The sequence below is a fragment of the Anguilla anguilla genome, chromosome 7 (assembly GCF_013347855.1).
Source record: "Anguilla anguilla isolate fAngAng1 chromosome 7, fAngAng1.pri, whole genome shotgun sequence".
NCBI classification, from domain to species: Eukaryota; Metazoa; Chordata; class Actinopteri; order Anguilliformes; family Anguillidae; genus Anguilla; species Anguilla anguilla.
The window spans coordinates 26,512,735-26,583,898 of NC_049207.1; the positions used below are offsets into that span (position 1 = coordinate 26,512,735).

The 71,164-nt window shown below is 41.2% G+C and overlaps 1 protein-coding gene across 1 annotated transcript; it reads left to right on the forward strand.

The window, feature by feature from the left end:
- Positions 1-31,055: 31,055 nt before the first annotated feature.
- LOC118231896 lies at positions 31,056-38,754 on the forward strand. The gene is made up of 2 exons (XM_035426252.1): positions 31,056-31,094; positions 36,546-38,754. Exon 2 carries the CDS (start codon positions 36,967-36,969, stop codon positions 38,752-38,754), a length of 1,788 nt encoding a protein of 595 aa, XP_035282143.1. The 5' UTR covers positions 31,056-31,094; positions 36,546-36,966.
- Positions 38,755-71,164: the final 32,410 nt, after the last annotated feature.

Consider the following 71,164-nt stretch of genomic DNA (forward strand, 5'->3'; position numbering starts at 1 on the left):
TAAACACTTACGATGCAGTGGAGAGGCCGTTTGAGAAGCCTGGTCTCTTCAGGAGGATTACAAACACAGACAGACAATCAGCTTTCCTCTCAACACCTTTCATTACAGCTGTCCGGTAAAATAGCCTGAAAGCACAAAATATAGCATACAACATGCATCCCTCCATAAATAGGTGTGAATGACCACAACAATGTTATTTAGTTATTCAACATTATTCATTGGGGAGATTCTGCTGTCCAGAAAAAGGGTTATCATAAGAATTTTCACTGCCATCTAGTCAAATAACACCTAATAGAAACTACCAGTGATGGAGATTAATTGTGATTTGCTGAATTGCATGCATTTTGCATCACATTGTTGAAGCTCTATTCCTGGATGGTGGTAGTGTCTGTAATTGCTTTTTTTTTTTTGTTTCTATTCAGTTAGCAGGCAATTAGGCCCAGGAGACAAAGAACATAGACTCTTTTTCCAATCAAGCTAAAGAATTAATTGAATTTAGACAATGAAATTAAGTATTTAAGTGATGAAACACTGAAAAGCAGCAGACATTGCAGCCCTCTGGAACACCCTAATGGAGATGAAATATACTGCAAATGTTGGAAAGGATAGATATGAATCACAACAATGCATTTAGAATATGTATATAGGGCGGCATGGCGGTGCAGTGGGTGTCACCTCACAGCAGGTGACACCCACTATATATATATATATACAGTATGTACGTATATTGAATTATCTTGAGACTATATTTTATCTTAATATTTTGCAGTGTATACACCATGGTCCCAATCCAGAAAACATTACCTGAGCTTTCTTTCACAGAAAGTTAGCAACCAGACTTCTATACTGACTGGCTTCCTTTCTGTTCGAAAATGGATTTTGTGCTACATGCATTAAACTCACGTCTGATATGTCTCTTGTACAGAGACCAAGCTGGCCATTGTTTGAGTAACTGGGATAGTGGTACTTGGTAAAAGATTTCCTGTTCAATATTTTAACAAGCACCTTTGCGTCAGTGGCAGTGCTGAATCTTGTAATGAGGGAAGGAGGTGTTGGGAACGGCTTACCATTTATCCCAGAGTTATAAAGCCCTGTATTTTAGGGTATGAAGGGTATGATTCAGCTGTTATTAAATGCTTCTGCTGCAGTAATAACAGGAGAGGCTGACACCTGCTGAATGACGATGCCGGAGACACGACAAGCCCGAGGGACACAAACAAAAATTCAGGAGAAAATGGTGCCGAATTTCCCCTAATGCAGTATACTGCAATATATCGACAGAATATACATTTCTGTCAACAAAATTTCACAACATACTGGCAAATATGCAAATTGCTGCTGCTTTCAGATAATGCAACACGTTCATTCAGATTTCAACACCTGCAAAATGTATTTATGATTACATTTTCCAAAGTGCATTTTTCGAATGTATTGCAATGCATTCCAAGGAAACGTGAAACCAGCCCAATGTGCAGTGCCAGCTCAACCCAATGTGACATATGAGGCTGCATAGGGCCCCGTGTCTAGCACGGGGCCCCCAAAATATTCAAATGATGTTCTCTGTATATAAACTTTATGATGTTGGGTTGGGAGCTGCAAAAGCTGGCTACCGCACGAATGCAGCATGAATGTCAGGACGTTGCAGGCACACGGTCGGGTGAGCAGAAGCCTGTCCCACTTTCTCTCAGAGCAGGGGCAAAGTCCTCCAGTTAGCTGAAAGCATGCTAAATCGAAAGTGAAGAGGCATTTAGCGTAGGATCCCTAAAGTCAGAGTTTTAACTTGACCTTTCCTTGACGTGATGGCGGTCAGTGGTCCTGCTGCGGTCAGTGAGGATGATTGTAAAGAGCGTGAAGATTATGATATTTTGAGGATGATGCGAGCTCAGTTTGCCTGGAAAATTCATCAGCATCCTCTCTCTCTCTCTCTCTTTCTCTGTAATATGCTATATATATATATATATATATATATATATATATATATATAGCAAGTTAGGAATGAAACAGAAAGCACTGACCAAAGCACTGTACAATGCTGCTCTGACCCAAATTTTTAATTAAAAAAAAAAATTTTCTTTAACACACTGCACTGTCACACTCACATGAGCACATTCGTGAGCTGAGGATCAAACCAGCCCTTGAAAAGGGTTGCAACCTTATTTCAAAGTATCAGGATTGGTATTGATATTAATGCCATCAGGCACACAGCCACAGTGACAGACAGACGATGTGGGCTACCATTTGGGCCAGTGAATATGCATTTATGCCTCAGCTTGGGGTCACATGGGACTGCGTCTCAGGTAGTTCTGTTCAGTCTGGGCTGGATCTCTGAGAGGCTGGATCGCATTCAACGTCAGTGTGCTCAATGGGATCTGCCCGCAGCCAGGAGGCACCGTTCCATTACAGCTGAACCCATAATATTCCTGGCCAATGATTTGGCTGCCAACAGTGCGGTATTAGCCAGGAAGTCCCAAAAACAATTTGTCCCACACGTAGGGCCCCCAGATTGCCCTTTCTCACATGGTACTTCAGTCCTCCACCAGCTAGAGGTCACAAAATGTTCAGTCAAGCCACTTCTCAAACAATTATCCTAGTTGCACCACCACACTAATCTAAGTGGATAAAGTAATTGCCAATGATTAAGCACAGATGATGATTGACAGCAATGTGTACAAGCGACACTCACATAAATTCAGTTTGATTTCTTACTACCACGGACATGCTGCAGTATTCTTAAATGTTATATAGGGGTATGATAGGTTTCATTAGAAGCAATGAGAAATGCCTACATTAAAAATGAGAGCAGTTATGTAACATTTAATTTGCATAAAGAAATGTAAAATAAAATTTAAATATTCATGCTTCTACTAATTAACGAGTCAAGACCTTAAGTTGAATCAGGTGTCTTAGTGCTGGGATGACACAAAAACCTGCACCCACGCTGGCCCTTTTTGGATAAGATTGAAAGCCCCTACTTTATATGGATGCATGTTTCTGTTTACTTTAGTGTTACTCAGTTCGGGTCCTGGAGAGCCACAGCTTCTGCAATTCAGACCCAAGAAGCCTAGTGACCTGAGCTAACTGTGTAATCAACTGCTTCAACTGATCAATTGCTGTGCTACTCAAGATCTGAGTAACAATGAAAGCCAGCCAACTGTGTGGCTCTCTATGACCATGCTTTACATAGACATGAACTTCTATCCATGGTCACTTCTAGACTCTCCTCATATTAGAACAACTAATTGTTTATATGAATAGTCACTTAACGGTGCTGTTGGAGTGTCTATGGGGACCCCTTGAGGATAACCATTGAAAATACAAACTTAAATCCATGCAGGTCACATGGTGGAGAAAACTGGTGGCCCTACCCATACAACTTGGCTGATTTTCACCCGTGTACTACAAATTCTACTTGCCATCAAGTAGGGGACAGGGGACTGATTGGGGACTGAGCAATTAATTAGATAACATACATTTTAAAAACCTATGTTATTTTTTTGTTGGTGGTGGGGGGGGGGGGTTCAGTCACAGCCTTTCCCCATTTCCTGTTAGGAGACTTTGTCTGTCTCTGTAAAAATGAAGTAAAAATGTAACTGAATTACACTGAAGCTATGCTCTGACATGTGGTTACAGAGAGGCGCATTCTTAGAGACCATCCGCCCCCTCATCTCGCTGTAAGAAGATCACCTGCTGGACACAGAGGTACAGGCAAGGAAGTGGTGAACGACAACCCTGTTGCCTTGGTGATAGAGAAATGAGAAAGCGGCATGGTAGCCTCAATGGGAAAGTGGCAGGCACTGTCTCCGAGACTGAAATCGGGTGTGGCCGCAGTGTGGGCGTGGTCCTAGTGTGGGCGTGGGCACAATTAGGGCGCAGTGCTAGTGTGGGTGTGGCTCCACTGCAGGCATGGCCCCAGTGCAGCTGAAATACCGCCACAAATGGAAAGTGACAGAGATGGATGTGCTCTCTGTGAAATTCCATGACCGAGTGCATTCATTACACAGGCGGCCAGAAAACAATTCAGGGATAGAGAGAGAGACCTCTGGCTGAAGTTATCAAATAAAGACATTTGTTTTATTTCATTTTTAGATTGCATGAGGCTTTCACACATTAGGAAGTTTATTGAAAAACTAAATCAAAGCGAACAAATTTTCTCATAACACAAAACAATGGGGGACAGTCCAAGGGGAGTTGATGGTGTATTAGAAAGTGTTTGGTTTCATGTAATGGTGGAGCTTTTTTGTGTACAAAAAAACATCAGTGAAAGTATCTCTCTGTTAAACCAGTGTAGCTTTTCAGATTTTGTTACCAAATCGCTTTACCAAAGGCCAAATAAGAGCGTGTGGTATGTATTCCATTGGAATACGAAATAATTTTGTTCCAGATAGGCTTGGTTAACGTGAAATATTCCAAAGAAAAAAAACATTTATGTCGCAGGACTCTTTTTAAAACTCATTATGTAAAAGTGTATTTTTTCAATGGGGTATACTTCTTCAGACAAAAAGCATTACCATCTGCTTGATGTTTAAAAGCATACATTGTGCCAAACCAGGAACAGCCAATTTGCACAAAGTGTCAAAGGTTAAAGCAATTTGTAATAAAAGTGGCTCATAGGAGAGAGAGAGAGAGAGAGAGAGAGAGAGAGATGTGTATATATATATATATATATATATATGTCATGCCAAAATAAAGCTTATTTGAATTTGCATTTGAGAGAGGAAAGAGAGAGAGAGAGAGAGGCACAGCTTGCTTCATCAGGGCTCAAGGTTTCAACTTCAGTTAAAGCTGTTCTCATAAATACAAACTGGTAAGACCTTGGGATGGGAGCACTAGAGCTTAAAGGATTTCCACATGCACAGGGCTTTATTAACATTATTATGTGTCAAAAAAACATGTGTATGCACAGTATAGGGTGTTTTATATTTACTGTTACAATTTTTCCGCACCTCTAATATAATCATACAAACTAGGTGGTATGAATTTTGAACACTTGGGGTCTCAGTGAGAGGGGGTGGGCCTTGTCTGTGAAAAGGCTGTAAGCCAATCAGGAACTGATCATTTCAATCAAACTCTCTCACAGATACTACTATTCTCTCACACGCACTACGAGAGAGAGAGCATGATGGTGTGTGAGAGAGTACAATGATGTGAGTGAGAGAGTATGACGGTGTGTGTGAAAGGAAGTATGATTTATGGCCTAAAAGGCCTCTCATATGTGCCAGTGTGTGTGTGTGTGTGTGTGCATATGTGTGTGTGTATATGTGCGTGTGCATGTGCACGTGTACGCGTGTGGGTGTGCACGCTCATCATACACAAACAAGGACAGGCCAGCCATTTTCCTTGCATGCATTTCCATCAGCCTTGTTCTGGCGGTCTGGACGTACTAATGGCCCCTGTAATTGATCACTCAGGTCTGGCCCATCTATGGCAGGGGCAGCTGTAGCTGAATGAGTTCACATTACATTACCGGTAATGGAATCTAATGTGGATCCAATGCACTCTTCCCGCCTGAATCATTTACCCATTCATGAATCTGACAGAGAATTGAATCTAAAAAAACACCCCATAAGTGTCAGATGGAGGTCTCATATACGTACATATATATATATATATATATATAGTCTGCTTGTAAATAGTTAAACAGTGATGGCATTGGTGTGCACGTTCCATATTTAATGCACAGCGTTCAAACTGGGATGATTAGGTTGTATTCCGAGGCTCATAATAGCTGCCCAATCTGTTCCTAACAGTCTTACCCCCACCCAGAAAACCCTGCTTCCTCCTACACCAAGCAGGCAGCTGCAGTTTGTTTGGTTTGAGAAAAAAGCTTTATTTTTTAGCAGCGGTTAGAGGCTGCAGATTGGCACATACAGAACTAAATGATTATCTGAGGCAGAAACAGCATGCAGTGCGTTTGAAGGCTGGTGCTATTGAAGCTGCAGTTTATCACTTCTGTCGTGTTTGTGTGGGTGGTAAGTGCAGCCTCCTTTCGAAATTACACTTCATATTTTACATAATCATGATTCCCTATATAATATTACACACCAGTGAATAATACCATCATGGTTTAAAAGACTACTTATTTACATTACAGGCATCTAGCAGACATTCTTATCCCAGAACAACTTACAAACAACTTTTGCATTTTGCATAGCATCCACATATCATTTATACAGCTGCATATAATGAAATTCAGGTTAAGGGCTTTGCTCAAAGGTACAACAGTGCCCAACCTGGGAGTCAAACCTGCAACCTTCAGGTTACAAGCTCGATTTCTTAGCCATTATAGTACACTGTTGCCCAAAAACAAGCTCATAAGGCATGAATTCATAAATGAGAATGGGGCTAAAATCAGTTAATAAAAAACAGTTTCCCTAATGCTGTTCCACATCTTACCAAGGCAGTCAGCTCAAATGCTGATCAGGGATATAAAACCCAGACATCCATCCATCCGAGTGTAAAATGCAAACAAGAGTCAGTGTGTTCAAAGGACCAAGCATAGTGTGAAACTCGTACTTTTGTATTTAATCAAATGGGCTCTGTGCCGCACTTGGGCTCGATACTGAAGGCTCTTTGATATCTTGTGTGCAAGTGAGCAAAGGAACTCAGCATGGTGGTTTGAGCAGCATCTGCAATCTTTACAACGGCATGTAACACATGCCAAAAAATTGATCTGCCCTGCCCCACAGATGGGGCCTGAAGGTAGGACGTGGATTGCTTTCACGCGGTTTTGTTTATTGTTTCCCCCTTGAAGGAAAATGTCAAACGGTGAGAGCCGAGTGGTCATGCTGTGTGCCATGCTAATTAGAGTAATTCCTGTCTTTCTTACGAAGCTGCAGAGAGGAAAGCAGGAAGAAACGGAATACACTGGCAAACTGATGCACAAGAGGGGACACAAAGTGACAAAGGGGGATTGTTTCAGAAGCTTTATTTGCTTTAACTGGTTTAAAATGGTTTAACCATGAATGCCAGTGTAGAGACATTTAAAGTAATATATTTACATATTACATTTTTTGTTTTGAGGCTACGTCTTGTACTTTAATGCAAACTTGATACCTTACAAGTGTACTCGCACTGCAGATGCCAGCACGGATCGCAAGGATTAAGGAAATTTTATGCTGAAACTAAGCAGCCATAGCACACTGTACCAAAACTGCTATGGCTGCTTAGCCAAACTGCTGAAGTTATGCACCCATACCATCCTCAACATTTCTCAAGGCGAACTGCTGAAGCTAAGCAGCCATATCACCCTGTACCCTTCTCAAGGTGAACTGCTGAAGCTAAGCAGCCATATCACCCTGTACCCTTCTCAAGGTGAACTGCTGAAGCTAAGCAGCCATATCACCCTGTACCCTTCTCATGGATAACTGCTGAAGCTAAGCAGCCATATCACCCTGTACCCTTCTCAATGTGAACTTTTGAAGCTAAGCAGCCATACCACCCTCTACCTTTCTCATGGCTAACTGCTGAAGCTAAGCAGCCATACCACCCTTTACACATCTAATGTTAAATTAAAGAGAGGGCAGAGATATTCATGGGTAAAATCTCTGTCACTCCAAAAGCCAGACACATCAACCCTTATATCCTCTCAGGCTTACACAATGTGTCAGGAACTCCAGTAACATCCAGAGATCAATCCACCACCTGCAACAAGGTGACTACAGTAGGACAAGGCACGTTATTTAACAGGGGGGTCATACGCTTCCCTGCAGCAATGTGTGGGTGTGGGGTCAATCCTGATAGTGGAAAAAGTATAAAATAAAACACTTCAGTCCACTCATGGTGCTTTTCAAAGCACCTTTTCAGCTTTCCCTTTAAAAGGTACCCTGAAATAGCTGCTTTTTTCAGCTGTGTAATACTGTAAAAAGATAATGGAACATGACTAACCACAATATTAATACTGCAAGCCTGTTCCCATAGAACTGTGGAGCCACGTGGTATGAAGATTATCATGTTCCGATATGGCTATAACATGTTGCCTTATCTTCTCTTTGTCAATGTCTTCCTTCTCTTTGCAACTGCAAGTTTTTGTAAGTGCATATGGAATGGAACAGCCTTAATCTAAAGTCAGGTACGAGAGAGAGCTTGGGGGTGCTGGGTGGCTCATCCTGTAAAGGATGAGCAAGGATATCCTTGAGTTTGCTGTCAGTGCATGACTTTACATAAATAATGCGGCAGGTGAAAAGAAAGGGCCCAGACATTAGGCATTTTTTTCGAAAACAACCTATGACTAGTAAGTTGCAGGACCTATCAGCATCCTCCAGTTTATGATCAAATAATTCTAGCTCATAGAGAATTATTACTGTAACTGACTTATCAATAATAGCAACATTAAGGCAATTATGACATTTGACATTATGACTGTGTAATAAATCACATGAAAGCTGTGTTTGCTGCAACAATGATTGCACCACTTTCCCACTATTTGCTGGTAAACTGAACCATATCCATTCCTGATAATAATACAAATAGAGCCTTTTTCACCTGGAGGTGTCCTATGGATAGCATCCTGGTTAGGAAAACATGTTAGTTGAATTTACTTCTCAAGGTGTACTCTGTAAGGTTTTTGCATTAATTAGCAGTTTACACAAGAACCATATGACCCTCTTACAACCAGAGTGCTTAGCATGTTCTGTTCTCAGAAGCATTTAGGTGCCACTCCCCAGAGGCTCAAAATCACTCCTACGCCCCTGGTGTGAGAGAAGAGTGGTGAGAGAGAGAAGAGCCACATGTGAGAGAGAACAGCAGCTCAAGAGACATCAGCATCAGATGGATGCACAGACCTTAGAAGAGGGCACCATCTTGTCCCCAGACCAAAAACAAAAAAATCATAGTTAAAAAATGCCTCAAACAAAACGCATAAAAATATCAAAAATCTCAGCCTCGCAGGACCTTACAACCATTGTTAAGCCTGCAAGTCAAGACCAAGACCTGGGTTGAAAGTTTATTTCAAAAAGAAAAGAAGATGAAGGGATATGGAAATAACAACATGAGTAAGAGAGGTCAGATTCCATTGAAATTACACAATTAGACTTCACTTTAGATTCATTAATATGCAGTTTTGGAAATTAATATAAAATGGCCCTGTACACATTTAAGTATGATTCAATGTAGTCAGTTACTTTAACGTTACCGTTTTCACCTTTGTCAGTTCTCTTCACTCCTAATTGTCCTCACATACAAATTGTCATAATCCATGCATGCCATTTTTTATTAAGAGTTTAGAGTAGAGTAGTAATCTACAGTAGAAGGGTTGTCTGGGTGCTCATCCTGTTTAAGCACTGTTCCAATGTGTGGATGGGCCCCATGGTTTGGCATAAAATCTGGCCCTTACCAGTGGTGACTATGGCCCACACCCCTGCAAGCAATGCAGAACTGATGTTCATGTTGTGGTGGTGTTTAGCTGGGAAACAAACTGGTGCACTTTAGAAAATAGATGGCATCATGAGGAAGGATGACTATCTAGAAATACTGAAGCAACACCTCAAGACATCAGCTAGAAAGTTTAAACTTCCTACAGCAGGACAATGTTCCTTAGCATACCTCCAAAGTTGTAAAATAAAATGGCTAACAGATAACAAAATCAAAGTATTGGAGTGGCCATCACAAAGCCCTGACCTGAATCCCATAGAAAATTTGTAGATTGAACTTAAAAAGTGTGTCTGAGCAAGGAGGCCCACAAACCTGACTGAGTTACACGAGTTCTGTCAGGAGGAATGGGCAAAAATTCTGGCAAAGTATTGTGAGAAGCTTGTGGAAGGCGTTTGATTCAAGTTAAGCAATTAAAAGGCAATACCACCAAATACAAAAAAAGTGTATGTAAACCTTTGACCATTGAAAATCTGATATCGTACATAAAAGCTTAAATAAATCTGTCTCTTAGCTATTATTTTGAAATTACCTCTTGTGGAAATATTGACTTAACACCGGAAATGCATGGTAACATGAAATGTGTGGAGTTGTGAAAAATTGAGTTTGAATGTCTTTAGCCTCGGTGTATGTAAACTTTTGGCCTCAACTGTAAGTGTAACCAGACTAATTAGTCATTGTTAAGCTCGAGTGAAGATAACTTTTTTTGGAAATATTAACGTGAATGTTGTTCTTGGTGAATCATGGCACGCACAATCATTTTAACCACAGGCACATAATTAAAATTAAAAGATTGTTCACGTTCAAGTTGTGATTATTGTCATTCTTCTCATTACAGATGGATGTAAGAAAAAAAAGGGAATACAGTACCCCTGGGACCACAGTACAGTATAAGAACTTCCAAAAACTCTTAAAAACAGAAATAAATACAGGAATTAAAATCATAAAAAAAGAAAAAAGGACAATAAACAATAAATGCTAATTATGCATTTTTCCTGATAGCGGGATTTACATCAAAGTCAAATTGGCAAAAAGACAGCATATGATCCATGAAAACGATTGATTAGCTTTTGAATAGGCTGTGATCATGCACACATTGCATGGGAAAGCCCCAACACTAGCAACACATTACATTACATTACATTACAGGCATTTAGCAGACGCTCTTATCCAGAGCGACGTACAACAAGTGCATAGGTTCATGATGTAGAGGTGCAAAAGAAACACTAGAGTGAAGTAAAGATCGTAGTGCCAGAAGTGACCACATCGATCAGGACTGTAGAGTAAGCTTGTTCAGCAAGCAAGAATCCTACCAAGTACAAACTAGCACTGGAATCACATCTAATCACACCTAATCAGACAAAAACAATCCTGCCAGATACACTAACATAATCATATTATCCTAACTAGGTACAGTGAGCTGAACTATAGGCTAGGGAGGGGTGGGGAGAGGTGCAGCCTGAAGAGATGAGTCTTCAGTCTGCGTTTGAAGGTGGTGAGATTCTCTGCTGTTCTGACCGTCACGGGGAGGTCATTCCACCAGCGAGGGGCCAGGACAGACAGCAGACGGGAGCGGGAAGTACAACACTGGGCTATGACTTACACTGTAGACCTGGTCTGAGCAAGCAGGTGATGAGGGCACAATTTTCAGACCAGACGGACTGGAAAATTGCAGTGAGCTGCATCAAAGTTGCAGTCGATCTTCATTGACATACCCCCAGCAGCAACTCTTCTCCCTCTTCAGCACATGGTGACGGCTCAGGCACATCAAAATCCATGATGAAAATACCCCTTCGCCAGTGCAACAGCTTGCAACATGCCATGCGCTGCCCGGAAAATATAGGTTGAAGTGTCTTCCTCTAACTTACATCTGCGTGAACAACCTGTGGCCTGCTTGTGGAGTGAAAATAAGCTGCAATCTGACATCACATTTCAGAGGAGACCATGTGCTCGTCTCCGCTCTACCAAATTCATAACAGAAGTTGCAGCAACAAGTGTGGCTTGTGAATAAGAGTGTCAATTCCAAATTGGGATAGAAAATAAGTTAAAATATTAAAAACAAGTACTCATTTCTGGTACATCTCTGGTTACTTTAAATAGCAGGTTATGGTAGATTTACAGTCATATTGCTTTCATTGTGGGCCGTTTTTCTACATTAAGGAATTAAGGAGTTCAAGATATCAGCTTCCTGCCTTACACTTGGGTGACAGAACCCAAGAACTTGATGTTTCACATTTGACGTGTGAATGTTGCCACAAATTTGATCCAGGGTACCAATTAGTACACCCGACACACCTACACACCACACGCTAAGTTAATATTAGTAGTTAAGTGTGTGTGACACATCCCACCTCTAGCTTGTGTTTTCTGAAGTGCAGAATGTCAAGATGTATTTCAGAATTATTTGTTGAACTGTTTGTCATGAACTAAATGAACCTCTCCCAATATGATCTAAGCCAGTCTTAACTGAATACAAAACAAAACATTATTTAAAGCTTAACAGGTCTGCCTTTATTATTCATTTAAATCCTTTTTATTGGAATCTCTAGTTGATGCAGATGTATGTATTTCATCAAATTCCTCAATGGCAACATCAAGCACAGGTACCCCAAGGTGAACCTCAATACAATTAACTAGGCTCTACAGTTTAGGGCTAACAATTTTAATTAATTTGGTGTACTTCAGGATCCTCCTTATGTTCTATGTGTAAACAGTATGCTGTTACAGGAAAATAAATAAATAAATAAAAACAAAAAACTCGAGCCTTCAGCTTTTTCGCAACATAAACATCACAGAAGCACAGTCCAAAGGGACACTTAAAAATCTAATTAATGAATTTTAATATCAAAAAGAATAGAGAATCACCAAAAAGTAAGAAGTGGATGAAAGAAAAGAAAAACAAGAAGTATAGGCCTCCCCGCAATGGGAAGGCGGACCTGAAACACCCCCAACCTGCCTACAGACGACTAAAAAACCCCAAACTGAAACCCGAGAAACAGAAAGTACGCCTAAGCGTCTGATAAAACCACCGTGTCACACTGGCCAAGCCCAGCTGCAGAGTAACGAGGAGCCAGGCCAACGTGAAGAGAGAAAGGAGGATGAACATACAGGCCCAGGAAGGCCAGGCGAGGGCAGATCCCAATTAGCACAGGTAAAGATGGCTCCTCATCAGCACAGGAGAAGGCCAAAAGACACCTATGCACTCATGCATAACATTTCATGAGGCGGGAAAAAGAAGAGTTAAAAATAGCAAGGAATAACAATGCACTTTTATAAAAGGACTGCAACTGCCAATCTGTTAAACCAAGGCTAGGAAAGAAATTATATAGTATACAATATAATACATTAATAAAGTAAAATATAATACTGAAATATAAGGCAATATGAATAGTACTGTACACATGAGTTCAGCAGGAATATTTTACCATTAGACTTCCTCTGCTAAGCATGATTTACAAATAGCCTCCCTGAAAAGCATTTACTTTAGACCACAGGCTGGTATGAAAATCAGTTCCTTTGTGGAATCTCATTATGGTGGGATGGGAATGTTTAATTTGGGATTTCGCAGGAAACATCCTGCCGGGTGCACAGGCATCTCCCTCAGCCTGAGGTTGTATTTTTGCGCCACAGTTTTGAAAATCTTTCCCGCATTTTGATTTGTGCCCCTCGTAATTTTAAATCTCCATGGTGATGTAGCCTGCATGACAGTAACACCTTGAGTACACGTACTGCAGCGCAGACCCTGATTGGCCCATTGCCATTCTGCATTGCCACCAGTGCCTTTTCATTGGTCGCTGAAAAAGAAAAACATTCCAGCCAAATATCCGCAGTTCTTCAAGGGAAATCCCTCACATCCGATCTGAAAGTCCACCTTGCTGAATCAGTGTACCTACTGTAACTGCCATGAATTACTCCTCAGTTGCGGATAGCATTAAGAGATGCTTATTGGATTATAATATTGATTCTGAAAACGTTACTGCACTTGTGACAATGCGAGTTATATGCTAAAAGAATATAAAGACATCCTTTAAAGCTTGTTTCCATATTCAGCACATTTAAATTGCAATGCCCACATTGTAGCACTAGCAAGTAATATTTGGTCAACTAATTTCCCTAAAGTTGACAAATTGGTGGCCACTGCCAAGAAAGTTGTTTAACACTGTCCACACCAAAAAATGTGTTATATGGAGCATACTATTAGCATGATTATCAGGCAAGGTACTTCTCTGTCAATAAAACTCCCCCCTGAACCATGTAAAACAGATAGGGAAGTTGGTATTCTGGTGTAGAGTACCATTTGAAGTATGTCCATTTTTATCTCAGACTTGTGGAAATGAAGATGGATATCACACCAAACACCATTGTGCTGACAGAGCTCAAGGCATTATTGAGGGATACGGGTTTGGAAAACAGCTTTTGCTAATCGCTGCAAATGGCTCATTGACATGATCTGGTGGTATGAAAGTCATGACATACGAATCCATGAAACCTATAATAAAATTGAACAGCTTACAAATGAATACCATGAACTTGCTCAGCAGATGCATAGCACAGACAAAACAATCAGCCACCAATGTGTCAAAACTGTCAATGAATCTTTGACACACTCCATCAAAATACAAGATGCCTGCTTTCAGCAAACAGGTCTCTGGGTGATACTGGCTGCTGCAGTACAGGACCCTGGGTGTCACTGGCTGTTGCAGTGTGTTGGAGTGCATAAGGCACTTTACACTGTGTGAATGCACACAGCCAGAAAAAATAGGGGAGAAATAATCCAAAAAGACATTCAGATGAGAGCTCATTAACAAGTGTCGTGCTCTATTATGGTTCTTGTTAGCCATCATGTCTCTCATTAAATGCAGCCCATCAGAAGCTCAGAAAAAATGTCCCTTTATTTTCATTCGAAGGCTTTCTTTTTATTTTTTTTTTCCCAGACGACTGAAGATATTTGTAAGGCCTTTCTTTCTTCCCTGCTCTAACATCTACATGATTAAAGAGTCAATTGCACATAGAACAGGCAACATTTTTCCCAAAAAAGGTTGAGGCTACCTTGTGCTTGTAATAGTTAGGGGCCCGGGAAGGGGGGGGGGCGGGGGTGTTAGGGGGATGGGCCAAAACCGTAACGTGTGTTTTACAATGCTGTTGCTTCTGCTACTCGCATTTTGCACTCCGATTGGCTTTGCTACATACTCAGCTACTTGCAATTGGTTTTGTGACCTGCTAAGCTACTTGCTGGACTACCTGCAATGCGATTGGCTTTGCTGACTACTCTGCTACTTGCGTGATTCAATGCAATTGGTTTTGTGACATGCGGAGTTACTTGCTGAGCTAGCTGTGAAGCTAGCTGCAGAGCTAGTTACGAATGACTTAGCAAAGTCACTGATAGATACTTGCTAGCCATTTAATGGTGCTTCCATCAGGGATACAGGGTTAATTAAGCTGTGATACAGACAGATATGATGATACCATACCCTGCTAGGACCTGAGAAGTAAAGCTAAATAATGTCTAGCTAAGTCGAACTTTATAGAGCTCCACTGAAAATATATCTTTTTACTGTTTAGACAGCAGCTGTCTAACTTGCATATCCAGTGTGTTCATTTTAAATGACTTTGAGCAAACATACCGAAAGAGAAGCCAAAACAACCTCAATGTAAATAACATGAACAAATCAGTAACTTAGTTGTGGCTAATTTAGCGATCCACAGTTATGCCGTGTGATCAGGATTTCTCCATTGCTAGACACGCCTACAAAGCCGCAGAACGAGAGGCAAACCAGAGGACCAAATCCAGCCCAAATAAGAAACTCCACCAGAATCTGACAGTAACTTATGCATTATCTCCACACTCTCCTCACTCATCAGCAGTTGTGCTGATGCAAGTGAGTGCTAATGCTCCTAGAACTGAAGGTCTTGAATGATTTGTTGATTTTTTGCACAAATAGATTAAAGATATACAAAGGTAAATGGACTGCATTTATATAGCGCCTTTATCCAAAGCGCTTTACAATTGATGCCTTGCATTCACCAGAGCAATTACAGGTTAGGTGTCTTGCTCAGGGACACTCCGACATGCCCAGGGTTCATTTCGAACCGGCAACCTCCGACTGCCAGATAACCGCTCTTACCTCCTGAGCTATGTCGCCCCATTGGTAAAAGTGGAACACTCCAGGTGCCCAAATTTAAAACTTCTGGGTTTACCAAGAAAAGCAAGAGAAGATATCAGAGCTGAAATCATTCTTGTCTGTCAGGAAACATTCTGCGAGGAGAAGCACTGAATTCCAGACTTGGTTGACACCGTGCATAGGCTTGGGAAAAGAGGTGCCAAAACATCCACCTTCCTGAAGGAGAAGAGTCTTAGCTTTGGTGAAGGCTTCTCTCCATTCGATCGAGAGAAGCGGAGGCATCTTTGGCTGGCTGTAAACCAGGCCCGTTAAATCAGAGAAAAAGCATGCTACTTCGGAGCCCAGGCTTTTGTCAGCGGCATTGAAATTACATTGTGAGCTACTGCTGCAGCTCCCATTGCTGCTGTACCTCTAGCATATGGTCACAACAAAGAACACTGAACAACTATGTGTATTATTCATCATAAACACCTGACTAAAAGACTAATGTGAGACATGAGATTGAACTGCTGTACCCATGGATATACTTGAAAAGGCTGAGAAGACTTCCATAAGAGTAGAGAGAGGGGGTGGTGCAAAGTGTGAGAGGAGGAGAAGAGAAAAAGAAAATAAAAAAGCTGCGGGACTCGGGAGTCAGAGAGAGTAGTGGTGCAGATATTTTGGGTTGGAGGGAAGATAGCTAGCTGTCCAGACAGTTTTAAAAGCGATAGATAACCAATGCTGTATTGCAAAAGGGAAGAAACGCCATCTGTATTCTTCCAGGGAATAAACAAGTTAAAGGCTGAATCCTTATGTTGGCTGGCTGTCTCCAAAACTTTCCTCATGCTATAGGAACACAGCAGAAATAAAGCATTTACCCACGGCCTTACACTAATAACAGTTCTGTGCAGCTCAGCACAATTTTTCTGACGTTTTCGCAAAAAGTATATATACCTCTTTCTGTGTTCTTGTTCTTTAGTGTGTTCATTTGTTTATGTCTTTTTCTGTATTTTCTCTAAATGCCAGGGGTCTAAAAAATGTAACACTTTTTCTTTTTGTTAAAAAATAGAGGAGTCTTGTTTTTTCCATCTCACTCCACTGCATTCCATTTAAAATTTTGGAGGTCTCAATGGAGCAACGATTTCTGACTGGCTGGTGTCAATATCCTGAACCACAACTTTTCTGGTGAGGTTCTATATCATTACTGCTATCCCAGTTAGACTTGTTTATTAGATTGCCCTGAACTAATATATGATAAAAGCTATAATATTTTCCTGGATTTTGAAGGTTTAGGCTCCATGGAACATGAATTTATTTATAATCCTTGAATAAATTTGGCTTTGGGAACTACTTTGTCAAACAATTAGAACACTACGCAGAATTTCTCAATTTAGCTGAAACATGGTACATCACCTCAATAATAGTGATGTACAAGGAATTTATTATGATCAGTCAGCTAACTGATGACATGACCCTATTTTTGAAGGATGTTACCCAAATATCCAAGGTAATATTGGTATATTGGCACATAACCCATATTAGCATATTTCCAAAGGCTTCTGGTCTCACATTGAATCTTAGTTAATGTGAAATTTTACCTATTAATAAACAATCAGAGAGCCCTTGGTTATATGGTATTCCAGTTAAAACTCAGGTCAATTATTTGGGAATTATAGTAGGAAAAAACTCAAATAACAGATGTGGTTTAAATTTTTACTGTGTTTTCAAAAAAGTTTTAATACAGTATATGGTCTCAAAGAGATTTGAGACTTAGAGGAAGGATTCTCCTCACAAAAGCCAAAGGCATCGTTGGCTCACGCCTGCTGTTCTCCCAGTTGATATGGGCAACTCTGTGTGGGCATCTATTGACAGAACGCTACTCATTGTGTTGAGTATCAGTTTTTGTCGGGCTGAACTTTCTTAACTTCTCTACCGTATCATTACATCTTTAAAATAAATTGGTTTAAAGAAGGTCTCTCTAACCCCAACTCTATTTGGAACTTGAGTACCTGAGTATGTATCTTCCCCACTGGGAGGCCTTCCGTTGTTGTACTTGTGCACCTATAATATCAACAAAATACCCCACAAATTGTCATCCTTTCACCAACAGATTGGTTTTAGGTGGGTTCCTCTCTTTCCACAATTATTATACATGGAACAGTCTAGATGTTTTATATAAGAACAAAACCATATTTTAGTCATGCATGGCATATAAATACTATTTAGCTTTTAAAGTCTTCAACCCAGAGGGTTTCCTTCTTAATGGTTTCCAATTTCTAACCAAAATGCCATATTCCCGTATCTAGAGACTTTGTTATTGTTACGGGTGCTATTCCTGAAGGTGCTAAGATTCTTTCAAGAGAAGTTGTGAAATCCCAACCCACCCATGTTGTGTGTATTAATTCTTGTGAATCCTCTGTGGGCAAGATACGTTTCTATTCTCCCCCATATGTTCGTAACAGGAACAAACAATATCGTTTTCAAAAGGACATTGTCGCAATCCCATGTATTATGCCTTATTGGAATAATTGTTTTTTTAAATATACATTTGAAAACAGTATGGGCTTTACCATCAAAATTCCTGATCACAAATAAAGTTTCATACAAGCTGTTCCATAGATATTGCCAATCAAAAAGCTACCGCAAGAGGCTGAATAATGATATTGAGACCAATTGTGCTTTTTGTGATGCTGACAATGAAACTGCCTTGCACCTTTTCTGGGACTGTACATATTGCCAAACTTTCTGGAAACATTTTTGTAATTTTATATGTAAATATGTATATTCAGATTTTTGTTTACTCTATGAAAATATATTGCTTGGCTTCTTCCTCGAATATATATGAAATGAGAATGAATACTATATAATTGAACTTCTTATATTTGTGAGATAAATGTCATATGCATTCCTGTAACTTCAACAACGCTAAACCTCTTTGTAAAATACTTGAAAATGAAGCCAAACTATATATTAAAACTATTCTGACCTCCTCCAACATGAAAGCCTTCAAAACATTCAACACGTCTTTTTTAAAGATTTTTATTTGATCCATATTACAAATATCATCCTATAACATCCTATTCTTAAATTATTATCCCTGAAGGGATCGCAAAAATATAGCTAGAAAGTATCCATCAGTCACCTTTAGCATTGCTCTATAAATTGTTACCAATGAATCGTGTGATTGGAGGAGCTCCTCTCAGGCTTCTATTTCATTATCTATGTTGCTCAGTGGCCTCCGACAGCCGTGTGTGACTGTCAGAACAAATGAGCAATCATAGCCAGTGTCGGGGGGCGGGGGGGCAAGCTAACATTAATGCAACCCCCAACCCCTCCCACTCTTGGTCTTGGGTCTACCCGCTGAGACATCCCCACGGTAGCCAACTAAAGCAATCCCCTCTTGCTCTTTGAGCAAATACAACAGGAAAGAGAGGAGACGCGAAAGCCCATACCTAGCTGAGCATGGATCTTTCCTCAGAACCAATTGGTAACCTTTTTTTTTGTGATTTTGTACACGATCCCCATAAAAACTGGAAGTGTGTCATCATAAGAAGGACGAATAATTAATGCAGTTATTTCTGCCTTTTGCCTTCTTATATAAGGGATGGGGGAGGGAAACTCATTTCAGGCTTTGTATCTTGGAAGGAAACTATCCATTACACTGTGGGGGGGATGCATGAATAACTGTAATGTAACTAATTAATATGACTTGGGGAAAGGCTTAGCGTCAGTCAATCTCTCGCCACGGGATGACAGGGAGAATGAAATATTAAGGGCAGAGGGCCATTACGCTTCTGGCAGTATCTACTCCTCGCGCACCAGACTTCATGTATTTTTTATGATTGCCATCAATATCATTTTGCATTTCTGTTCAACAGGAATAAGCCCTTAGGAACATATAGTTTACAGGGATACTGTGGGATGATTGCAGACAAAATGGTGGCGATAAATTGTTCTGTAATTGTTCCTGGAGATTTCAGATTTAAGGGCATGCCACACATAGAAAATGGGATCATTTGTAGATCCATCATTATATTTAAAAGAGAATCTTGGTAGTTATAGATGAACAATAAAGGATACAAGCAGTCTCCCTGTTCTAAAGTAATCTGTGACAACAAAAATAACCCCAGAGAGCTGTTCTCCAACACTAAAGTCAGCTTCGACGGCAGCTTTTGGTGGTGAGTCTGGTTCTTGATTTGAGGAGCTTGCCAGCTTTATTCAAGAAAAAAAACATTACAGCAGTCAAATCGACAATGTTGGGAAGTGACTGACGCTAAGCTTTTTCCCAAGTCATATTAATTAGTTTCATTACAGTTTACAGAAGAATTACAACAGTCAAATTGACAGTGTTGGGGAGTAGTTTAATGACATTTTTTGTTTTTATGTTATGTTACTTACTGACTAGCAGATGTCCCATGTAACTGAACTGCAATTGTGAAACCTTTGCTAACAAAGAGCAACCTGGACCACTCTGTACAAAGTAATTTTAGGCAGCCATACAATCCCCCATTTCTAATCAAAGGTTTTGAAAATGTGGTTTCTATACAACTTAATGTAGATCTTTCTGGAAAGGTTTAGGTCTGGTCTAACACAGAGCACGAGAACCACAGCAAAGAAACAGCTCTGGCTAAGGACATAAATGACCTTTCACTGCGCATTGATGTTGAGGGTGTACCTGGTTTTATTGGATCAAGCTGTTGCTTTTGATGCAGTGGATCATGTGATTTGGCTCCATCTACTTGAAAAATGCACAGTATGTGTTGGTTGAACTCCTATTAGAAAGAGAGATGATACTGTATTACCTTAGAATATACCACTTCAAAATGGTTCTGAAACGGCACAGGGATCCATTTTGGACCCTTGCTATTCTCTGTATACGGACCCCCTGGGTAGTATAATTAGAAAACACAATGTTACTTTCAATGTTAGCTATACAGGTGACCTTCAACTATGTAATGTGGATGTCTTACAATTTCCTCCAACTTGACCCAAACAAGACAGAATTTTTGTCTTAAAAGATTAAAAAGAAAAGATCATTAGTGACCTCTGCTCTTTGGCATTAAATTTTAACCCAGAGGTGAGAAACCAAGAGATAATCCGGTACTCAGACTTAAGCTTTCAACCCCATATAAAGAAGATGATTAAAGTGTTTTTTCACTTTCAGAACATAGTTCAAGTTAGACCCTTTCTCTCACAGACCAACACTGGAAAAATGCCTCTTACATACAACAGTAATACACTTTCCTCTGGCCTTCCAAAGTAAAGCATTAAAGGACTACTGCTGGCCTTAAACATGCTGTTGCAACACCAAGACTAAATCAAGGAAGAGAGCTCATATTACCTCACTACTTGCATCCTTGACTATTTGTTTTAGGTTTGATTTTAAAAGTATTTCACTTGTTTTAAAAGCCCTAAATGACTGGCTTGTTGCCCTCAGGGACCTCGTGACTTCAAGTCACCACAGGAATGCTAATGTACGCACATGAAAGCAGTTTCATAGCCAGCAGCTAAAATCATATGTTGAATTCGAAAATATATGGGTAAATCACTTTTATTCAATACCCCCAGGCTATGTAGGGATTAATTTTGATAAATTATGTAGGATATAATTGCACGTACCATTTTGACATTTTAAAACTTCCATCCCCACACTAACAATCTATTTTTCCCACACCATAAAGTGATATATAATTTTATTGTGAATTGATGATTCAAAATGAAAAAGCACAGAAGAGTATTTCAGAATTTCAGAGCATGTTGACCAGTGGAAGGCAAAACCATTTTTGATTAAATGTAATGAGATTTTCACAAGTTCTTCATTATTTCATAATACGCAGTGCTGCCTGTATAATGTTATGCAGTTCAAAAGATATGTCTAATGGAATCACATTTTAGTCACAGTAGATTTGCTGTTGCATCACGCTGTGGAACAGGCATTATGATCTGACAAAACAAATTTGAAATAAATAGGCTTCATGATTTAGACACCACTGTTGCAATTAATTCTGTACATGGCTAAAAGATGAGACACTTCAACAAGGCTGGACTGAGTCATCACTTTGTTTGTGCAAGCTGCTCAGGACTCAGGAGCCACACAAAAAAAAAACACCAGGAGTGCTATAGTGACCATCTCTCTGTTCTTCCCTGGTGTAATTAATGAGAAACCCACTTATAATGCAGGTATGAATTAGTACCCTGCTGGTCTTCAAATTAATGTTTGAGGTTTTGGTATAGGAGTGTGTGCGTGGGTGTGTCTGTCTGTCTGTCTGTCTGTGTGTTTGTCTATCTGCTTATCTCTGTCGCACCATTATGTCTATACCGTGTATATTTGGTATGCGGTATACACGAGGCTAGTTGGGTGGACCTATGTGGGTGGGGTAGGTTGGCAGGGCCAGGTGGTGGGACTGGGTGGGCGGGTTAAGGAGATGGGACTGGGTGGGCGGGGCCAGGAGGTGGGGGGTCTGGGGTTTTGGGATTAACTTTAATTCCATTTGTGATTACTCACATGTACTTGTATGGTTTATTCTGTGTCTTTCTTTTTGTTTTGGGGCAGTTTGAGCAGCTTCACTTGCAAGGGGTAAAATAAATTCTTAATGTCTTGGAAGAAATAAATTCCTGTGAAGGGGATTTTATACTTTTCTCTGATTCTTTTGTTTTTACTCAACACTGTGTAAAGCATAGTGTGTGTACGTGTGTGTGTGTGTGTGTGTTTGATCAACAAGTGGTCATATTAGTGTTTTTCATGTACTGTAATCTTATATTATTTTTATCTTTTGTAACTAATTTATACCCTGGATTTTGCCACACATCAAATATTGTTGGCTTAAGTGTCCAGTAAAATGAATGTTTAGCATAAATCTGTCAGCGTTGTGGGAATTTTCAAATAGCATCAGTGGCTGTCAGCTGTCAGAGTATAGTAAAGAGAAATCTTTACTATACTTCTGTTTTTGTTCTATAATATTTAATACTTACTTTCACATCCAAGTCTATGGCTTTGGATGTTTAAAGTATAACATGTTAAAGTATTTATAATAAAAGTGGCTCTAGAGTGAAGTCTATATTTTTCTGCCTCATATATGGAGTTTTATTTCACCATTAATGAAATGTAACTGGGACACAGTGCAAAACCCTGTTTGACAAACACAAAAATGACAACATGTGAATATGAATCACTTCTACATTTTGAATCTCTTATCAGATTGTGAAATTTACATTAAGATTAGAACAGAACCACTGATTTTAGATTACCTGGGGGTGGAGCGGGGGGCGGGGGGGGGGGGTTGTTGTCACCCTTTGATGTTCTGAAACAAGTAGGTGGCTTACAACAGCTCGTACAAAATCAGTGTTTGCCACTGTTTGATGAACTACTGAGAAATACCCCTTGTGTTTGAGTAGCCTAAAATTATTCACAGCAGGGCACTCTAGTGTCTCTCAGATGAAAGAGAAATTATGCCAACTTTGAGGTACAGTCATACAGTCAACTGGATCTGTGGAAACAAGTTCCGCTGACGCGATGTTCCAAATAGCATGCAGGATTACCAAGGCATCGTCTCCATCTGTAACCCCCACCCACCACAAGCAGAAATCCATTGGTAGAGATGGGGGTTAATTAATGTAACCCACGCATGAAAATAATGAGCGATTTGAATTAATCACCTCATCTGGATGTTTTGTCTCAAATCCATAATTCTTTCTCGCTCTCGCTCTCTTGCTCTCTCTCTCCCTCGCTCTCTCTCTCTCTCTGGTTTAGTGGTTTATAACTTTCTTCATTTTTAAAAAATAACAAGTAAACATTAATTATCTCGATCATCGTCTTGTTGTACTCTTGGATTATCCTAATTAAATGCTACAGACACAAAAACCAAGGAAAGGATACAGATGTTTTTCTTTCTCTCTGGGGCTTTTTTTTTTTTTTTTTTTTTTTTAATATGGAGCCGGATGGGTGATTCCTACCGTTACTGTCTCGGTAGACCCTCTAACCTCTTAGGCAGCCTTGTTGACAGATGGCAAAAGAAATGAACGCAAACAGCATTGCGTTTCACCAGACTGGATATTGTGGAGCATGACAGTGGAGGAGCCCCACAGTCTGGCACTGTATGTGGACCTTGTCCATGCCAACTGTGACAGCCCAGCAATAGATTCTCACAGTAGTCAGGACTGTAGACAAAGACCTTCTTCAGATCCACCTCTTTAGAAAGCATCTTGACTTGTTTAACCCTAACCCCCTACCTATCACTTGCTTAGTACTGCAGTCTTACCATGCTAGTTGAATGTGTTTGTCAGTGTAGATGAGAACACAACCTGTACATTTCAATCAACCATTTTTTTAAGAACTATTATTTAAGAACTATTATTTATTCAACCATTTTTTAAGAACTATTATTGTTTGTTTTCTTACCTGTGTCTAGTACTCTTATTTACCTCTTTAAATGTACAGATGGTTTCTTTTCATTTTGGATACACTACTAAATGAATGGAATGTAGTATGGCCATATTTGTGCTTCAGGACATTAAACCCACATGATAAAATACAGATGCGACATAGGGGTGACATAGCTCAGGAGGTAAGACCGATTGTCTGGCAGTCGGAGGGTTGCCGGTTCAAACCCCGCCCTGGGTGTGTCAAAGTGTCCTTGAGCAAGACACCTAACCCCTAACTGCTCTGGCGAATGAGAGGCATCAATTGTAAAGCGCTTTGGATAAAAGCGCTACATAAATGCAGTCCATTTACCATCAGATGCTTACATTGCATCCTTAACTTTGCAATGCTAAATGAAAAGAAGCTGCATTGTTAATCAAAAGATGATTCATGTTTATACAGACTGTGGAAAAACACAAGGGACAGGGTCAGTTAGTTATTACCTCACCCTCTGCACACTGAAGAGAGTAAAACTTTCTTTCATGCAGTGTTGAGTGCCAAAAATATAGTAACTGGTCAGTTAATAACAGAAAATAAGAGACAACAATGTGTTTATTTTATTTGGTAAGTCAAATAAATTCTGCTGGCTGTAAAAGTGAAGAATCAGATTCACTGATTCACAAGAAAGAACTTGCTCTGCTTGTTGTAGCAAAGACAGATGTCTTTTCTTTTCTTTTACTTCTTCTCGCTTTTATTTATTCATTTATTTGGAGGCAGAATAACAATGGAGTTACACCATTCTTAATAAATACATTTATTATTTCATTCTGTCACCACAGCCTGACATGCATTCAAGGAGGTGAACTTTAACGAATGTCAGCTAACGCTCACAAACATACCAAACTTTTTTCTGTTTGCCACAAAAATTAGCTAACAATGTAAAATAAAAATACAGATTACTGCTGACAAAAATGGCTGAGGAGTGAACAAGTTGACTATCATTTATAATTCATTTACATTAATTTAATGTGTGTTTGAAGGGGTAATCTTAAGTGAAAATTGCTATTCTTGATTTGCATCCATTTTAATTACATCAACAGCATCAGTGAACAAAATAAAACCATCACTTTGAAATTATTCAGCACACAGTAAAATGTATTGTGTTAATTCAACTCTAACAATGTTATTTCAACTCTTATCAGATAACATTTGGTCCCACTCTGGAAAGTAGGGCCCAAATGTTATCTGTTAAGAGTCGAATGAACACTGAAGATTGTACAGTGTAGTAACTGCGACAAGGAATCATAGTGTGTGCAGCACATTCTTCCTGTTGAACACACCACCATGCTCTGATATGAAGCTAGTATTTAAAAAATATATGATAATGACCACAGGCCAACAATATAGGCACACAAAATGGTGAAGATCAACCACGCCTTATCCGCTGACATTTTTACCAACCTGTATAATTAGTGTGAACATACAATGTATCAGTGCAAGAGACACTGGACACTGTGCATAAATGGGAAACATTTTTTGTAAATTTAAAGGGCGCTTGTGTCCAAAACTATTAGGGCATCACTAGTGGAAACACAGTACATTGCTTCAAAGTCATATTTTTGGTTAAAATTGTTCCTTTTCATATTCAGATGTTCTTTGGTTCTGGTAAATCACCTTAAATTAAGATTTACTTACATTAAATGTATTTTGGACAGTGTCTCTGTTAAAAGAATTGCAAAAGAAATTTAATTGAGTGAGGATGGTTGTTAGCATCTTAATGAAGTATTGAAAATTGAAAAAATGTTTCCTCCAAGCTGGGACAAAATTGTTTTTGACACAATAAAAAGTTGTATAGAATTTATTATGTTTATATTTTTATATGCACTATAAACGAACTCAGCTTTAATGCTCCAAGCCTTTATTTTAAAAACTTGTTAAAAACCATTAAGTCTGTCATATGTTCTTGATGTGTAATAACATGCTGTTGACAGTTAGATTGTTAAGACCATTTCTGCTTTTGGACCGTTTTTGATTTTATTGTGCCGTATATTTTGTGCTGTGCACTGTAACCTCTTGAGAAGCCATAAAGGTGGCTCTGGACATTGCTGTCCTAATACATTTTTCCTGTGGTAACAATCTGACTGATCGCACAAAACACATTTTTCCTTGCATTTCAAACTTGATCCTGTGCACCAGTACATGCTCCTGTCACATAGAGAATATGACTGGTGGAATTCAGAATCTTATGAAGTAATTAATTATTAATTACTCATGAACCTAAGTAAGTGCAATGCAGTTCATTGTTTATTAATCATGGAAAAGGGTACTTTCTGTGATATTAAAGACCTTCAATTCATGGTTTATTCAGTGTTAATAAGTATGCATTACTCCTATGGAGTTTTTAAGAATATATTACTAAATCATGAACTGCGTGACTTTTATAGACGGTTAGCTATTAAACATTTATAAGTGCGTAAATGTGTAATACTTGGTTTACTGATAAAGTAAATGCCTAAATAAACTTATTATAATCACGTGAAACCGTAGATAAAGCCCAGTACAATCACACCATTAAGGATCTATTTATTTCATATGTGCTGGCTTTGAAAATTAAGACCCTTTCCTTGTAGGCCTAGGGAAAAGGTCAAATAAGTCATTACAGGGAATTTATGAAAAGTTTTTCATCTGCATGCAGTAAACAACCCTAAGATTCTTCCATAATCCCTCCACTGTCTTTGGAGTGTCAAACTAATTGTACATTTTAGGAAGCTTAACTTAACTGTCAAGTTCTTTGGCATTTTAATATGACACTTTATTGCTCTGACTCACAGGGCAGGAAACAATATAATATTCATCTGGCAAAGGGCATTCTGGAGGCAATGCAGAAAAAAACAAATAGAGAGAAGCATCTACTGCTGAGAAAATGCAAATGTGTTTAAGTCATTCAGGCACAAATACAAATATCCCCATTAGGAACAAAAATCACATCCAATAATTGTCTTTTTTATTTTCAAGGAAGCAACACAGTACTTTAGTAATACATATTTTAAAAAATGTGTCTATACATGGTGGCACTAAATGAACTAAATGCATTCTGTCTCTCTGATAGATTGATAATGCATTATACAGTTGACATTGTTGCTAATCATTTTTGCTGTCCCCATTTGCAGATGCTGGATTGTACAAGCCTGTCAGCCAGAGCTTATGTTTAAGAGATATTTGCTTGGCGAGGGGCATCCAATCCGAAAAGGGCTGAGGTGGATGCAGGTTTCTGTTTTAGCCTGACGCTACAACAGCTGATTCGACTAATTAACTTATCAGAGTCTTCAATCAAAGTCTTGAGAAATTGAATCAGATGTCCTAGTGTTGGGCTACAACAAAAACTGGCACGCGCACTGGTCCTTTACAGATATGATTTTGTCTGTGCTAAGCAGACAAAAGCACTGATAGCTATGATTGTTTTTTTATTATTAAAAGGAGTTATCTATTCAACATAAAGAACTACCCAGTTCATTACTGATGCAACAAACCAAGCAATTCCAGACACTTCAGTCAGTGCTGATTTGCTAAGTTTATGGTTAAGGGTCTGAGCTCCATGTACGCAAGAAATAAATCAATCAGTCATTCAATCAATCAGCTGACCAACCAATCAATCATTTGCAGATTAAGAAGACACATAGTACATTTAATACCATATTCATTGATAAATGTATACATGCATACATACAATATCTACATGTGCGCAATAATAATTATTCCTCCAAGCAGAGCTGTGGCAGTTGAATGGTCCATAAATAGTTCACAAATAATTTCACATTAAACAGGAGTAATAACTATTTGTGCAGATGACTGAGTAGATTAACTGTAAATGGACATTAAGGGGAAATTTGTTGAAGAAATCTGTATCCTGACCTGGGTCTTTTTCCGTTCATTAACCCCTCCCAGAGAATACAGCAGATGCCAGTGCATCTCTGCTGACACATCATCAATATGAGTGCTGACCCTCCGTGTGAGTTATGTATTTTAACTTAACGCCATTCAGTCCTTATCAATGAGCTGGGTGTAATTGCATGCCATGGGAATGCAATCAATCATATTCCCATACGTATAGGAACAGCAGTCGCCATGGAAAACCAATTATTGATTTCTTTTCAGGGTGTTATATTACACGGTAGATTTTGAATGTCCTGATAAGAGTCTCCTGTAGAAATTTTGATGGTATCTAAGGAACCCCAGAAAGGGCTGAACAGATAGTCCACAGATAGTCCAAATCCTGACACATTATCCAGACACAGCACATAATTAGATGGGTTGAGGGAGGGAGGTAGGGATTCAGTCATCCAGGATGCTGGGGTCTTATCACTCACCAGTGACCCCTACTGGATATTCAGGCACCTGCGGTCTGCACAGACAAGCTACACAGGAAGTGACCTCATCTAATTGCCTCAGTATGACCTAAGCTGGTGAACGAGAAGAATGAAGAAAAAAACACACTCAGCAAAATCTTCCGTAGAAAATAAACTCTGGTACAGTACTTTTCACTCTAATAGTGTCCCCTTTGGACACTGTTAGAGTTGATTTAACACTGCTAGAGTTGATTTAACACTGTGCTGTGCACATGTTTTGGAGGAGAGCGCACACTTGCCATCTGTCCATTTACAAATTGACAGAAGAGGTTGGAGCCCTGGGAACAAACCAACAGAGAGAACATTGGAGTAAACTTTATAGAATAAAAGTGCAGACGTAAAACTCTGGGATAAACTGAAGAGAATAAAAGAGCAGATGTACAACTCTATTTAAGGAGCTGACTGTAAAACTGATCAAATAGATGCATGGAATTCACATTAATAATGCATGTAATGATTTGAAGTATAACCACCCTCATCTTGGTCCCATGTGAGACAAAATGCAAACTATTATTTTACAGCACAAGCTGCAGCACTAAAGGAATTTACCTAACAGCCTAAAATGAAAGCCTATTAAATGAATTTTTTGGACAGAAAAGATGAATAACCATTTCTTCTTGCACAGATCACACTTTGAAACCCCCTGTCGTTATCTATTCATCTAGCTACATATTTCTACAACAAAAGCACAGAAGTTATCAGACAGATTGAAATCTTGCTTTAGTCCCACAGAGAGAACAATCACAGAGAGACAATATTGAGAGAATCTCAGGAGTGTAAAGTAATAAAGGGGAAAAAATAACAATATTGAAATGAACAGTTATTAATGAGATTTACTGATATGTGCTGTATCTCTGTCAGAAAACATTAAAATCTCCTTTTTATGAACAGTTCAAAATGTATGCCCGTTGTACGGCCAGTAAGTGGGAGGGATCAAACTCAAGACCTGGAGGCCTGTAATCTCTACTTTTATTATTATTATTATTATTAATAATAATAATAATAATAATAATAATAATAATAATGTTGTTTGATGTTGTTGCTATAAAGCACCTGAACAATGGTGCATACAATGAAAATAATTGTAGGCAAGAATGTACTTGCATAGTTACAAATGAAAAAAATTAAAACAAAAAAATCATATCCTAATGTGCTTTATAACCAGTGATGCCATTTGTCAATAAGATGGAAGTGAATGAAACATGTTTGTAAGGCCCACGGGAACAGGCATAGAGTGGAATTTCCTCTCTGACTGTCGTAAAGCAATTCGCCAGGTGCAGAGTCTGATATTGTCGGGACAGAGTGACCCGTAAGACCTTGGCATCTGGTTTTGCGACAGTTAACAGGTGACACCTCTTTTCTATGGTCAAGCAATTCTAAAATTATCCCAACGTCCTGGAGGTTTCAGATGGCAAGTAATAAAATCACATGGCGAAAATGGGGCAAATTGCTCAGGACAGTTGAGGGACAGCCACAGTGCCCTCACCTGGTGTCACTGGGTAACTTGTCTCCCAACCTTCATAAGGAGAGAAATTTACTCACGCACACTTTTGGTTAGGAAATAAATCCAGATTTGGGTCGAATACATTGATACACTACACTATGCAATCTTGATACACTGTGGAAAGACATTGAGAGTTGACAGTTGGTTAAGATTGTACAGTTATTTCATGTTTTTCAGAGTTTTCATGACAATCACGAGAACAAATATTCATATTTGGTATGGTTTTTATGGTCTCTGTGCGAGTGATGCTCTGGTTTAGGTTTTAAAACCAGCAAACCTAGAGAAAATCTATTTTAATAAATTTGGAAGTCAACTGTATTTTTTGGACACTCCTCCTGGTAAATCCATCTGTCGGATCCTGTCTGAACCAAATTCCAATCTTCCCCCCTCCAAGTAAATTTATGGTTTTATGAGCCTTTTTTGGCGACATACACCTGCCTGCGCTGGGTTCTTATAGGAGAGGAACAGGGCCCTCTGGGAATCTGCAATCAGACTTCCCACACAATACTCTTTCTGTGTGTAGACTGCTGTCAGGTATGCTCATCTTTATCTTTGATATGATGTACTTTTATTGTTTTACTATTTTCTAAATTCTGAAACGACAAATTGATTATTTTAAGTGTATAACCTACCTGACATTAAAACTGTTAATGACTTGATTTGTGTGGTCTTGGTCAATGTTTCGTTCTTGTAAAAGCCCTCTAAGTCGGTTTCCCCCAATTATGACTAGGGAACTGCCCGTTGGACTTGTTTGATCACCAAGTTTTCAGTTAAGGCGGGACCGTCAGCAGAACCAAGTTGATCCTGGGATGACCAATATTGGCCCTTTCGGAGTCCCTGAACCTTAATTAGGTTATACTCCCCATGAGGGAAATCTCACAACCGCTGTGTCGTCTGCAAACAGCTAGTTAAATTGTCGTTACGGGCGTATCCGCGGTGCGTACCGGGTGAAACTGCGTTGACCCTCGGTGTAGAACTTCAGACGAACTGAGGTCCATTCTAAATCAAGCCTAAATTCTAATTTAGAACATAACTTATTAATTAATATGGAGTCAGATATAACGAGTAAGATCAGCGGGGATAGTAAAACATAGATACAGTATTCACAGGCTGCTTAAAGAATAACCTTTTTCCAACAGCAACAGAGGAAGACATTCTGCATAAACCTTCACTCCGAACTATTTCCCTCCTTGGTGTAGTTTCGAGAGCCTACATTTTGGTGACCTCGACGTGATCTGATTGCTGTCTGTGGTTTTTGCCTGCGTGACCACTTTCGTAAGATGACAACTTCCTGTCCTACTGTACATTGAGATGAGGTTTGGCGTCGCTGTCGTTCTGTTCTACTTCCAGCTGTGGTGGTAAGTACAGTCTTTACTACTTTTTAGAAAGTGTTGAGGGAAAGCTAAAACACCATACAGACACATTTGTAGAACGGGTCGACATACCCAATTAATAGACCGGAGACGTAGAAATCCGGTGGTGATTTAATAATTTTAACTGTACCATGGAGTGTGAGGGATTCGATAGCGGCAGTGTAGACCAGGAGGTCATGGAGATGTTTGGCGTGTGTTTTAAAAATGCCATCGTTCGGGTGCGTGATAGAGGAGTTAGCCTGAATTGGGGCAACGCTGAAATACTTCGTTGGTACCAGACAGAGGGTCGGCAGCTGCAACTTAGATCCCAATATCGAAAACTTCCTGCTGTACTTGTTTACCTGTTGCGCCGAAACGATCTAGCTGCGTTATCTGCAAATGTGAGAGCTGTGACTAGCACTAGAGAGTTGGAAAGATCGCGCTCAGATGAGTTAAGAAAACTGCGAGCAGAGGTAGAATCCTTTGCATTTGACAAACAGAACTGGGCAATCCAGAGTAACACTCTGCGAATGCGAATTACTGGTTTGGAGAGGGAGCTTGAGAAGAGCAAAACCTATGCCGAGGCCTTAGAGGCTTGTTGCGGCAAAGTTGGATTGCCTATCTCGGCCATTCGACAAGGGGGAGTTGAGTTCGCCAGTGGTGGCATGCCTGAGGATAGCGAGGATGAGGATATATTAGCCCTAGGAGATAAAACCCGTGAGGATATCTCTTCTTCGGGAAAATACAGTCATGTGCGTAAGCGGCCTTCTGCAACCCCAAGCAGGCCGGGTATGTCTGTCTCTGAGAGGCCTGAGAGTGAATTTTATTATCGCCCTAACCGGCCTGAGGAGCCTAGGCAGCGAAGCCCCGTAATGACTCGTCATAGAACTAGCACAAGTTTCCATAAGCCGGCGCGGATAGCCGTATTAAAAACCATGACGGATGCTGATGACGCTGTTACCCTGATTAGCCGCCCGTTAACTTGCGAAGAATGTTCTAGGCACAAGGAGGTTGTAGGGATGATGCCTAGAAAAGGCCCATTCCAGCCCTACTGGGACAACCTCATGTTGCAAGCCTCGGTATATAATTTAGAGCTTCGGGACATATGGCAGATTATCCTCCTTACGATCCCAGAGGAGCTGAGGTCTAAAATGCCGGAGGAACTGCGATCGGGGAGGATTGTGGTTAAACAGGAGGGTGAGCTAGACAATGAGGTATATGACCGACTTAAGGAGGCTTTGTTGCAATTGCGGGGTCCAACGCATGCGGCGTGGCATAAGATCCTCGACATAAAGCAGGGACCTAAGGAAGCCTTTGAAGTGTATGCCGAGAAAATGTGGGTATCTTTCAAAGAGCACTCAGGCTTGGAGCAAGCGGACCGTGATCAGGAAGTGCTGTTGCAGCTCCTGAAAAACAATGCGGGGTCCCATATCCAGCAAGCATTAGCCAATGGAGCTGACCCACCAGAGAATACCTACCGGTCATTGGTGGAATGGGCTTCAAAAATAGAGAACCGGCTACAAAAGCAAGGCAAGCTTCGCTCTGTTTTTGCGGCTCACTGGGTAGCCGAAGGGAAAGGGGCGAAGGATGCAATAGATGGCAATGGTAGCTCACAGCCGGGATGCGTATACTGTCATAAGACCAATCATAACCTCGATCAGTGCTTCAGGCTAAGAGAAAAATTGGGCCTTCCCAGACAGGCATCCAAAAATGATAAACGCATACTGCTGGAGCTGGGAAAATTAATAATGCAGAGCAACCCGATGGCCAGCGAGCGACGCTCAGCTGAGCAAGCCCAAAAAGCCGTGAGCAACCCCTATAGTGCGCTCCAAGCAGAATTGGCAGCGTTAGCGGCCAATTATGAGGATTCACAATAGGGGTGCGTGGCCTCCCTTGCGCTCGGGAGCATTATTCCTAGTGGAAACCGGATTAAAATACGAGCTAGTCTTGGAGGCCGATTAGTTAATGTTTTAGTCGATACCGGTGCTGCATGCTCCTGCACGGATATACTATTACCTCTTACGGACCAAACTAGTCAAATTAAAGGCATAGCCGGTACCCTTATGATAGCTACTCGGACACAACCCGTTAAACTTAATCTGGGAGTGGTAGTGCTAGAGGAGCCGTTTTGGTATCTGCCGGGTAATGGAGAAGGGACTATACTGGGCATGGAGATAATGCGGAAATACGGATTTGTGATTCATTGTCTTGAAAAACAAATTGAAATAAGAACTGAAAGGGCTGCAAAACAGCGCCCTCCGGGAAACCGCATTATGTCTATATCCACTGCAGATCCCATCCAGCAATTGATTAGCAAACATAGCGATGTTTGGGCCAATCATGAACATGATTGTGGCCTTGTGGACTTTGAAGTTGGTATTGAGGGGGATCCACCTCCCCCCCAAAAGCAATACCGCATTAAACCAGAGGCGGAGGCCGCGGTACATGAAATAGTTAAACAACTCGAAATGAGAGGTATTGTTCGGCGGTGCAGCTCAACCGCTAACTCTCCCTGTCTACCGGTGCCAAAGCCAAATGGTAAATGGCGTCTCTGTATTGATTATCAGCGTCTCAATCATGTATTGCCCAGGGCCACAGCTATTGTGGCAAACCCATCTACTATCTTGACTCAGATATCAACCGATGCGTGTTGGTTTACTGTTCTGGACATCAAAAATGGCTTTTGGTCCCTTAAAGTTAAGCGAAGGGACCAGTGGAAATTGGCATTTACTGTTAATCAGATTCAGTACACCTGGGAAAGAATGCCACAGGGATACCACAATAGTCCAGCCATTTTCCATAGAGCAGTAGCTGATGTTTTGGGACCGCTGCTGGCAACGGGTGATGTCATCCACTATGTGGATGACATCCTAGTGGCGACGGGGGGATCACTCAAGGATCACCTCCAAGTAGTGGACACAGTAGTACAGACCCTGGGGAAGGCAGGATTTAAGCTTAATAAAGAGAAGGCGCAACTTGCGCAAAAAGAAGTCCACTATTTAGGCTACACCCTTAGTCAAAATCACCGTGCTTTGACGGAGGACAGGCGTAAAAGTATTGCGGAACTACCCCGACCCTACACTTTAAATGCGTTACAAAAAGTGTTGGGAACAGCTAATTATCTACGTGATTTCATCCCGGATTTTGCTGAAACTGCGGCCCCGTTGTACAGCCTGTTAAAAGGGAAATCTAAGCCATCCGATGTGCTTGAATGGACTGAGGAGCACGATGCTGCATTTACAGCTTTGAAACAGCGTTTGTGCGTGGCTCCGGCATTAGGTTTGCCTAATCCGTCTAAACCATTTCATATTCAGGTGGACGCGCACGCAAATACACTTAGTGGCGTGTTAGCTCAAGAGCATGGGGGGTTGTTGCGTCCAATTGCATACTACAGTCGCAAAAAATCTCCAGTTGAGCAGGGATTTGACCCATGTACGCAGCACGTCCTTGCAGTTCATTGGATGTTAACAACAACAGAACCTATTGTGGGGTTTCAACCTGTTGTTGTGCACACAATGCACACGCCGGTTCGAATGCTGATGCAGGGCCAAATCAAAGGCGTATCATCTCACAGGTTAGCAAGATGGCTAACTGATATTCAAGCGCGTGAGATCACGGTAGAAAACAACCGAATCCTACCGCATCTGCTTGGGGACATAGAAGGTCAGCCGCACGTCTGTGAACCGAGACCAGAGGTGCAAAGCCCGGTCGGTGAGGTAGAACTGCCTGGTCAGACCCGAGCGTATATTGATGGCTCGCGGTTCTGGAGTGAGGGCCGATTTCATACGGGATGTGCGGTCTGGGTCCCTCAAGACAACTCTAAAAATAGCCAACAGTTGTTATTTAAGTTGTCTCCTAGGATGTCAGCACAGGAAGCTGAGCTTGTCGCGTTGCTAGAAGCCATTAAAGCCCACCCCGAATCGTTATGCGTATATACTGATAGCCGCTATGCGTTCGGGGTGGTGCATGATTTCATGGCTCAGTGGCAACTGCGCAAGTTTCTCACGGCTGCCGGAGCGCCGATAAAACATTTTAATATTGTTACTGCGATATGGCAAGCGACTCAGGACCGCAAAGCTCCCCTTTCAGTAATTAAAGTGCGAGCGCACATTACAAAAAATCCAGATGTGCATGAAAAAAATAACAGCATTGCTGATCACCTAGCTAAATTAGCTGCTTCATGCGGTGATGACTGGCAGCAGGAGACTTCATTGGGCCCTGCTGTGAGTGCGATTCAGGTTACTCCCTTTGACCTCAAGCAATATCAGCAGGAGTTGTGGGAGGAGGGGGGGGAACTCATACCACACTTAAAGCAGGACCAGCTGGTGACAGTCGAAGAGGGCATAGTGCTACGGGATGGTAGATATGTCGTTCCTGCTAGTCTTCAAAAACCAATCATCGCAATGTACCATGAATATGCACATGTGGCAGCTGATAAAACAATCAAATTGATAAAGCGGTACTTCTGGTGGCCGCAGATGTCTTTGGATGTTAAGCAATGGTGTGATTCATGTCTTGTGTGTGCCACTGTCAACCAGGGTAAGCGTGGTCGCATGAACCTGCGGCGGCCAGACCCTCCAAAAGGGCCATGGGAGTCCCTCCAGTTAGATTTCATTGGTCCGCTTCCCAGTGCCAAGGGGGGGTATCGCTATTGCCTTGTGATCATTGATAAATTCTCCAAATGGGTTGAAGCAATTCCCACACGTAATAACACCGCGAATACTGTGGTACGAGTGCTGGCGAACCAGATTATCCCCCTCTGGGGAGCGCCGATGCAAATTGAATCTGATCAGGGGACTCATTTCACAGGCCAGGTGACTAAAGACATGTGCAAGATGTTGAATATAAAGCAAAAACTTCATATCCCTTACAGACCTCAGAGCTCCGGAATGGTTGAGCGGGTGAACCGCACAATTAAAGAGGGCATTGCCAAACAAATGGCACAGCATCAGAATGGGTGGATTGAGGCTCTGCCCACCGTTCTGACCGTCTTAAGGGCTACACCCTCCAAAGCTACAGGCATTAGCCCATATGAGCTTATGACCGGGAGGGTGATGAAACTGCCCATTGACCCAACAATTTCCCCTGCCGACCTGGGACCGTTGGTGCGGATAAAACAGCAGGTGGTGCTGGCTCAACTGCAGGAGCGGCTCAAGATGCTACATGCTCAGGCTGTGCTGAGACAGCAGCAGTCTGACCTGCAGAATGAGCGTCAGTTTAACCCCACCTCTGAAACTAAATTTACAGAGGGGGACATGATCATGGTACGAGTCTTTGTGAAGCAAGACGCTTTTGCTCCCCGATGGCATGGGCCATATGAAGTGAAAGCTGTCTGCAACAGCTGTATAGCCGTGACCATCCGGGGGAAGCTAAAGTGGTACCACATGTCCCAATGTAAATTGTTCAAAGGTGCTGAAGAGAATTAACCGTGTTTCCTTTGTGTCTTTCCCATTCTAGGCTTGCTGCAGCAATCCCATGGGTGCCGGATACCAGGAGGGTGTCAGGGGACTCATGTGTGAAGCTGGGGCAGCGTATCCTCCTGAACTACCATCTGAAATGTGGGAGATGGGTGTGGCGATATTTTAAGGGGCCATCCACACCTCATATCACCATACCGCTAAGGGAACCAGTTACATGGCCTCCCGGGATAGCACCGGAACCAAATTGTGCCGCAAAAATTTGCTGTAGGTCAGGTTCCACCCATCTCCCATCCAGGACAGTAACTGGCTACACACTTTTGCAGCCCATAAAATTCACACAACCCAACACCACAGCCTGGTACAAGCTTAAAGAGTACCCAGGCGCTGACATTGGCAGCTTACATCTGCTACATTATGAAAATAACCATGGCTTAGATCCAAAAAAGTGCTACCGCACGATGGATCTAGAGCCGAGCACCTATCGATGCACCCATACCGAGCCACATAATCAAACACACATAGGATACACAGAGTTAATTTTCAATGTAACCTCCTCCTCTATTAACGACCGCAGTGGACTTAAAGCCTTCATCTGGACCAGCCGAAAGGAGGGGACATACTGCGTGGGGCGATGCGAGGCTAGTCTGGAGACTTACACCAGTCCCCAGAACTGCACTTGGACTCGGCATCATTGTTTTAATTTAACCACCTGCGGATATCACAAGCCCACGCAGTGTCCTAAGACCTACCCTCTCCCTCCTGGTGGTCTCATTAAGGGAAATGTAAACAAAACCTTATTACATGACGTGAATCTTGTAATGGCGCATGTTAGTTACAATATCTCGAACATCCTGTCAGCTTATGTAACCCATTGTGACATAAAGGACAAAACATATGCATGGCTGCAGGCACGGCTCGATGATTTAGTTTCTGATTATAAAGGCAGACTTGCCGTTCAAATTCCACCCGTACGCTCTAAGCGAGACTTGTTCGGAGATGTTACAGGTCTTTTCGGTTCAGGTAACTCTATTGCAAACACCTATAAAATAACAAAACAATCTCAATACTCAGCATGGTTGGCAAATCAAGTGGCCACTGGTTTCCAACACCTCACTAATAGCAATGAGAATATCATTAAGGCTGTAAGGTCCGAAGCGCAGGCGCTTCTTGCCATCAGCCATTCATTATTCAATCAGACCCGTACCATCGAGCGTGCCTTAGCCTGCAGAACATATGCTCAGGATCTGTTTACTGCTGCCAGACAAGAGATTTTAGACCTTCGTCTGCGCAAACCCCCGAGGCATGTTCTAAATGATTTGATAGAAACTTTAGACCTGCACAGGTGGATTGTGTCAGAAAAAATGAAAGACATAAAGCATGCCGAATTATTGACAACTTTTATGATGTACACAGGGACTGAATGTGTGGGATGTATTGGGTTCTTTGTTTCTTTTCCTTTAATTCACCCAGAACAGGTGTACCCAAATTCCACTACCATACGCTCTATCGGCGTAGTAGGGAAGAATCAGATTCTAAAATTAGATCACCTTACCGGGTATATCACTATGAGGGGCACAGAGACCATATTCACCACTCGCATGTGTTGTCATGAAACCTCTAGCTATATCATCTGTACCTGTAACACCTTGCAACCTTTTTCTCCCAATGATACCAAATTCATTAGTGTGCAGTCTTTGCATGGCCACGCTGACGCTATCCAGGTTTCCCACACACAAAGGTGCGTCATCAGCGAGATGAACTCTTTCTCGTATGGAGGTCTGACCTGTCCAGCAAACCACACTTTCTGCTTGGAAGTGACGGAAGATTTGGCCATGGGTCAGATCAACATTCTAGGCCGAGTTCCACTGGAGGTAGACGTCTCCCCGTGGTGGGAGGACACATTCTACGAACAAGGAACGCGGGCCCTGACTGACCTAATGAGTTTGGTAGAACAGATCATCCGTGACACCAATTACCACATCAACCAGGCTCAGGTGGAGGTGAATCTGGCCAAAAGAACAGCGGAGATCCTGGCCAGCTCCTCTACCCGGTCCGCCCAGGACGCGTACACCTGGTGGGATTGGGTGTTCCGAGGGTGCGTCATCGCTAGCGCAGTCATCTTTACCATCACCCTGGTTCAATGCTGTTATTTTCGACACCTAATACACTCTCTGCGCACCTCCACTCATGCTGCTTTGGTTCTCAGCCCCCTCCAGTTGCCAGCGAGACCAGGCTTGAGACCATAAACACCGGACCTGGACTGCTGTCAAAGTTGGGCATTTTCAGTGACCCCTGGGACAGCGTTCTGTTTGTCCCACGGGGCCAGAGAGGGGAATCTGTAAGGCCCACGGGAACAGGCATAGAGTGGAATTTCCTCTCTGACTGTCGTAAAGCAATTCGCCAGGTGCAGAGTCTGATATTGTCGGGACAGAGTGACCCGTAAGACCTTGGCATCTGGTTTTGCGACAGTTAACAGGTGACACCTCTTTTCTATGGTCAAGCAATTCTAAAATTATCCCAACGTCCTGGAGGTTTCAGATGGCAAGTAATAAAATCACATGGCGAAAATGGGGCAAATTGCTCAGGACAGTTGAGGGACAGCCACAGTGCCCTCACCTGGTGTCACTGGGTAACTTGTCTCCCAACCTTCATAAGGAGAGAAATTTACTCACGCACACTTTTGGTTAGGAAATAAATCCAGATTTGGGTCGAATACATTGATACACTACACTATGCAATCTTGATACACTGTGGAAAGACATTGAGAGTTGACAGTTGGTTAAGATTGTACAGTTATTTCATGTTTTTCAGAGTTTTCATGACAATCACGAGAACAAATATTCATATTTGGTATGGTTTTTATGGTCTCTGTGCGAGTGATGCTCTGGTTTAGGTTTTAAAACCAGCAAACCTAGAGAAAATCTATTTTAATAAATTTGGAAGTCAACTGTATTTTTTGGACACTCCTCCTGGTAAATCCATCTGTCGGATCCTGTCTGAACCAAATTCCAATCTTCCCCCCTCCAAGTAAATTTATGGTTTTATGAGCCTTTTTTGGCGACATACACCTGCCTGCGCTGGGTTCTTATAGGAGAGGAACAGGGCCCTCTGGGAATCTGCAATCAGACTTCCCACACAATACTCTTTCTGTGTGTAGACTGCTGTCAGGTATGCTCATCTTTATCTTTGATATGATGTACTTTTATTGTTTTACTATTTTCTAAATTCTGAAACGACAAATTGATTATTTTAAGTGTATAACCTACCTGACATTAAAACTGTTAATGACTTGATTTGTGTGGTCTTGGTCAATGTTTCGTTCTTGTAAAAGCCCTCTAAGTCGGTTTCCCCCAATTATGACTAGGGAACTGCCCGTTGGACTTGTTTGATCACCAAGTTTTCAGTTAAGGCGGGACCGTCAGCAGAACCAAGTTGATCCTGGGATGACCAATATTGGCCCTTTCGGAGTCCCTGAACCTTAATTAGGTTATACTCCCCATGAGGGAAATCTCACAACCGCTGTGTCGTCTGCAAACAGCTAGTTAAATTGTCGTTACGGGCGTATCCGCGGTGCGTACCGGGTGAAACTGCGTTGACCCTCGGTGTAGAACTTCAGACGAACTGAGGTCCATTCTAAATCAAGCCTAAATTCTAATTTAGAACATAACTTATTAATTAATATGGAGTCAGATATAACGAGTAAGATCAGCGGGGATAGTAAAACATAGATACAGTATTCACAGGCTGCTTAAAGAATAACCTTTTTCCAACAGCAACAGAGGAAGACATTCTGCATAAACCTTCACTCCGAACTATTTCCCTCCTTGGTGTAGTTTCGAGAGCCTACATGTTGAAAGGCCAAGACAGGGGAATACCAGCTTGGAGATGGACTATGCAGTGGAGGTTGATTTCCAGTGACAGTGCCATATAATGTTCAACAGTGAACTGTGATTGGTGGTGAATTTAGATTTTCTTAAAGAGGTGCTGGGAATTCCCAATACCAATCATTCACCTAAATTAAGCACTGATGTTCTGAGTCACTCCGAAAACCGCTTGCTCTAATCCTCCATTGCTGGATGAGCGCAAGCGGATCGGCTGAGCTAGGAAGGCTCAATAAAGAGCTAAGAGGAGGGAACATTCCAGAAGGCACTGTCTACTCACCAGGGAGCAGATTCCCTAGTACTGCGCATGTAAAATGATCTTTTCCTGAATGACACTGTTGGGTGTTTCTGTAAATGGTGTAATATAAGGCTCTACTTCATCTACTTTCCAGTCAGAGTGCAAAAAGGGAGTTTTTTGTCTATTTAAATCACAGGCATAAAAAATAATGAGCAGCCACCATGTTGTGTGCATTTTTTCATAAAGGTACATGTCAATGTATTATATGATTCCAGGCCCCTGAAAGGAAAGGTTACTAAAATAAAACCATCCCTGCATATGGTTTGGCAGGCTAAAGAAATGCATGGTCGAATCAGATTATAAAAGAACTCCCCCCACGCCCCAACATTCTCCTATCCCCATATGATTAAAGACGAGACATGAAAGAGCAGGGAGGGGAGGTTTGTTCCGAGTAAAAGGACTGCTGTAATGTAATGCACTGTAATGTGTCACTGGAACAGACGCACAGACACAGTCGTTGTGAAGAGTTAGCACTTTCATTAAACCGGTCCTTCCTTCCTTACCAACAGATCCCCACCTAACTTCCCTCCCCCACACACCCCCACCCCCCTGAAAATGGAGGAAAGTGTTGATTGGAAAAAGTAAAAGAACCAGAGGGATTTATTAGCCTTGTGTCATGTTTAATAAGCAATTCCTACTACTGTACAATGTGCCCAGATGTTTGACACAAAAACACTGCATTTAAGCTCTCACCATCAAAGCCCCCCGCCCCCAACCTCTAGTAAACTGGTGGTGAACTTGATTTAAGTACAAGAAAGAAAAGAATGAACCAAAATATGCTGTCAATACTGGTTATGACAGGTGTTATTGTATGTTATGCATATGGCAGACGTTATGTAGGCCTTATACTGTATTTCCAATGACATGGCATGAAACGGCATGATGCATTTGTAATCCTGACAGATTTGTACCTTTGCAGGCATAATGCAGATTTAATAAAATATAATTCATTAAAAGGAGGATCACACAAATGGAGATATTTTAAGTGTGGCTGATTATGTATTCAGTTGAATTTACTACGCTTGCACAATTTAACAGGGGTTGATTGTTTGTGTGAATTCTCTCTGCCTCTAAAGAGCAGGCATAAATCGAGGCGCAAGCTGAAGACAGAGGTATAGTCCTTGAAGATGCACCGAGAGAATCTTTGCAAAAAGGTAACATTATTTCAATGTCCAAACCATGAAATCATGAAATGGTACAGATTATTAATATGAATGATTTTTTATTAATTATTCCAGCCAAGCAATAAAGGCTAGGTGTTTGTATGGGAAATAATGACTAAAGTCACAATGCAATCAGAGCAAAGCTGTTAAAAATCACAGAAAACTGAAAAAGGCAGAGATCATTGAGTGTTTAAAAATATTTATTTATTAATTTAACCAATGAATCTCATGTGCAGCAGCGGGAAATGTGTTTGAAGTTTCAAAGAATAGATAAGCTGGTTCATTAAATCTTGATTGCTTATTTCCTGAAATGCACTTCCTGTTTGGTGGCAGAAAGAGAGAGGCAGAGAGAGAGAGAGAGAGAGAGAGTTGGTTGTTCGGAAAAGTTTTATTTGCTGGTGGATTGTATTGTGCTTTCAGGTATACATTTGATATTAGTTCTACTTTTTAAAACCCATATTATAACCAAGGTGCTCCTAAGGTGAAAATGTTTGTTGCCGTTAGGGGACAGAGGGAATTCTTTCCTGCATTAAGCAGTTGGCTAGAAGCCGGTTAGCTAATTCGGCCACTTTCTTGCTGATGCGAGGTTTTTGCAGTTTTTCACCCTCTCAGGAGCAATTATAACTGTCATTAAATAGTTTGTCTCCATTGTTAAGTTGCTAATGTTAACTGTAGTTTAATTATAATCAGATTTCCGGATACATTTTGGCTGTGTTTTGGGATATAAGTAAAACATTACCTAGTATTAGTATTTCTTTCAGTTATTGCCATTTTGTAAAAGGTAGCTAAGTTAATTATAGTAACGTTATTTGATTATAACCCTATTCCACACCTGATCATTCTTTTTTGTGTTATTAAAATTAAACGCTTAATGATAGATAGTTTAAAATGCCTTGTTTTTCCTCTCTGGGTTCTGTTGCTAGCTCTGTTTTTGTCGAGGTCTTGGTGTCTCCATTTCAGCAGTAACTTATTGTCTGGACTTCCTCTTACTCCATCTCTATTTGGACTCTATCTCCAGTGGAGATAGGAAGATAACTAGGGGTTAAAATGCTGCCAAAGTTGTGTGAGGCCTACAGGAATATCGCACTTCTGGAAAGAGGTTGAGTTCATTTGCCACCATTGCCAGCTCTTTGAGCACCTTGAGAGCAAGATCCTTAAACTTGAAGGCAAGCTTCCTCGACTGCACAATTTACAATTAGTAGAATTCCTGGAACTAAGTAGTACATCCTTTAAAGAACTTGTGTGCATGCTGGGAATAGGAGAGACTTTTGAGTAGGCAGGGTGAGAAAGTTGGTGAGAAAGCAGGGTGCAAGTGCAGAAAAGGGCATGCATACCACATAGGGGCATCATCTCCAGAGGTTGCAGGAATTGGACCCGGCCCTTGACACTGAGAGTGGGAGGAGTGTTGAGCCTCAGGGCACCTAGATGGAAAAGGAAAAGGGAAAAGGTGACTCAAGGGGTAAACAGCATAGTTTGTTCCCATGACAAGGTGTCTTGTACAATGTGTTGCCTGCCTTGTGCCCAGGTAGTAGATCTCCTGGAGCGTAAGAACAAGCTCCTGGCCAGAGCAGGGAGAGATTCATAAAGGGGATAAATAAAGTGAACTGCAAGAGATTCTTCAGGTTGAGTTCTATTAGTAAAACAAGGAGGGCGGGGGGGGGGGGGGGGGGGGGGGGGGGTAATTGCAAATTAGCAAAAGCTGAATTCCACACAGACATTTCACTGTGTGAAAAAGCTTACTCAGCTCATGGCCACGACTGAAAGGAGAAACCCACTCAGAAATGCACTTTGTAATGAGCTTTTAAACCTGCTTTTCTCTAGGCAAACTTTTTTCCTCCCCCTCCAACTTTCTTTTTCTCTTCCTCCTTCCAAAGGGGAATGGTTGGGATTTACTTTGAAGAGTGGAAGCCTGTCTGAAACCCTGTGCACTTGACTTCAAATGAAAGCAAAGAGAGAGGGAAAGACTTCTCCCAGAGACAGAGCTATGTGCAGGGTGAACAGACAGTTTGACAACAGCTTCAACCAATGAGAATGAGAATATCTCAGTTCTGAAACCCAGCATCAGCCAATGGAAACAGAGAAACACTTTTTTCCTGTGGTAAAGACAATTGTGTGCGTGTGTGCATGCGTGCCTGTGTGCGTGTGGTGTGTGTGTTTATTAGTCTGCAGAACTAGCCCTAGGGTTTTGATGGCCCTAAACAAAAATGCTGTTGTAACCCCGAAGTGCTCCAACATAAATCAAAGCCACCAATTTATCTGGCCTTGTGTGGTTCAGTGATGGTTGTGACCCTAAAAACTGCATAGAGTGTTTTTGCCAGCCGCTGGCTGTGAGTGTGTGTGTGTGTGCGCATGTGTTCCAGGGGCTTAATGTGAAATCAATGGAGTGTTTCGGTAAAGTTCAGTGTCGAGCAGTGCAGGCCATGAGCTCATTAGGTAATGTGAATAACGGCGATGTGCTCAGCCACGCGGAAGCGTCAGCACTTCCTTGTCACCGCTTGTTTACTGAGAGACTGAGTGTGTGTGTGTTTGGTGTATATGTGTGGGAGCGTGTGTTGTGTGTCTTGGGTGTGTGAGTGACTGTATGCATGCCTTCACGCATTAATGCATACTCATGTATGTTAATCTCATCCCACCCAGAATTCTTCCAATCGCACAAATTTATTTGAATTTCCTGGGTTGTGACAAATTGGATTTTTGCATTTGACCTGCGTTTATGGAGAACAGTAAGCTTCAGGCCTCTCTGGCTCAAACATTCTGGCTCTCTGGCTTTTCAAAATTGTTCGTATTATCATAAATTATTGCATTGAAACGGTCAGCTCTCCCTGAAAGTGGGACTCATTTGGAATGCTTTTATATGGATCGGATAAATAATTATTTTTTCATTTGATCTGGAGAGCAACAGATCAAAGTATACAAAATATGAAATAAAATTAAGGCTGATTTGCATATCCTTAGTCCCTTTTTCCCCAGATACCAAAAAAGAATGTACAAAAAGAACTGAATACATTTTTTACAAGACCGTAATTTGCTTTTTAGAGATGGATCTTTAAAGACAAATGGAATGCATCTTAAGTACTTTTTTTCCTCCAAAGGGCAGCACACACATAAGTAGGTATAAATTAATTCAGTCCTTGCATTGATGATACTTGGTTTTTATTCACACAGATCATAAACAGCAGTAGAGCTATTACATACATACATACTTACTTACATAAGTACATACATACTTACTTACTTACTATTTGCTTATTATTTCTTTATTTACTTCCTCATTTATTTTCAAGATCACAAGAGTTTATTTGTCATGGATTCCCTCAGGGTTTTAGAGTGCATGTGGAAGTATCAGGTCTACATGCTTGTAGTGACATGCATCAATGTTTAAAACAAAATGGCTGAACTTCCCATCCCATAAATGACTGCTGAAGTAGAGAGACTGAAAGCCAGCTGCAACAGTCTGCAGTAAGAGAGGAAATGATATAGTACCCAAAATCTTCAGTGTAAAATCTAAAAACTTTAATATTGTACATATTACGTTCTTCTTTGTAGGGGTAAAGGGGTGGCAGTGTAGCATAATGGGTTTGTAACTCCAAGGTCGCAAGCTCAATTTTGAAATGCTGCAGCATACATCTGGGTGCAAAAGAATGAAAGTTCTGAATAAATGTCAGATAAAAAAATTCTAAAGTAAAAATGTATTTAAAATGTAGAAGCTAGCATGGTTTGATCAAGGTCGTTACAATCGACCAGTTTTAACAACAATGTAGTGGGAAATGGCTGAGACTTCTCACACCAGGCGGACAAAACTGAATAATTGACTGAGCACATGACTGAATGAATGGATCTATGAATGAAAGAATACATGCCTTAATGAACAAATGAAAGAATGACTTTTGTACAAATCAGTTTAATTCCTCCTCTCTAAGCATCGCTATTAGCAGAGCACTCTAGTTATGCATAAATGAGACACGTTCCTTATTATTACTGCCTTTCAAAAACTACACAAAAAGAAAATTCATCTGAATCTCATTTCTATGCTTGCATTATTTGAATGCACAAGCAATCATATCCTCCAAATTTATATACACAAGGAGAAAGTAAAGTTTTCAGTGGTAATTTCATGTAAGGAGGTCACGCTGAAACACGCGTGTGGTTTTGTGAAATTTCTATGTGCACTGTTAATCGGGGCTGCTAATTGATGGCAGTGATACCACGTTAAGGAGAGGAGTCAAGATGAAGGTGGAAATCATCACAGCTACTTTAAATATTCCTTCTCATCTGTTGCCATGCTGGCTCTATTGCAATCGCAGGCAGGCATTATTTCCTCTTTTGTTTTGTTTTAAAGAGGGAAAGAGACTGTGGGAAAAGTTCCCTAGTGGCTTTTACACCTCTTGTTTCTTTTCTCTCACAACATTGGATGCACCGCTGTTGTGCACATAAATATTCTGTTTGATCCAACAACAACAAAACCTCTGACTGAAACCACAGAAGGTATAGAGATGACGAAAGGAACAAAACAGAAACATTAGCATTAATACCCAGAATGCAAAGGGCTGTGTCTCATGGCCCAGTCTGCGTCCTGGGTTACCTGGACTTCTTTCTATATTACACTTCCTATATTTCACTATTACCCCCAATTCCACAAATTCTACAAAATGTCACTCTATAATGTCACCTGGCAACCCCTTCATCCCATTAAAACTGCAGAGGCAGTAATGTAAATGGTCCTGTTTCGCTGGCAAAGTGGGGATACTGCTGTGCTCTATTTAAGGTGGGTGCAGTCTTTCCTGTCTCAGAAGCAGCTTTACATTGCTGTACAGAATTCACTGAATTCATAGATATGAAACATTTTCTTGCATGTGGTTTTATTGCTCCTCTGATTAAAATATGAAAACTGACTTTGCTAGTAGTTGGTCAGCACCATGTAACACTGTCACATGGTTAATGAAGAAATGCTAAAAAACAGCTGGTTTACCACCTTTTGTTTACTCATTCAGCTCGAAACAAATAACTGGTACACCAATTTAAGAAAGCAAAAAGCACCAAAAGGCATCAAAACTAGGGTTCAGCAGGTTAGCCAGCAAGCTAATGCAGTGGCAGAAGGCCTTTCTTACTCTAGACCTGAGGGTAAGGCCTTTTATACAAGCTCATAATACAGGCCGTAATACAGGTAATACTGGTCCTGCAGCCCTTCCAGGTGGTGCTGAATGGACAGTGCACCCCCTATACACAAGAGCTGCTCAATGGTCCATTACATTACAGACATCCTCCCATTTGTCACCTCCCTCGTGAACTCCTCCCTATCTTCTGGATGTTTCCCCTCATCCTTCAAGAGGGCCCACATCACCCCACTGCTGAAGAAGCCCACACTAGATCCCTCAGTCATCCAGAACTACCGCCCAATATCTCTCCTTCCTTTTCTACCAAAACACTTGAACGAGCTGCATCTAACCAACTCTCTGCTTTCTTCTCTCAGAATAACCTGCTTGACTCCCACCAGTCCGGCTTCAGACCTGGCCACTCGACCGAGACTGCACTCCTCTCGGTCAGTGAGTCACTCCATACCGCACGAGCAGCCTCCCTCTCCTCTGTCCTGATTCTTCTAGACCTGTCCGCTGCATTCGACACTGTGGAGCACTCCATCCTCCTGTCCTCCCTGACAGCAACAGGGATCTGCGGCACAGTCCTTGACTGGATTGAGTCTTACCTCTCCGTTCGTTCCTTCTATGTTGCCTGGGCTGGTAAAGTATCGCCGCCCCGTCCCCTCGCCACCGGAGTTCCCCAGGGCTCAGTCCTCGGTCCCCTTCTCTTCTCCTTATACACCAGATCCCTTGGCCCTGTAATCTCTGCCCATGGCGTGTCCTATCACTGTTATGCCGACGACACACAACTCTTTCTCTCCTTCTCCCCATCGGAAACACAGGTCCCTGCCCACATCTCCGCTTGCCTGAGGGACATCCAGAGCTGGATGGACAATCACCGCCTGAAGCTCAACCCGGGAAAGACGGAGCTAATCTTTATTCCTGCTCTAACCTCTCCCCTCCTTGACTTTTCCATTTCCCTAGGGGACATCTTAGTGACATCATCACCCTATGCCAAGAATCTCGGAGTGGTGATGGACAACAGGTTGTCCCTCTCCAAGAACATCGCAGCGGTAAGCCGGGTGTGCAGATTTTTCCTGTATAACATCCGGAGAATCCACCCCTTTCTCACCACCTACTCAACCCAGCTCCTGGTCCAAGCAACGGTACTATCCCGCCTGGACTACCGCAACTCTCTTCTGACTGGACTACCGGCATCTGCCATCAGACCCCTGTAACTCATTCAGAATGCTGCAGCTCGTCTGGTTTTCAACCTTCCCAGACACTCCCATGTCACTCCCCTGCTCACTACCCTCCACTGGCTGCCTGTTATGGCTCGCATCAAATTTAAAACATTGGTCCTTGCATACCAGGCAGTCAAGGGATCAGCCCCAGCATACCTCTACAAGATCTTCAAACCCTACATGCCAGCCAGACCCCTCCATTCCGCTACCTCAGGACGCCTGGCACCTCCCCGTCTTCGCACCTGCGCTTCCCGAACACGTCTCCTGTCTGTTCTGGCCCCTCAATGGTAGAATGACCTCCCTGTGGAGGTCAGAACAGCTGAGACACTGACCCACTTCAAGCGACGACTGAAGACTCACCTCTTCAGGCTGCACCTCTCCCCATCCCTCCCTACCTCCCTGTAATCTATAAATTGACTGTAAGCTTAGGGTTATAACTAGGTAGCTGTTTCGTAGGTGACTTAGTTAATGCACTTGTCTTAACTAGTGCTTGTATTTCTGCATAGACTGCGTTGTTGCTGTTCTCGTTTGTGTTAGTGTTAATCAGTTTAACCTACAGGGTCCAAGTTGAACTATGTGGTTGTTCCCTGCACTTGGAACGGTACTTCTCTCTAGGGTACTTCTCTCTAGGCGTTCCTGGTTATGGTTATACACTTTGTTGTACGTCGCTCTGGATAAGAGCGTCTGCCAAATGCCTGTAATGTAATGTAATTACAGGCATTTAGCAGATGCTCGTATCCAGAGAGACTTACGCAATATTCTTTACATACCATTTACATTGTATCCATTTATACCGCTGGATATTTAATGCAGGTTAAGTACCTTGCTCAAGAGTACAACGGGCATGTCCTTCCCAGGAATTAAACCTGTGGTTTAATCTTTAGGTTATAAGACAAATTATTTACCCATTATAGTACACTGCCCTGCCCTTCCCTTCATGCCCTTCTTAATGGGTTTAATGTGTGCTGAAGGTGTGGATGAGCAGCATAAGAAAAGGAAACTGCTCTAGCATGTAGACATGCATTGTCTGATCGTGCCTCAGGTGATTTGTGTGCCCAGGAGGCCAAAGAGTGTGAACCCCATTTACAGAAGATTTCCAAGACCATAGAAAGCATGAAGCTCGTTCACAGAAGATCGACAAGACCATAGAAAGCATGAACCCCACTCACAAAACATCTGTAGGAACATAGACAACCTGAACCTCACTGACAGAAGAACGTAGACCTCACTCCCTGCAGGATCGTAGACCTGTAGATCATTTCTTTGCATTTTTTGTTCAGTAACATGTTTCTTTAAAAATTCTCAGGAGCATGCAGGAGATTTTATTTGCTTTTACTAGCATCTGAAGTGTCAAAATGTTTGAAATACATATTTCACCAGGTCCAGTGAGAGCATACGAGTGCTAAATTGTCCTGTCCTTATCCTGGTTTATTTAATATTCTTTTGCTTTCCAAAACAACTTAGGTTTGCTTTATGGTACATTAAAGCACAATTATGAAACCAGAGAAGAGTCACTCAGTCAGGAGCATAAAAGCACCCATAAATGTATCTCAAAGTTAGCACAATTTCTCCTTAAATTGAGAGGCAGTGAATATTATCCTGCTGTGAATAATTTTATGTTACTCAAACTCAAGGGGTATTTCTTCACAGTGTATCAAACAGTGGCAAACACTGATTTTGTAAAAGCTGTTGTAAATAACCTGCTTCTCTCAGAGAATGAAGGGGTGACAAGCTCCGCATACATCCCCCGCCCCAGGTACTCAAATCTGTGGCTCTGTTCTTATCTTAAAGGAAGTTTCACAATCTGATAAGAGATTCCAAATGTAGAAGCGATTAATATTCCACATGTTCCTCTTGGCATTTTTGTTACATGTCAAACCGGGTTGCTCTCCTACTGTGTCCCAGTTACATTTCATTAATGGTGAAATAAAGCACCATCTGTGAGACATAAAAACATAGACCTCATCCTTATACTTTTATACTAAATACTTTAACATGTTATACTTTGAACATCAAAAGCCAAAGCATGGATGTAAAAGTGAACGTTAAACATTAAAGAACAAAAAGAGAAACACAGTTTACAGTACATACGATTTCTCAGCCTGACAGTCACTGATGCTGTTTGAAATCCCAAAATGCTGAAATATTTATGCAGTTATATTACACAAACACATAAAGAGGCTGATGCAACTGTTCAACATTTAGTCATTGGACACTTCAGATAACAATATTTGACATGTGATAAAATCCAAGGGTAAAAATAGATTACAAAAGATAAAGATAACATGAGGGTACTAAAAACTAACATGACCATCTGTCAAGCAAATACATTTAGGTACACACACGCACACACACACACACACACAGTGGCAAGTTGAGCCACCTGGCAGATCAGCGTCTAGCATGGTTCATCAGCTTCGTTTTCACATTAGATTAACAGACTTTTCACAGACTTTAAAACAGAAGGACCTTTACCCAGATACTAACCAAGAGTAAAGAGAGCTGGAGGACTCAAAGCTCAGAAACACACCATAATCAAACAGAGTGACAGAAGTTTGGACATTTTGGATGTCTTCTTCAAACACACAAACAGAAAAGAAATTCAGGAAAAGTCAGGAAATTCAAGAAAGGAAAATCATACATTAATTTTCTGTATTTTCATTAGAGGGAAAAAGGCAGATGAAGCAGACAGAAGATTTCACTCCTCTGTGTCTCCGTTGGAGCTGGGTTTCCTTTCCGCATGTGGGCGTTTCTGGAGGCGGACAGATCTTTCATCTTGAATCCAATCATCCCACACACAAAAAATAAACAACAACAAAAAACTGAATTATGAATGTATAAATAGTGATGGTCAGTAATGGTGGTCGGTGATGTGTCTGTGTGTTTGTGTGTGAGAGAGAGAGAGAGAGAGAGAGAGAGAGAGAGAGAGAGAGAGAGAACACGACACAGAGATTTCTCTTTTCATAGAAAATTAATATTTGATTTCGTACTGTACGGGATCCAAAAAGAAAGCGCAAGAGGAAAAGAGATATAAGGCACAAATTATTTTTTCTTGAAAAGAAGAGCATTTAGATTTGCATTTTAGAGGTACAAAGAGAGATGAACATGTACTTGTACAGGTGATTTTGCAGTACAAGTGCTCTTTTCATGCAAAGAATATTTAAATTTGGATTTAAATTTTAGGGAGAGATGTGCAAAAAAATGCACAAGTGGTTCAGCAGTACAAAAATTATTTTCAGTCGAAGAAGAATATTTGAATTTTGATTGTAGAGGAATAGAAAGACACAATATATACATAAGCACATAAATATATCAATATAGAAGCAGCAGAAGTTGTCTTTCCTTGAGGGAAAAAAAGCGTTTTGAATGAAAATTTTTGAGAGCTGTGGTATGAGGGGGATTTCTGAAGGGTAAATAGAGAGCAGTGGTGTTGGGGGTGGGGTAAGGGGGTTCACTGGCCACACATAACAGTCTGAGAAACTACAGTGCAGTGTTTCAGTGACCTTCCCTTCCCAAACCTTTCCACAGCACTAGAGGTTATTTGAGGAGAAAGCTCTGCCTGTATGCCGGTCACAATGACTGCACTAAGCCTGGCTTACCCCGAGACAGTGAGGTCCTTTTTACTAAGCCTGGCTTACCTGAGATTGCGATGTTCCTTTCACTAAGCCAGACTTACCAGAGACTGTGGCATTCCTTTACTAAGTCTTGCTTACCTGAGTCTGTGATATTCAGTCTAGTAAACCTGGCTTACCTGAGACTTTGACACTGATTTTTCTGAGCCTGGCTTACCTCAGATTGTGAATGTTCCTTTTAAAAAGCCAGACTTATTTGAGACAGTGACATTCCTTTACTGAACCTGCCTGTCTGTGACATTTCTTTTTCCAGCAGCTAAACCAGCATGCACTCTGCTCCTAAAACTATGCAAGTGTGGGCTTAGGTAGTACTTGGAAGGAAGACCTCCTGGGAAAACTAAGTTGCTGCCAGAAGTGGTGTTGTTGGGCCAGCAGGGGGCGATCTTCCCTCTGGTTGAAAAATCACCAATGCCCCAGTACAGGAAAGGGACACTGTGCAGTAGGAGATGCTGTCTTTCGGATGAGACGTTAAACTGAGTTCCTGACTCACTGTGGTCATTAAAGATCTTGTGACACTTGTTGCAAAGAGTAGGGGGTTCCTTGGAGTCCTGGCCAAATTCCCAACCTCTCTCTCAACTTGTCACCTAATCATCCCCTGATTTAATTGGCTCAAAAATAGTGCCCTCCTCCACCTCAGCTGATGTGTGGTGAGAGTTCTGGCACACAATGGCTGCAGTGCATCACCCAGGTGGGTGCTACACATTGGTGCTGGCTGAGTGGAGTTTCCCCTGATCACTGTAAAGCACTTTGAGCATCTGGAAAAGTGCTATATAAATGCAATGTTTTGTTCAATCATTCAATTAACTAAGCCTGGCTTACTTGAGGCTGTGACAGTCCTTTTCATCAGTGGTAGCCAATTCCTTTCCTGCAGGGCCAGTGTGTATGCAGGCTTGCACTGGCCAATTAGCTAATAATCTGAATATACACTATATGACTAAAAGTATCTGGACACCCCTTGGTCTGGGGCTGTTTTTCATGGTTTGGGCTAGACCCCTTAGTTCCAGTGAAGGCAAATCTTAATGCTACAGCATACAATCACATTCTAGATGCTGCTGTTCTTCCTCAACAGTTTGGGGAAGGCCCTTTCCTGTTTCAGCATATCAATGCCCCCGAGCACACAGCAAGGTTCATATCGAAATGGCTTTGTTGAGAACGGCGTGGAAGAACTTTCCTGGTCTGCACAGAGCCCTAACCTCAACCGCACCCAACACCTTTGGGATCAATTGGAAAGTCAACTGCGAACCAGGCCTAATTGTCCAATCTCACTGATGCTCTTCTGGCTGGTTCTACTGTAGATTAGACTACATATGATTTGGCTAATCAATGCATTAAGAGCAGAAATTGGCATGAAACCCAGAAACAAATACGATCCTCCTTGCCCACCCCGATCTTCATGGTCACTCTGAACACAAAAATAAGGTAAATAACAACATTGAGTAAATATCTCAGCCCACCCCCACCCCCCATTTTAGACATATGTGAAAAAAGGGCATGTCATTTACCCCACTGAACCTCCAAGAACTCAAGAAAAACATTTAATTCATACACCTCAATGAGTGTGAATCTGACTGTGAGACAGAGCATAAAAAGATAAAGTCAAACAAATCCATCCTCCAATACATTTTCACATTTTAGGCATTTATCAGACACTCTTATCCACAGTGATTTACACAGCTGGCATTCCTTAGATGCAATCCATTTATACAGCTGGGTAGTTACTGATGCAATTCAGGTTAAGTGTCTTGCTCAAGGGTACAATAGCAGTGCCTCAGCTGAGAATATAACCTATAAACTTGGTATTTACAAGCCCTGCTCCCAAACCACTATGCTGCACTACTGTAAACTGCAAGGAACAACCAAATGTGGTTCCATGAATTCCTGGGTCAGTAATGCAGTCAAATATTAGGTTTATCAGAGCAAATATGAGATCACATATTTGGTCCGATTCTCTCTCATTCAAAACTACCCGGCAAGCTGAACTCAAATGACAAGCCATGGCCTGCAAGTGAACAAGCGTGCAAATTGCTATACAATTCTGAATGCAATTGCACAATGCATAAATTACAATCACATTCTTTTTTAGCTGTGATTTGTACGTTTTATTACATGGCACGATACGATCATGGCAGCTGCTTGATGTTCTGTTCCCGAAAGCCAGTGATTTCTTCGGCATACGTGTGAAATCCCCATGGTAACGAGTGCAGGAGTCACATCTACCAGTGGTTGGCAGGCGGGAAGGAATTCGAACATCAGATTAGTGGCTATGCTGACTAAACATAGTGTAATGTAATCTAATAACGCGCACAAGGGAAAGAAAAAGTTTAAATAAAAAAGGTGAGAAATGGGAGAATGATGGAAATAGCAGGGATGAGAGGGTGCAGGTGAGTTCACACCAGTACAGAACACTCGCTTTAGCAGGTGCAGGCATGAGCGGTAGGGACTGCCTGTGAGTTTCTCACCCACGTCAGAAGTCCATTCATAACATGGGCAAAGAAAATAAATGTGTGAAAGAGACACGGGTGTGCAAGCAGTGCTCGGCGGTTGAACTTGCAGCGCTGAGACATATGGGGGCAGTAATGAGGCGATGGAGGTTGAGGTTCCTGTTAACCTCTCCGTAAAGACCTACGGGGTTATAGGAACAGCGCTACGCTGCCACGGTGAACTTAATATCCTCATGAAAATGAAGAATTCACTTGATTTGTTTTAATGCAGCACTGCCTAGAGCCAGCAAGTGTGAAAGAAACAGTTGCTATGGTGAACCGGAATATTGTATATCTAAGCTTTTATGTTGCTACAGAGATATTTACAGCTGTAATAATCAGCATCTCCATCACTTGATAATGATGGGAATGTATTTACAAGGTGCTTTCCATCTTGTGATTTCAAAGCACTTCACATTGAAAGGACTGAAACTGATCTCATCCCCTACTGTGTATCCTCCATTATTTTTATTTATTTATTTTATTTTTTTTAGTACCAATTTGTTCCCTATTTCTGATTTTTCTCTTCCTTCCACAGTTGAAGAGCACAATCATAAATTTTGGCCTGTCACATGCAGGGCTTCCTAAACCATGGGTGGGACACATGAACAATATTCAACTGTCATTCATGAGCTTATCAAAATTGTAGCTGAAATGTCAATCACTAAATGATTGGGCTAATTAAATAATTGTGAGCATAAGTTGGCATGAAATCCAGAAACAGTTATGGCCCTCCTTGTCCTCCTTTCTCACCCTTAATCCCAGTCCTAGTCCTGGTTTCCTTTCCTTTTGAAATACTATAGTTCATTCCAGCATCTAATTACCAGTAGCATTTACCTGTAAAAGAGCATATTTTACATATTATTGATTAACCAATTGATTGGACTTGTTCAACTCAGCCCTGTTTGTCTATTTAACTCAATTTAATATCAATGAAAAATATGTTAGCCTAGCCTTACGTGGTGACACATCACATCGACTGATACAGCTGCTTGGATTGCAATTGGAAGACATTCAACAGGAACTGGAGAATAATGTACAGTCTTCTGATAGATTTTCACTAATATAGGTAGGATATGAAAAACAATGTTATCAATGTTATCAATGTTATCAATAAATAAATTAAAACCTGTGTTTCTATCCTATATCATCACATTTATTGAATTACCTTACTTTGTGTGAACTTTGTATGAGCTATTAAGCCTGTTAGTTGTAGGCTACTCATAACAAACAGTACAAAAAGAAAACTATTATCTAGAAAAATGGAACTTTGGTTTTCTACTGATCAGTGTGGATATGATTTTAGAAAGGTTACGTTATATTGGAAACAAGTATTTCCATATCCAAGAAAGATTCAAATGCTGAGAAAGATGTTTGACTTCTGCATAATTACCAGTTATTTTACAAGGAGGTCAGCCATCTGCTTAATGTGAAAATAATAAAGTGATAATTGGATCGCTTTTATCTTTTTAAGATGTGCAGAGCAGTGTTAGAAGAATAAAAGAGGAACCTTGAGGAAAAGGAAGGTTATTATCTACATGTATTGTGTGGTTTTTTGCCGAAAGACATTCGTAACGTAGTTGTATTTCAGAGCTCATAAAGCCTGACAGACCCTGGCTGCCAACCCTTTCTCTCCTCATCATGAGATTTTTCTACATTTGAATTTTCTCAACTTATTTAAATTCCTCGTAAATCGAAAGCACTGTTGGAGTGAAACGTAGTCATCTGTGGCTTTATGGTCACTGATTAAATACATAATTTCTCTTGGCTCTCAAAGTCATCACAAGTCAGAGAACACTGAATATTAACTAACATTAACTTAAAAGAGCCCAGTCCATTAGGAACATCTCATAATTTTATCTACAGCAGAGACACTTTCTTGAATACGTTTTTACAACTTAATATTTTCTAAAGAACTTTTTAGCCAAACTGATTTACATGTGTCCTTACCTTCAGCAATTATGAGCCTATTGATTTCTTTAACTTGATCTGTTAATTTCTTCATTAATTAATTAATTTTGTGACCTCTTTTTATGCAGTTGTTTGCAATATAACACAATAAGCAGAATGTGAACGTGGGATTTTCATTCTTCATAGCATAGTATAGCTATTTTTGACATACTGTAATATGGCTTAAGATGGTAAATAACATTTCTAAACATGAAAAGCACCTAATTAAGAAAAATTAGCAGCTTAAAATTCTGGGATTGCCATTGTGGTTGGAACAAAAAAAAAAAAAACTAGTAAACACAGAAGGCTCCCATGACCAAGTCTGAATACCCAGGAATTAAAGCAAAAAGAAAATTCTGCAAGCTGGAGATGCATATTTACAGACCAAATCTAACCAATCATTTCACACTGTGCATGCCTGGTGTCTCTTCTGAAACACCCTTTTGCCAGATAAGAGTGATTAACCTCAACAAAAAATGTTTTCAACATAAGAAAATGCCAAGTTGACTTGCGCATACAAAGCACTGTCTATAAGTCATTAATTCTTATAAAATCTAGCTCTGCCATACAAAAGTATTGATATCAAAATGAGACCAAGTTACAACAAACAATATAAAAATTAAACAAGCTCTATTCCAAAAAAAAAAATGCTACCTAATGTTACCTAAATTATTTCATATAACTTGGCCCTGCGTTTTTTTTTTTTTTTTCATTTTACCAAATCGGAAGAATTTGAAAAGTCACATGAGAGTATCAAATGGCAATTTATTTGTAGAAATAATCAGCAATTCAGCTCTGTAGCACTCCTCTTGTGAATTGTCTGCATTTTCTATGATCCACTTTCTCTTAAAATGTAGTTACCATATGCAAAAATATTGCAAAAATGGAATGAAAACAAAAAAATATCCTGCTTTATCTCTTACTGTAGCTCTACGAAAAACTACCTGTGATGTCACTAATCGGATTCAAGATAGTAGACTGACGTGTTTGCCCCCATTACCATTTACCATTTACCATATTGGGCCTGATTCACAAAATGTATACGATCACATTTGCTCATAAACTGTATGTAAGAACATTTTCAACATCAAAAAACATTTTGGCATTTGTCATTTTTTTTCTTATCTGTATTTGTAAATGATGGTCTCCTTATGCTAATTATGAATAGAATTGCACATAAAAAGTACAAACATTCAGCATTCGTCATCTCATACACCTTTGATGTGCACGAAAACAAAAGTAAGAATAATTTAAGAAACGTTTTGTGAACGATGGCCCAATGTGTTTCAGAAACATGGCGAGCTCTCCGTTATAGAGGAGCAGCTTGTGGTTGCGGCTCCTGTCGGTTACACACCGATCTGACGCGTGAAATAAGTACCGTATTGACTGGAGCGCTGTTTCAGCATCTAGCGGCGTTGCGTTGTTGGGAGACGGGCAGGTGGGACGTGGCGACTGACGTCCGTACGGCAAACAAGCGCAAGTCCGCCGCCTCCGCTCTCCTACCGAACCTGTCCACGTCGCGAACAGCGGGCGAGAACGGCGCTCGGCGGAGCGTTAAATTGATATTTCAAACGACGCCGTGTCTGTCTCTCTTGTTGCGCTGCATCATTCGGATATGGCATTGTGCGACTATGACAGAATTCCACGCCCTGCCACCCGCACCCCCATCCCAGCCCACTTCGACTAATCATGTTCATCCCGCGCCACTTGCAATGAACAGCTCAGACAAACGGCATCGGCACAACATTATGTTCCACAAGTTCTTATCTACAAGATCATTTTGACGGTTTACTTGGGGTCTCCAGAAGCAACCTGACAATTAGGTCATCGGTGTGGATGATTAAGGATCAGTAGTGTGGTACAGGGGTTAGGGAACTATGGTTTGTCATCTGAAGGTTGCCAGTTTGACTCCAAAGTAGGTAAAAGTCTGTGAATAAAGTGCATAATGTGTAGGCTACTTGATAAAAAAGATCCAGCTGTAAAACAGATTAAACATAAAACGAGCCTTGTAAGATGTTCTAGGTAAGGGGATTTACAAAGCAAATAAACAAATCAGTAGTGTGCTTTAGAGAAAAATTTGGATTAAGACACATTGTTCAGCATAAAATGACACTGTTCATCTGCAGGCAGAACCTTCTTCTGACAGAGAATGATGTCGACAGAGAATGATGTATTCCCAAACATGCAATCAAGCCCCAGCTGAGTCTTTTCAGGAAAACACAGGAGGTGAAAAGCAATTTACATTCCCACAATCACGGTATGCCACAGGCAGCGCTCGGGAGTGCCGCGATGAAGAAGGAACTGCGCAGAATCCCAGCGATTCATCTGCACGGCGCGCTAGGGCCTCAACAGGAGCCGCCACAGCGCGCGAGGGAAGAACGGCCCATCGAACTCTTTCCCACGTGCTGATTGGACTCCAGTCGTAGTGACATGGATCCGTGCATGCATGCATGCGGCAAACACCGCCATCTCAGATGGAGCCATCCATCCGTCACTTTCCATTTCCACCGCATCCCCCACTCTCTCTCTCTCTCCTTCCTTTCCTTGCTGAATCATCATCTTGAAGCGAACCCTGATTGCTAAGGGCCTTGTCCCTGCAATTAGGCCTCTGGTGATGCCGTAATGGATTTCGGTGGAACAGCATGAAAGCAAATTACGCCCATTATGCCGGTGTGTGTCCCCATTGATCTCGCAGTTGAGTGGCGTGCTGACGTGTTTCTTCCCCTCGGACTCAGCCGTTCTGCTCTGCTTTTAATGAAAGAAAAACAACGAAATATACGGGAAAGGCCGCGGCTACCCCCTAAGCAGCAAAATACACGCTTCTGTCCACTGCTCATACGCTGCTGCTTTAACAACGCTTGTTTTGTATCAGGGAAGGGAGAATTGCTTTCAGAGTTGAGTGTGGGAGATTTTCTGACGAAGTGGTTTCATAGCCAGCTTAAATCAATATGTTATAAGACACCGAATACAATGCACTTTTCCTGGTGGTGCTTGGCCATACGCAATATATCTGAAGTGCCTAGACTACAGCTGAGTGCTCTGTGCTGTCATCAGAGAGAAAGTTAATACCAGCTGATAAACTAAAATCCTTTCTGTTTTCTCATGTTTTTTTCTTACATTGGAAAGACATCTTGCCAGTCTTCTTGGTCTCAGTCTGGCAGCTCAATCTCTCTCCTCTCTCAGTTTAATTAGCTGAAAAACATCCCTTCCTACCCACCTCAGCCACTGTGCAATGAGTGCTCTGGCACAAAATGGCTGCCAAGCTTCACCAAAGTGGGTGATTTCCATTAGCCTCCTGGCAACCGTACAGCAAACAAACCTCCTTGACCTAAGAATCACACACCTGCGTGTATAGAAAAATGCTACTTCAAAAAAGCATGTCCCATTCATGAATGAAGACTATGTAAAACAGTAAATAATTTTACCTCTTGTACATACTATGGGACTTCCCATTGTAGGTTTATATAGTGACTCCCACTATTTTTTGCAACTGATAATCTGACATAACTTCTGACCTTTGATAAAAGTTGAGAAAATAGCACAGGGAATGTTTGGCTTGACTCTAAACTGACACTTTGGCCGTTGAATCTTTGCAATACAATAAAAAACAAGTTGAATGAATGAACATAGTGTCAAAGAGAAGCTAAAGGTTTAAGCTTTCTTAAAGCAAAACATCTTTGTGTCCATCAAAATCCAAGTTTCCCATCTTAGATTTGGGTTATTCAATAAATCAGTGGTTGTATCTGCTGGCTAGCTCTTTACATTTGCACACATTGTACAGGAATGTATTAAACACAACACCTGCAACACCCAACACCTCGGCAACATAGGGAGCAACTATCGTTGTGTGAAAGTGTGTGCGTTTGTGTGTGTGCACATGCATGTGTGTGCATACATATGGATAAAGACATCAACTTTGACCTCTTCGCAATTTCACATTCAGAATGTCTTCTGGCTGTGCACTCCTGGCGTCCCTGTTGCTGATGACAGATTGATTGATGCAGCCTAACAACAGCATGACACAAAAGACAACACAACATCCATCAAGAGTTACTCAGGAAACAGGCACAGCTTCGCTCGCTGTTTTTTAAGATACCACAGCTGAGTTTTAAACCAGTATTAAATCTCCACGGGCAGTGAAGGACTGCAGATATTTCAGACGGGCCTCCACTTCCTTGAGCAATGAATACATTTTCCGCAGCAATTCCAGAGCATTATCATAGTTTGAGATTTATAAATTTGTTAAATCTATTTTACAGTGAATTATGGAAGATTTTTCGGGGAGAAATCTGTCAGTAAATCAGTGGGCAAAGGTGGGACTTGAATTTTTAAATAGGTAGGTGTCTGTGTGTTGAACTGCTTGTTGAGACTTGTAGTAAAGGCAGATATTGAATCCAGACTTGACAGTTCTAGATGCTCACTAGTAGGAAAATGACCTTAGACAGGCTGAATGGCCTGTTTTCCTCAGTATGTATTGTAATATTCTTATCCTATGAGTTTGTCACTGGAAAATGAACACAATGTTTATGAAAAGATGACCCCCAGTACAGACAATGGCAAAGAGACAGGGCCTGAACACAGCAATAAAGAAAAAAAAAATTGGTAACACTATACAATAAGGTCACATGAACTGGCATTAACAAATGTAGTTGTTAACTACAAACTACTGAAAGCTTTATTAATGTATTTGTACATCATTAATTAATGTTAACAAGTACAATTGTTAATGCGAGTCCAAATTGGGATTAAAAAAATAGGTTATGTATTTGTTAGTTAACTAATTATAAGTTTATCCTATGTTTTAATAATGTATAAATAATAATTTAACTAATACATTAGTTAATGTATTTGTTAACTATTAACTAAATTTCCTGCTTAATTGCTTAATTAACGTATTTGTACATTGCAAATTCATGTGACATTATTGTGAAGTGTTACCAAAATTTTAAACATGTAGATCAATGTAATTATTCAGAGAACCTTCCTTGTTTAAGGGAATCTTCCATGTTGTGTATTGTACAGTATTGTTTTGCTATAAAAAGGCTTGCATCATAAAATATTGTAGATAGTAATTATAGATTTTAAAAAATTTAAATAATATACATCCTCGGGTTATTTGTTCTGAGGCTTTTGCCTTCTCTCCTTTGCTTCTGAAGTTCCCATAATTCCCTGCCTGTTGAACAGAATACTGTGATTTGCATCCAGATCAGAGAAAAAAGTATTACAGAAAAACTTAATTGATCAGGTTGCATATTACTTTTTTATACTGTTAGGGTCTTTATACCACATTCATACACATTACATAGAGTAACACCTTTCCTAACCAGACACGAGACTTGTTTACAGTTTTCGTGACAATCCATGACACTGTCACAATGTATGCAGTGAATTTTCCCTGAACATATTGGTTAATTTGATTCAAAATAACCAATGCATACATTACAAAAGAATTACAGAGTTGGCCATGAGCTGCTCTAAACTGTCATGACTGGTTATGATGTGTTATACATTACGCTTATATAAAATTATTTTCTTTATGGCATATAGTTCAATTAAAATGTTACGATACTCTTCTAATTATAGTCTTTCTCTGAAACTCCTCTATCAGTAGCAGTTAGTAAGCTAAACTAAATGAACAAAATATATCGTTTTCATTATAAATAAAGATGAAGCTGAAGGATTCATGTGTGCTCTCTGCTTTCTTAAGTGGATGAGGTTGTTCTGTTGGCAATCCGTATATACTTAATTAAGCCATCCCCATAGGAACATGTGTTAATTAGACAGGAATTGGCAATCAGTGCCTCTGTTTTCAGTAATTAGACTATTAACAAGTTCCTCAATCAAGCCTTGAAATCCAAAAGGAACTACACATTGTTAATAGAATTCTTATTTAAAGGTCCAGGAAACTGAAATCTGTAGATTATTTGCTGATGCATTTTAGTACTACATTCGTCCACATTCGCAAATGGGTTAGAAATATTTTAAAGTCATTGCAAAAAAAAAAAAAAAAAAGTACAGAAGCCTGTCCCAAAATTGGCTTGCGATCCCCCTTGGCTAAACAATGTTTTCAGTGGGCAGGGTTAACTGGGTGTTAGTTACATAACAAAGATGTTAAACCCAGGAAAATCCTTCCTACATATAATATGTAAATGATGCTCTTGCCACTATTTTGTGCGGGCAAGGAAAACTAAGTTGAAAATGCCCAAGCATGCCCCTTCTTTGGATGCAGAGAAAGCAATCCGCTTTTTTCTTTTCCCAAAAATGAAGAGGCCCGCAAGAAATGAGTTTTATTTCTGGAGCCCACAGGCACTGCAATACTGCAACAGCCCTTTCAGTATTTGCAGTGCCCATTTCCACATGGGACTTGTTGCAGAACAGATGCGTGGTGGATCACTGAGTAGGCCGACCGTTACCTAGGGATAATTAAATACCTTCCAAGCTCAGACATGTGGAATCATAGCTGTTCTTTATTCAGGTGTAATGTCTGGTGTGTCAAACTGCTGTAGAGTCTAATGTTAGCGTACAGTAGCTCAGTGTTACAACGTTATTACACATTGAATGATCTTCAGGTTTAACTATATGATGGTAATGCCTAGTTTGGTGTTGCTTTCTATCGCTTTGTATATTCCAAAAGAACCAGAGATTAAATGTAGAACACCAGGTCTAGATACAGGACTCAGATGCCCACTTCCAACTGTTACGAACAGTTCATGTCTCACACTTAATTTTTATCATGTACCCCTGTATGGAAACATCTGCCTTCCTTATGTTTCTCCACTCATTTATTCAGGTTTTTCCTTTAATTTGTCAAAAAAGTCAAAATAAAATTCCACCTTAAAGCAACTTTGATTGGCACAGTTCATTTTCACTTTCTCCTCTGTTCATTTCTGAAGAGTGAAATGGTTTTGCTTTTACTGTAAATCTGAACAGACAATTTTGGAGACTACAGAACGCATTTAATAGCAAACATTAGCTTAGGCCTGGCTATCATTTCCCTGCGATTGCAGGTTCAACCCCAGACCCAATCAGACTTGTGCTGCCAGCTAAATTGAATCAGAGCCATCTTTATTTGTTCCTGGCAATCCAGGCAGCAGTATTTTTTGAGAGGTCTCCCCAAGTTAAATTGCTTTCAGACCAAAAGTGTGGTAGCGTTGAAAAGAAAGAGGCGCGGGGGTTGGGTGGGCGAATGGAATGGCGTTCAGGAACTGGCTGATCGATGGCAAGTTGTTAAGACAAGAAAATCTATAGTGTGCAACAGGAATGGCCATCCATTAGATTGTGTCTTTGCTTTCATCTCAGGCACCTGAAAGGCCAAGAGCGGAGAGATTACGGGGTTTTGAAAGGAAATCATAGAGTACCCCCTGGTCAGACAAGACAACACCGAAACTCCAGACTGCCGATGGCCCTGCTTAGTTACAGGTCTCCAGACTCTTCAAGCTGGCTGTTTGGCAACGCTACAGTAAATGCACAGAAAGCAGATATACTGGATATAAGTGGAAACGTGCATTCATCCACTCGTAGTCATTTTCATTCACGTAGATTTATTGTTTATCAAGGCAGTGTGTGGTCTAATCGGTTTAGCTTGGGCTATCTAGCCTACATTACACGCTACGCAGTAAAATGTTCTGTGTTAAGTCAACCCTTACAGAGTAGGGGAGAGGCGCTACAAATGTAACGCATGTAAATGTAACACGGTCAATAGCTTTTTGTACATTGCTGCTACAGCAGCCATTTCAGGTTTGTACATGTGCAATTCAGTTCTAAACTGAGTGCCAAAAGAATGGAACAATTTGACAACCTTCGTGGGAAATATGTATAAAAACTGTTTTTGAGAGAGGTGAGTAATAAATCTGTTCTGGAAGTAATTTCCCGATACAAGGCATTATTTTTATTTACAATAAACCAAATTATACATCATTTTAATCAGTCATCTGTCCTCGAAAAGTGGATTTTCTGAGTCAATTTTATTGGAAATTATTTGCTAGGTGACCAAAAATACCTGATGTCCCCATCTATATACATGTAAGAGCTGCAATTATGCCGCCTCTGAGTTGCTATAATAAACAACACACCTTTTTTCTGTCATATGTTTACAGAATGCCATCTAAAGAGAAAACGAGAGGGTTGGTACCCCAGGAGGTCATGGAGATTGCTTCAGATTTGAATATTAGCGACACTAGATGATGTTGATGTTGAAATCCATTTACATGTAGTGTCCTTTTGAGGAGACCTCAGGAATTTTATGTAATTTTTTTATTTTTAACATTTGCCAAAGAAATTAATGGTACTCATCAATGTGTTTGACCTTTTAAGCTAGTTCTGTGTTTAATGTTGCGTTCAGCTTATTTGCTTGCTGTGTTTACATAGGCCTAGTATCATCTTCTGGATCCTCCAAGTGATTAATGAAAAAGAAACAGCCACCTCAGAGGCATTCATAATAAGCACGCACCAGATTGGTATGTATAGGCAATTTTCTTCGTAAAAGCTTACAAAGTATTATGTCTTATGAAATATTTTGGACACACTTTTTTAATTGCAATATTACTGCTGTTATGATGCAGTTTTTCCTGCCTCTTGCCCAATGCACGCAGGGATAGGCTCCAGCACCTCCGGCGACCCTGCTCAGGATAAGCAGGTATGGATAATGGATGGATGGATAATGCAGTTTCATTACTTCATGAGCAGTACCCATGAAGTAGAACTGTTCTGTACTGCATTTTAGTTGCACCGTGCTGGATTGCACTTTGGTTAAACTACTGTATTACTTCACAGTAAGAGCAGGAATTTTTGTTAAGGGCAATGCTTCCATACTTTCATAAATAAAGCCCAAATGCTTCACAATATCAATATGCGGCTGGCCACACGTTACCACTGGAAATGTGATTCCTTGATTAACATTAGTATGTGCAGAAAAAACCTCCATATGCGCATTATAGGACGTTTTCATTTACTGTAACAATTATGCTGACTAGGCTGCATGCATGAGACATTAGACTGCTTGACTTTGGTTGAAATTGTATTTGACTCCATTCAGTAATGAACATAACTGAAACAGGTAATGCAAACTGACATGTCAAAGCTGTTTGAAGTAAAATTCTATAGTGCTAGCCAGCTAGACTAAATCTTTTCTGAGTAAATGAATTTATAGTGACTCTCCCTACGTATGGTCTTTATTGGACTCATATGTAGCCTCCTCTGTTAGAGTTGAATTAACACTGTGTACATAAAACAGAATAGCCATAAAACACTCAAAAGAAACAATAAAAACAATAAAACAGTGAAGCAGAAGGGAACAGGTAAAATTGATATAAAATATATTTTTAAAATTACAAGGCAAATAAAAGGTATCCTGTACTACATGTCAGTCAGTACTGGTTCTGTATCAGGTTTCAAGACAACGGCGAACTATAAGTGCAAGCGTTATTCGATGTCCAACGCAACCACTCCGCCTCTAAAAATGTCAGTTTGCCGCAGGTGAGTGAGGTGCCGATGTCAACAAGTGAGCGCGCTGACAGGCAAGTCCTAGGAGAGACGTGGGTAGGTTCCCCAACACGCTACCTGTCAAGCGGCTAAAAAAAAAAACAGCCTCCCGGCACACTGCTTATGAACGTCAGTTTTTTTTTTTTTTTTTTTTTTTTAAACCTGCGATCGCTTCTGTTATCTCCGTGTACCTTCAGTGCTCATCACCCTGCGAAAATCACCGCAAACACATCAGGTTAAGGAACCACTCAACCACGTCCGCTCACTTTCAAAGCCAAGATAGAACTACAGATGTCATTGTGATTCTTGCTATGTGACAACTTAGTAAAAAATGGACGCATATGAAATACGCTGAGAGAAGAAATAGCCTAAAGGAGAGAAGGCTTATACGTTCACACGGTCTTGTGAACATGAAACAATATTTGCTGTTCTGCATAACGCATAACTGGACGTAAAGAGCATGTCATATACTGAAGTTGCATTAGGCTTTGTTCATTGTACTTGCCTGAGGCTGACTTAATTGACACAATACCTAAATGTATTCTGCTCACTGTGCATTTGACGATAATTGACTGACTGAACAGAGTTCCATTAAACATGAAAACTCTTAAAGCTTCCAACTGGAGATCCACCTGCACATTTTAATTACGGATTAAAGCCCTGCTTCAAGGTTCTCGTACAAAGAACAATGTAACTTTCTCCAACAATGCAGCAATGTTTTTAATTATCTACAGCAATTAATTTTCATTTAATGAATGTGAAATATTGCAGAAATGCTGGTTGAATTCCTAGTGTGTCCAAGTTTTTTTTTTTCCAACATCTGATCTGTTCACATTATTCACAGAATTTTAGGATTCCATCGGAATTCTCCCAGGGCCACCCACACTAGGAACCGCAGAATCCAATATAACACATAGACAGGCGAAAGTAAAATTCAAGTAAACGTCTACATTTATTGGAAGAGTTTTTGCGATGCTTTGCTTTATATATTAGTCTAGGTTTCTGTCCTTTAAACCAGTACTGACCATTAATGTCTGTCAAGGACGGTCTTTGTTAAACTGAATTCAGTACTTTTAACATGAATATGAATTCAGCTATACTAATAATGAATGTGCAGCAGCTTTTTTTAAAATTCCTTTTTGGTGCATGAAAATAATGTACATTTTAATGTATTCCATTGACAATCGCTTGGATGGGATGGAATGTTAAATTATGTTTATGACACACCCTACTCCAGGTTAATGAAAGCTTGTAAACTGGTCTGAAACTGGTTCTCCCCAAACCTGGTCCCCGCCCGCAAGCTCGAGAGACTCCAGCTCACGCAGTTGGGCCTGCATGCCGCCTGACTCCTGATATTGGCCCTCTGAAAGATTTATTGCCTTTATAACACTGTTTGGAGGAGTAGAGAGAGTCCCCGCTTTGGAAAAGGTCAAGATTACCAGTGCAATGGAGCCGGAAAACACACGAAAAACACTCAAAAATTTCCACTTTGTCTGTCCTGAGCACTTGGGGACAGATTCCTCCTCTCCATCTGTGGGGGAAATAACACCGTTACCAGTGTGTGTGTGTGTGTGTGTATGTCTGTCTGTCTGTCTGTCTGTATCTGGTAGCCCTACAGCTAGAGTGAGTGGTTGTTCAGATGGGGAAACATTTATGTTGTGCATAAGCAATGCAATTTCACAGCTGTAATGAGGTAGCTGGTCAAGCTGGTTAACCTTTCAGTCCAATGCTATTCAACTTCTACATCTGGTTACCTCAATGCTTGACTGGGCCACTGGTGCAGGCTTTTGTTTTAGCTCAGCAACACAACACCTGGTTCAACTAATGAGCTAATTATGATCTTCAATCAAGATATTGATGAGTAGAATCAGGTATCGTATTGCTGGACTGAAGCAAAAGACTGCACCCACATTTTGGATAGACTGGACAAGCATGGTCTAGATGGGTGATGGAAGAGAGCCCCCTACAGGCTTACCTACACCTCTTCCAGCAGCAACATAAGGAGACCACCCATCCAAGTACTACCTAAGACAACACCTGTAGCTTCAGCAGTCAAACATGAGAAGGGTTCAGGGTGGTATGGCTGCTAAGCTTCAGCAGTTTGACATGAAATGGGTTCAGGGTGGTATGGCTGCTTAACTTCAGCAGTTTGACATGAAAAGCGTGGTTTAGTTGATTGGCATAATTGGAAATTAAAATGACCATCCGCATAATCAGCTGACTTATTGAATGGATGAAACCATGAATTCAGTGCACTGGGAGTTACGTTAAAGGCATTTATTCATGAAATACACACTCTGAAAATTTTCACTGAAATGCTTCCTCAATGTGTCAGAAAAACCAGCTCAGTCCTCTTTACTCCTTTAACCCCACACTTCTTTTACATGGCAATGAAAAAAAAAAACACATTTTTAATAACGTGCAATAAATAATCATGATACAAAATAAAGTAAGACAAAAATGACACTGAAATAAGTGCCTGTGTTTTGAACAGAATTGTAAAAATTGCGTCACAAAAACATCCAAAATGAACAAAAGAACCAAGATCCGGATCCTTCCTTTCCAATGAGAAAGGACGAAAATGAAAACACTCCCGTTTGAGTTTTTAAGAGTGCATTAGTGTGAGCTGAGACTGTACACCACCCACAGAGGCTGAGAAAGCAATCTTTCACCTGAGAAAAAGGGACAGGCAAAAAAAGAAAAGAAAAGAAAAAAAAAACTGGAGTTTTCAGTTTTAGCTCTGAACCATCTGAGAAGCGTATATTGCACATTTCTTACTTACAAAAACATAGTGAACCACATGAATGCTGACTTTCCTGTTATTTTAAGACACGGTCCTAAATGAGAGTCCAAACATGATCATACTCACAGGGAACAAGAAATGTAAAACATTAAGGATTATAATTTAGTTTCTTGTTTTCATAACAATAATTAGAATTTAACTGAAAGAAAATTCAATCCTGGACTTCAAAATGAAAATGTACAAAAAATTAAAATTGCAATCCTCAAAGAATCAGGGCCCTGACATAAAATAAAATAATAATAATAATAATAATAATAATAACTTTTCATTTTGAACTGTGAAATTGATGGTTTTATTCTGGCTCATGGTGGTTTGCCAGAGTAAAGGCTGCAGATGCTGTGATGCTCTGTAAATAAAAGAACACTGTAACCAGCAGTAAACAGAACACACTGAATACACTGCCCTCCAGCACAAGAGCTTCAGACTAGCTGCAGAAGTTTCACCTTTATAGCACCCGGTGTCACATCTCCTCGGTAGAAACCACGTCTCTTTTCCTCTCTTAAAGAGGTCTTTGTGTTGCCTAGTCAGTAACGGAAAAGATGATTTCCACATCCCTCTGCCTCGGGGGCGGGGCTACAAAATCTTGCTGTTCCTGTCCAGCCATTGGCCCTTCCAAAATGTCCGTAACAGGAGCTTCAACAGTCGGCGAGGCGACGCTGAGTGACTGCCTAACTTCACATTAGTAGCACCCGTTAGACATCACAGCGCGGCCGCGTGCGCCACGCGATGCCCCGCGAGCCGACTGCCGCCTGTCAGACGCCACAGCACGACCGCGCACGCGCCCTGCGGCTGCGACGCGCCTCCGCGCCGCCCTTCCAAACCCGCCAGGGGTGCAGCGTTTCCCCATTAATCACAAAATACTGCATTTTTATCCTAAAGACTCAAAAAGTCTCAAGCAGAGGCAGAACATAAGCGCGCGCACATCACGACAGCGTTTATACTCTGACAGCTGAGGAGAGACTGAAACGTTCAGCAATGAAGCTGAATATCCCGGAATTTGCAGGGTCAGGAAAGAGTATTTCCGGAATGATCCCTGACGTGCTCTCTGCCGTCCGCTCCTTGGCTGGGGGCGGGTCGGTGCCGAGGCCCGTGTCAGATGGCGCTTGAAGAGCATTCAGGCGACGGTCTGTGTGCGGATGCCTTCCATTAACAAGCGGCGAGTGGCCGAGGTAACCGCAAAGTGGCTCTGTAAACGCTAAAGAGAAACTCGGCTATCGGCTCCTGAGAGCAACAGCAAGGACTGAAGGATGAATGGAGATGAATGGAGACTGGCAGCACAGCAGCCCGGTGTCTGTAGCAGGACCTTCGGAGAAGCTGGAGGGATGCTGGAGTTTCCAGTCCCACTGAACCCGTGACCTGCGGACTAAATGGAGGGCTGGATTTTCATTACAGCACCCCCTTCAAAAAGAACAAGCCGACAAAGCTGACTGTCAGTAAGGGGCTTGCGTCCATCCCTGGGGAAGGTCAGAAGGACAGAACCGTCTGCCTTCTCGCATGCGAGGCGTACTGAGCTGCCCGAGTTGGAGGAACTCACTGAACATCAAACGGTGAGAAACATGACCACAGGAGAGGGTCTTGTCACCTTCCAACAGGTGGAGGTGGATAAAAAAACATGTTTTAAAATCTCCCAAATCACTGCAGCAATGGGTTAGATTGCTGCATCCTTTCCGCTGCTCTAGGTGTGATAGCGAACTGGTGGGGGCCACTACCATGGAGGCAACATGTGGATCCCCCCGCCCCCCTTCATTTGGCACTCTCCCCAATGGATGCACTAGGGCCCTTCACGTCTATGCCTAGAACGGGCCCTGCTCCAAAGCAAGCACCTGAGGACCGGACTTGTACATCCAGTACAATACCCTAATGCTTGTACAGGTAACCCCCCAGCAGCCAGGTAACACCTTCAATCTCGGCATTACAAAAATCTCTTGACACCTCCAAAGTAAGGGCTACCAGACACCAGTGTTAACATACCAAACACCTACACGAGGACTACCAAACAAACATACCCAGCAGCCACACTAGGGCTACCAAATGCCAATGGTAGGACAACCAAATTCCTACACCTACCAAACCTGCAAAAAGTGTTGGCAGATCATTGTAGAGCAGAAGCATGTCTACGTGTGTGCTGGAGGTTAGAGTGCAATACAGCAGAAACGTTAGCACCATGTTGAGCTCCAGTCAGAGAGAGAAGAGGAACCAGAAAGAGCCTCCAACCTTCCCCATGGCAAACCCCTCAACCTTCAGACATTAGTCTCAAAGCTCAGGTCAAAGGATTCCTGAGCACCAATCACACAGTACAAAATTCACAATAGATCGAAAGCCTTTTTGATTAATGCTAATAATAATTAAGCCATTGTACAATTATACAAGCTTAAATCTAATTTAAACTCAAATACAGTGGCCATCGAAACCATAGTAACTTCTCTGACTTTTTTCTTGCAATTACGGTTTTCTACCGCAACAAAAATAAATAGCTACTTGGTGATGCAAAAAAAGCATTCGTTACAAATAAAAAACATCGCTTTCAACTTTGGGGCAAATTTGAAAAATCAAAGCAGGTTTCTGATGTAGTAAATTGTGGTTAAATTTCAGTTCATTTGTATCTTGAATGATTCAACACTTGTGACGATATCCGGGGTTTGTGAGGGTA

What these genes read in the sequence shown, in the direction of transcription:
- LOC118231896 (XM_035426252.1), top strand. Translation starts at nt 36,967, where the DNA reads ATGGATCTAGAGCCGAGCACCTATCGATGCACCCATACCGAGCCACAT.